Consider the following 72,089-nt stretch of genomic DNA (forward strand, 5'->3'; position numbering starts at 1 on the left):
TGGTAAGAAGCAGTATGAAACAAATGCAAAGGTTGTCAATACTCTATTAGGAAGTCTATCTCACTAAGAATTCGTCAAGGTCATGCAGCTCAAAACTGTAAAATAAATATGGGACAAGATCGTTCTGAGCTATGAAGGAGATGATCAGGTAAAACGAGCAAAACTACAAACTCTCAGAATTCAATATGAAAATCTTAGAATGCACAATGATGAAAGTGTGGCTAACTAGTTCCTATGTATAGATGAGATTGTTAACTGTATGAAAAATTTGGGTGAAGAAATAAAAGAAGTTGTTTTGGTTGAAAAGGTTCTAATATCTTTGCCTTCTAATTTTGAATCAAAAGTTTCTGCCATAGAAGAAAAATAGAATCTACAGAGCATTACCATGTCACAGCTACATGGAATCCTAACCGCTTACGAAATGAGAAAAGGGGGACCATCAGACAAGAGAGAAGCCGCATTCAAAGCCTCAGGAAAAGGAGATTACAATGACTCAGGACATATGTCGGAAGAAGAGGAAGAACCAAATTTTGTTAAGAACCTTCAATGGGGTTCTGGAAGATTCAGAGGTAAGCTACCTTTCAAATGTTTTGCTTGTGGAAAAGTTAGTCACTATGTTGCCATGTGTCCTCATAAAGATAAGCTTGACAAAGGTAAGGAACCAGTTAGATGGAACAAAAAATAGAATGTAAGTAAGAAGAGCTACTACACACATGAAGACAGTGATGGATTTTCAAATAGTGATGAAGATGGACAAGGTAATGATTATAGAATTTTGATGGCTTTTGAAGATGATGATTTCTTGGATGCTATAGATGAAGAAGGTCTTTATGAAGAAATTTCTAAAATCAAAATTTGTTTAGAAGAAAACAATATGATTATAGATACTCTGACATTCCAACTTGCTGAAAGGGAAAAGCACAATGAAAAGTTAGAATGTAAAATTGTGGGACTTATAAAGGACATTGAGAAAACAAAAGCTCTTAATCTTAGATTTGCTAAAGGATCTGAAACTTTAGATGAGATTATCAAAGTGCAGTGTTCTCCTCTAATCAAGACTGGTCTTGGGTATATTGAAGAAACATCTCAACCACAGAAGCCATCTACCTCCAAAAGTTATCTTGAAGCAGCACGAAGAAGTGAACAGGTTGATAATCGACAGCAAAGGCACAATGAAGATCATTAGGTAAATCAGGGACAATTTACTTCAAGAATGAACAAAGATCACCAAGTAAATCGAGGGAAATCTACTTCAAGGATGAATACAGGCTACAACCAACCGCAAGTAAATCATTCTCAATTTGCCTCAAGAACAAATGGCTATTATAATCGCCTAGATGAAAGATTTAATGATCACAGGAACTTCTTCAATGGCTAATGTTTCTCTTGTCATAACTTTGGACATAAAGCAGCTCAATGTGTTTCCTACAAGACCATCATGACCAGAGACAAAGGAGTGTGACTAGAATCATGAAAAGAACCTACAATAACTTTTCTGCTATTGAAAATGAAATAGAATGTTCTATTTGTAACAACTTTGGTCATAGTGATTCTGAATGCAGGAGTAGGTTTCAACAAACAAATTAGAAGGAGCAACCTTCATTGAGCCCCAAAACATGGATGAAGAATGAACCGCAACCAGAAAGATGTGGTATAGCCTTATATGCAGAAGGGCAGGAAAACTAGTGGTACATCGACAGTGGATGCTCGAAACATATGACAGGTGATAAAGAAAAACTTCAATCATATAGTGCTTTAGAAAAGGAAAAGAAGGTCTCATTTGGAAATGACACTCCTGCATTCATAAAAGGTAAAGGTTCTGTTATTTTGAAAGAAAAGGTCAAAGCTGGAATGTTATGTATGTTGATGGCTTAAAGCATAATCTATTAAGTGTCAGTCAAATATGTGATTAAGGAAATGAAGTAATATTTCGATCAAATGGATGTATTTTTCGTGAGCTTGATACAAGAGAAACAATGATCAAAGGCATAAGAACACCAAATAATTTATACATACTCAAGGGAGGACAACAACAACACTATCTAAGCAAGAATGATGAACATTGGCTATGGCATAGAAGATAGGGGCATCTAAGCTTCTCTCTAATAAGGAAATCATGCAAATATCAGGTGGTTCGTGATCTCCCTGACATCAGAATTCCATACAATACAATATGCAAATCATGTCAGTTTGGGAAGCAAACCAGAACTAATTTCCCTGAGAAAGAAGGATCAGCTAGTAGGCCACTTGAACTTGTCCATACCGATGTATGTGGTCCATCTAGGAAAGGGTCACCTCGAGGAGAAGAATACTTTATATTGTTCATTGATGACTTTTCCAGGATGTGTTGGATATGACTTATGAAGCATAAAGACGAAGCTTTCGAAAAGTTTAAAACATTCAAAGCCTTGGTCGAAAACGAACCAGATCTTAAAATCAAATGTCTCAGGTTTGATAGAGGTGGGGAATTTACCTCGGATGAATTTTTCGATTTTTGTGAAGAACATGGAATTAGAAGGGAATTCTCTATGGCAAGGACTCCTTTTCAAAATGGAGTAGTTGAAAGGATGAACAGAACGGTTCAACAAATGGCTCGCGCTATGCTTGATGAGTCTAGAACTCCCGCAACCTTCTGGGGTGAAGCCGCATTTGCTACAGTTACTATTCTCAACAAGACAAACGTCTGGGTAAACAACACTCAAACTCCTCATGAAATTTGGTATGGTAAGACTCCCACAGTAAAGTACTGCAAAATTTTTGGAAGCAAATGTTACATCAAAAAGACTGATGAAAACCTTGCTAAGTTTGAACCTAGAGTAGATGAAGCCATTCTTCTTGGTTACTCTCCCCACAACAAAGCATATAAGTGTTACAATAAAAGACTTGGAAAAATTGTTCAAAGTATTGATGTAGTGGTTGATGAAGAAGGAAACATTCCTAGGCAAGTAAAATCTGAAGATTTCGAAGATGATGAGGACTATCCTTCAACATCAAATCAGAATTATGATGAAGAAGAAACCCATGAGGCACTAGAAGAGTAGATAAGGATAGAAGAAAATACTCCATCTAGATACGTTCAAAAGAATCATCCAGAAACTTAAATTTTGGGGCAGAAAGAGGCAGGTGTACAAACAAAAAGAACTATTTCAGAAGCTTCAAGCTATCTAGCATTGCTCTCCTCCACTAAACCACAAAATGTAAGTGAAGCATGCAAAGATGAATGCTGGGTCAAAGCCATGAATGAATAACTTGAGCAGATTGAAAAGAATAACACTTGGGAGTTGGTTCCTAGACCAAACGATAAGAATGTCATAGGGACAAAGTGGATATTCAAAAACAAGCTGAATGAAAATGGAGATGTTATTAGTAACAAGGCCAGACTTGTTTGTAAAGGGTATGCTCAACAAGAAGGTATAGACTTTGAAGAAACTTTTGCACTGGTTGTTAGACTTGAAGACATAAGAATGTTCCTTGCTCTTTTTAGCTTTCAAAAATTCAAAGTTTTTCAAATGGATGTGAAATCTGCCTTTTTAAATGGAGACTTGGAAGAAGAAGTGTATATTGAGCAACCAGATGGATTCATCCTTGGAAATGATCCAAAACTTGTATGCAGACTTAAGAAGGCACTCTATGGTCTTAAATAGGCTCCAAGGGCTTGGTATTATCGCTTATACCTCCATCAACATGGTTTTTCAAAAGGATCAGCAGATAGAAATCTATATGTAAAAATTGATAATGATAAATTGCTAATACTTGTCGCATATGTTGATGATATCATCTTTGGTAGCAATGAAGAAGCCATGAGTCAAAAATTTTCTTTGGTGATGCATAAAGAATTTGAAATGTCCTTGCTTGGTGAGCTAACATATTTTCTTGGTTTACAAGTCCAACAAAATAAAGGCAGTATCTTTTTATCACAAACCAAGTACATCAAGGAGATCTTGAAGAAATATGGCATGGAAGATTCGAAACCAGTACGTACCCCTATGGTAATAGGATGATGCCTCAATGAAAATGTTGATTCAGCAATAGTACATCAACCAACCTATAGATCCATGATTGGTAGTCTGCTCTATCTGACAAGTACCCGACCAGACATCATGCATGCAGTGGGAATAGTTGGAAGATTCTAGGCAAATCCGAAAGAAACAAACCTTCAGGAAGTTAAAAGAATCTTCAAATATCTTCAAGGGACACAAAAATGTGGCTTATGGTATCCTAGAGATACAAATCTCACACTTTATGCACATACAAATGCAGATTGGGCAGGAAGCGTGGATGACAGAAAAAGCACTAGTGGTGGTGTATTCTTTATGGGTTCTAGATTAGTCTCTTGGTTCAGCAAGAAACAAAGTTCAATTGTTTTATCTACAGTTGAAGTGGAATATGTGGCTGCTGCATCTTGTTGCACACAACTTCTTTGGTTGATGAAAATTTTACAAGATTTTCAAGTCACTTGTACTCCACCTATCTCCATTTTATGTGATAATACAAGTGCAATCAACATTTCAAAAAATTCAGTCATGCATTCAAAGACCAAGCACATACCTATCAAATATCATTTTCTCCAAGAAAAAGTGCTTGAAAAAAGGTCAAATTGGAGTATGTTCCCTCCAAGGAACAGGTCGTTGATATACTCACCAAACCACTGCCCAGGGAGACATTTGAATACCTCAGACAAAAGCTAGGAGTAGTTGATGTATCATCTTGCTGTTGAAACTTGTATGTTTCAAACAAAAGTGGTTGTATGCAAGTTTAATGAGGAGAATCCGTGTACATACACCAGTTTATGTGGTTACAATCGTGTATATGTTGGTTTGAAGACAAACAATGGGCCAGGATCAGGATGAAAAGAGTCTGATATGGGTATGGCAGAGACCATCTGGCATAGGTTCAGGGGGAGCATATATATTCTTCTAATAATGCATTGTTGGCATTATCCTAGAAGATCTTGGTTCAAGAGCATAGTGTTTTGATTTCAGGGGGAACAGGTGCAGAAGGAGAACATGGTTGCTGGTCTAAATGATGATTGACAGATGTTGCTGATGATAGTTGTTGATAACTATCATAGTCTAGTTGTAGATATTTCGTCTCTATGTCATGTATTTATTTTCTTATCAAGGTCATGTAATGGCCTACTTTGGTTTCCCCACCATGCCTGGGATGGATGATGTAATGTTCTTGTTTCATCTTGTGCAAACTTTTGGTGTATCCCCACATGGTTGGGAGATGTATGTATGTATGAGTCTTTGGTGATAGGAATGTCGCTTATGATGTATAGAGTCATGGTCTTTCTTATAGATCATTTTTTTTTTCATACCTTGCCTACAGTTAGGGGGAGCATGGACAACACAGCAGAGCAGAGATTTCAGCATGTACTTAGGGGGAGCATAACCCTTTTCCCTTGATGTCAAAGGGGGAGAATCACTTTGAATGCTTTGGGGTTGCCATCAAGTCCAAAGGGGGAGATTTTTGGCATGATGACACAAGTTTGGCACTATGGAACAGGTTTTGTCCTTGATGGAAACTCACTCAGATGGTAGATCATATACGCAGGTTCTTCTTGACTAGATTGCATATACACATGGGATTGATGATCAAAAGTTGCGTATGAGTATGCATGCACCTTCATGCACAGAAAAGCGCATACATGAGGGAAAGCTTATTTTTGGTTCCATGGTATTTGGACCTATGGTTTTGGACCTTGGTATTGTGTCCAAAGTATTGAACCCAGGTATTGGGTTCCTGGTATTGGTTCTCTATGGTTTTGGACCATGGTTTGAGTAAGGCCTTAGACTATAAAATGGAGGAGATCATTTGGAAAAGGCATTGACTCAAGTATTGAATATCTTATGAAGAGCAAGATCTGGAATTCTGGTGATTGGTTTATGGTGCATAGCTAAATCTGAATCAAGGAGGAACCCAGGGAAAATTTTAAGAACCCCCCCAAATTTACATGTATAATAAATGGGCGAAGCTTCATGGTATATAGGAAAAATGGAAGGCGATTTTATCAATAATATGATATGTATATATAACTTTTTGGCGAATCTCTCACCAAGCATGGCAAATATTTTACTCAATTATAAAATCTTGTGTTTATTGAATACACAAATGAAATCATTGAATTTCTTTAAAATATCTTTTGAAATCAAAATTTCCGAAATTACATATCGATAACCTAGTGGGTGTAGGATAAAATTCACCCATGCCATTCACAAAAAGCATGAGAAAAAACCTAATACTATATATAAAACCAAGAAAAATTCAAATTCATCACTTCTGGGGACCTTGTAATCACCCTGCCAATACACAAGTATGTTCTTGTTTGCAATTAGAAAAATTACCCAAATTACAATCTGTTTACTCCAACATATGTTGGAAAGTTATAGAAGGATGACTAGTGCAATCAATCCGTTCCTTTTAGCCCTGGATTTGTTTCAGTTTAAAACAGAAGTATACAAATATACTTGTCCAATGTCTATGCCTTAACCATTCACCTTAAGATGTTTTTACAATATAATTTCCTAAGTCTATTTATTATCTTCATTATCATAAAAACCAACCTATATCCATCTTAACTCCACATCTACCACTCTCAGGGGGATGAAATCTATTTATCCCTCTGAGCACTTGGTAGACCCAGAATTAAGATGGATCTAAGATGATAGAATTTCCCCTTTAAATAGTCTATGCTCACATGAATACCATGGTATTACCATGGGTCAATACCATGGACCAATACCATGTGCCATTTTTATTTTTATTAATACTAATATTAGGGTTAATAATGTTTTTTTGCATGGTATTAATAAAAATCTAGTCCATGGTATTTGTCCCATAGTATTTTTCCCATAGGTTTCACCTAAATATAACGCATTTTTTTAGTATTCGTAAATATAAGGTGACTTATGGAGTAAATATAAAAAAATGTTTTATTTGTTTACCATACCTCTCGTTTATTTATATTTTTATTAATTTACCATGCCTCTTTTACAAATATGGTATTTGGCCCATAGGATTCACTTAAATAAAACCTCTTTCTTGAGCCTTCATAAATAGAATGAGGGTTATGGACTAAATATAAAAAGAGGTTTTATTTATTTACCATACATCTAGTTTATTTTTATTTTTATTTATTTACCATACCTTTTGAGTAAGTATAAAAAGACGTTTTATTTATTTACCATACCTCCACTTTACTTATATTTTTATTTGTTACACCCTTGCATGTATATAAGGTGACTTATGGAGTAAATATAAAAAATGTTTAATTTATTTACCATACCTCTCATTTATTTATATTTTTATTAATTTATCATACCTCTTTTATAAATATGGTATTTGGTCCTTTGGCCCATAGGATTCACTTAAATAAAATCTATTCTTGAAAATGGGCAAATGGAAGGTTGTAACTCCTAATTTCAAGGGCTAAATTTACATTTTTTACCCTCTCCCTTAAAATAAGGTGGGCTATTTGAGGTGATTTGTAAAAATATACTATGATACAAAATATTCGCCCACTAAAAATTTAAAACCCCTTAATTTCGCCAAAGGGCAAACATTCGCCCCTAAAATTTTCTATGGAGGAACCTAAGCGCAAGAAGATGGATAAGTTCTATTGATGGGTCAAAACTAAAATCTTGAATAGTAGTATCTTTGTGTGATTTTGATTTGTTATATTTGGCGCATGACTTGATCTATAAATCTGATAATTTGGGTATAACTGATGTCTAAATATTTGAAAGGGTGAATTATCTTTCATAGATCTGTACGCAGATTCGACACATCAGAGGCATGTATACACGCTATTTTAGTAAATCAAAACAGCGTATACGCTGGTTGGCCTTAATACAGAAGCGTATGCATGCAGGTTTCTACATATTGAAGTAGCGTATGTCTCTTGAAATATGTTTTAGCTACTTTTGTTTATTGCTGCAGTGTTCTAGGTTCAGAATTGGTTTCTCATTACTGTTACTCTTTTTTGGGTACAACATTCAGAGAAGTGACTATTTGATTCAATTGGTTTGGTGCAAAGGAGATTGGTTGATACAGATATACTTGATGTTATTCATGGATCCAGTCTGAAAATTTATGAAACGTGGTCCCTGGAAGAAAAGAGAATGTTGTAGCCTTTTGTAGGTCAACACCTGCGTACTAGTACCTCAGCTAGTACAAGATCTAAGGGGGTTGTAGCTCCCTTCCAGGAGAAGCTGGAGAACGAGAGAAGGTTGTAGCCTTCTGCAGGTAGCAGCCTACATACTGGTATAAGACTGCACCAGTACAAAATCATTGTAAAAAGAAGTTTCTAATTAAAAGAAGATAGAGATGAATTGTAGCAGGTGGTTTTCACCCACATTGGGTTTCCACCTTATATCTATGTGTCCATGTGTCTGATGATCTGTTTTGCTTTACTGCTCCTGTTTACTATTCTTATGATTAATGAAGTCATGATGCACTGATTAAAGATCAACAATTAATGAATCTTAAGTTTTCTGGTATACGCTGGTTTCTTTAGACACAGTAGCGTATATACGTAGTTTCCCATAGCTGAAGTAGTGTATACAAATCTGATTGTTAAATGAAAAATAATTGATTTAATAATATTGATTCACCCCCCTTCTTAGTATTATTTCCAACATGGATTCACACTTCGACTGGTAGGTCTATCGCGATTTCTAGCTCCGGAATGCGATGACATGCTTCCTCTACCATTTGCTTCAGCTACTGCTTCTACGCAAGCACTTCATCATGCTGGAGACTAAGCTGCTCAATGTTGATTCTCTATTCGTTGAGCATATATACTACGCGTCATTCCCTAGCATGGAGTTTTGTGGTTGCTCCATTCTACATCTGATATAATTTCCCACGGAAGGGAAGCCAAGTTTAGGCCAAGTCCCTTGATTCTGCCCACTACAAATTTGTCCTCGCCGCTTTCTACTGTTAGTGCTCCTTCAGACAGTGCCATGGTGTTGGCCATTCTTGCGCGAAGCAGCTGCTCCACTGCTGACGAACTTGCGGCACAATAGGTGAATACTATTCCTTCCTATGGGGCCCATGCCTACAGTTCCTACAGCTACGCCCTTAGGGCCGCCAACACATTTTTTTGCTCCATAACAGCTTCCGGAGTGCTTCCCCGGTGACCTCACGAACTATGTCGCCAATATCATAGAGGTCACCCTCGATCAATGCAATTGGCTCGATGTCCAATTTGGAAGCTTTGGCCTTTTTGTGTGGACCTGACTGCTCCATGACATGCCACCATTTTAGTTGAGTGGACGTTCTGCTCGGGTCCACACCTTCTGTTGTATCTGGTCCCTGTCCTGTAGACACGTCCTGGCCTCCTTCCTCCTGTGTCGTGGTGGCCACTATTGCTTGTGCTATTGCTGGTCTTTTGGCAAACTTTCCCTGTTTTGCGACTGCCTTTGCTGCTTCGCGGGTGTCCCTTACCTCCATGGCCGCTTGTTCGTTGCACTTCTGCTAGGCCAACTTTATGACACGTAACTTGGTTGTAGCCTTCTGCTTCTATGCTACTATTTTATCCTTTTCTCCCAAATCTGAGGTGTGCCACTTGGGAGGCCATGAGTCGAGCACAGAAAAGATGGCATCTTCAATTGCAATGAAAGGAATCTTGGTCTAGTTCTACGCTAGATCCTTACGTGCCTTGATATAAACATTGTTCATATCTGCCTTGAAGTCTGCAAAGCTCCGCAGTCTGTTGTACACTGTGGGGGATAGGTGTGGCCTTCTGTTAATCCACATCTAGATGCTCACCTCCATGAGAACCCAGAAGATCTTAATCTCGCAGATCCGTGTGGCATCCTTTGTAGCCCATAGCGATGCATATTTTGCAGCCTCTGGAAATTCCTGTTTAAGAGGAGGGAACTGAGTTTCCTCAGGTAGTTCCCCTGTCACCAGTAAGATGGACAAGAGAAACCATGTGTAGTGGAAGGTCTTGCCCTACTCTTGAACTTCCTTGCAGTTGGTTAAGAATTCTTCGTAGAGGAAGGTGGCCCAGTTTAATTTGACCCCCTCTGCGCATTGTTCTGCCAGTGCAATGATCGGTGCTGATACCTCGTCTCCGCAACATTTTCTCATCACCTTCCCGGCCAACAGTCGAGTGGCTATGTACACCCCTTTTTCTGTAATGCTACTGATTACGTAGCCTCTCTTCTTCTTTTCCAATTTATATTTCTTTTACATGGCCTCTGTGAGCACCACATCTCTACTTCTGCTAGCTATTTCTGCGGGGTCCCTTCCCTTATAGGGAAGTCAAGAAATCCAGTGAATAAGCTCCACCGTGATGGGAATAGGCTCCTCTAGCCATAAATAAGCATCGTGCACTAGGAAAAGTAGCTGCTTGATGACAAAGATAGTGATCGATGTGCGGCAAAAATGTGGAATCCACAGTAGGTGGAGTAGCCTAACCTTCTCCATACCGTGGAGCCATTTCTGAGGCTCTAGCGCTGTAACTGACCCCTCTTTGCTTTGTTTCGTGAGGTTCTCTGTATGTAAATGGGGGAACCTTTTGTTGTTCGTGAGGTCCCATTCTTCAAATTTCATTATGGACATGTGGCCCAGAACTGAACCCTCAAACAAAATTCCATCTAGGAGGAGCGAGGTTTGAAGCGCGCTTTTAGCGACATACAAATCCTTGGGTACTTTAGCTTTCCCTTTCCGTGAAGGAACATACTCGAGAAGTTTTACTGCAGTGTACACCGGCTGGATGTATTCTTCCATTTCTTTGTCCGCCTCTATCTCCTCTATGAAACCCTGGAGGTCCTCCTCCTCATCATCTGTCTCAAGGTTGACAACCTTACCTTTTTCTTCCATGGAAAGATTACCAAACCATAGATTTCGTGGGGACATGTGGACTGGTATTGCTGCTTGTGTATCCTTCTTGGGCCTCGGTGTCAGGGGTGATTTCAGAATTTCTGGCACATCCCCTACCTACACTGTATGGCTCTATGCGGCTTCCTCGATAGTACTCTCTACAAACTTGACACCTCTCCTGGTAGTTGTCATCTTGTCTGAACTGTTTGTGGTTGCTCGTGAACTCGAGGCCTCAAATATCACTTGACGCTCAACACTCTGTGTTCTTTCGTAATAGCTCAAATATTAAATGACCAAATTTTGTCTCCTGGCTAGCCTTGGGGATTTTATAGTGTCTTTTGAATTTGAATTTGGTCATTCCCCCCATTTCTGAGTCATTAATGCATCCTTGGCGGTAGATCGTCCCAAATCTAGCTCTTAATTCGTTGTCTTAATTGCCCATCGCCCGCTCCCTTTTACCTTAAATTGGTCATCCCGTCATGAACAGTGGCATCTGTTGGTCGATAAAAGGTGCCTCTTCAAACTCCTAATTATCCTCACATTAATTATCAATCCGGGCAAGTCTTCTTATTTCAAGAGTGTACACAGTATGTGGCAGCTAGTAAATTCCCATTCAATTAAAGAAAACTCAATCCTAAATCAAATCTTACATTCATCAAAGTAACAACAACATCAGTTGAGAGTACAGTAATGATAACTCATCCCTCTTTAACTGACTTAATCTAAATCAAACCCAATCTTCAATAATTAATCTAAACAGCGAATGAAAATCAATCTAAGAGTTTCAACAGCAATAGTCAATACTCTTTACAGTTGATTATATCAAGCGGAATATTTATCTAAGAAACTTGATCTGAAATGAAAGAAAAATAAATCAATGACAATCCTGCAATCTATATAAAATGAAGAGCTTCTGTCAATACTGGAAAATAATAAACAGCATAGCGATAATTTTATGCTAGTGGAAAAACCTGTGAACAATTTATGAAACCAACGTTTCGGACTAGCTAGGTGAGTCCATCATCAGGGCAATGAGATCTGTATTTTGAGAAGAGAGAGTCGAGAAAATTATGAAGCTATTAATAGTTGTTTAGAAAGATATTTGATATCTTTTTGCTTATAATGTCGGCTTGATTGATTTATAATTATTAATTAATCAATTAATTGATTTTTTTTAATTATTTAATAAATTTTATTTAAGTATTTGTTTAATATTATTATTATGATTTAAATTTTAGGTTTTAATGATTGAATAAATCTAAACGTATTTGTTTGCTATATATATTACATTATTTTATGTGTTAATCTATTTATTTGTATTATATTATTTAATTTAATTGTATATCATTTATTTATTTATTATTATTATTATTATTTTTTTTTTAAATTAAAATAAATGAATTATTCATTTATTTTAATTTTAAAAAAATAAAAATAAAAAAAATAATAAATAAATAAATGATATACAATTAAATTAAATAATATAATACAAATAAATAGATTAACACATAAAATAATGTAATACATATAGCAAACAAATACGTTCAGATTTATTCAATCATTAAAACCTAAAATTTAAATCATAATAATAATATTAAACAAATACTTAAATAAAATTTATTAAATAATTTAAAAAAAAAAAAAATAAAAAAAATCAATTAATTGATTAATTAATAATTATAAATCAATTAGGCCGACATTATAAGCAAAAAGATATCAAATATCTTTCTAAACAACTATTAATAGCTTCATAATTTTCTCGACTCTCTCTTCTTAAAATACAGTTCTCATTGCCCTGATGATGGACTCACCTAGCTAGTCCGAAACGTTGGTTTCATAAATTGTTCACGGGTTTTTCTACTAGCATAAAATTCTGCCAGCCTGTATGGAATCTCTCTTTAACATATTAAAAAAAAAAAATTAAATAAATGAATAATAAGTAATTAAAATTAATAATTAAACATATAATAAATATAAAATAAATAATAAATAAATAAATGGTATACAATTAAATTAAATTAAATAATATAATACAAATAAATATATTAACACATAAAATAATGTAATATATATAGAAAACAAATACGTTCAGATTTATTCAATCATTAAAACCTAAAATTTAAATCATAATAATAATATTAAACAAATACTTAAATAAAATTTATTAAAAAATTAAAAAAATCAATTAATTGATTAATTAATAATTATAAATCAATCAGGCCGACATTATAAGCAAAAAGATATCAAATATCTTTCTAAACAACTATTAATAGCTTCATAATTTTCTCGACTCTCTTCTCAAAATACAGATCTCATTGCCCTGATGATGGACTCACCTAGCTAGTCCATCATAAATTGTTCACAGGTTTTTCCACTAGCATAAAATTTTGCTAGCCTGTATGGAATCTCTCTTTAATAGCATAGCGATAAAATCACAGAAAGCAAGAATACTATCAAACCATCACACTTGCGAGAATCGAAAATGTATGGCACAAGAAGAGTAGTTGAATCCACCAGGGGCTGGGCCCTTAGCCGCCAAGTGAAACATTGCTAAGTTACTTCAGGAAACACGAGGGAATAACAACTTTACTTATATATTAATCATCAACTTGAATGAGCATTACAATATATTCATGTTCTTCTCAATAGCAAGAGTTTGTGAATATAATTACAATTACAATAATACAGAAATTCCTTCCCCTTTCTTCTTACGAAACATCTCTTTTATAATCTGAAAGGGTACAAAGATAAGTGATAAACTCAATCCCTCAGGATCTCTCGATCATAAGGGATTCGCAACAGTTTTCCATCTTCAGACATTATTTCCTTTCTTGCGCTAATCCTGTTGATTTTCTTTTGGACATATCTGCAACTGCCAAATTCTTTCCTTATCTTGTCGATGTTTATTGTTTCTTCACAGGGAACAACATTTGTCCCTTTTGTTATTTTCCTACAGAAAGGAAGGTAATAATTAGCCAAAGCGTAATTGCAGATAATTTCTATATTTCTTACTATAATTCCTTAATAGACTAGCGCATTGAGATATAGAAAGGATAAGAATAAAGGAAAAGGATGATGAATTTAATAGTAAATGCATACCTTTTCTGTGACCCAACATACTCCGTTTCTTACCCTTTTTCATGTCCTCATGAAAACCATGTAGTTCGTATGTAGAGCAGTTAAGGAATAAGTTGGAGAAGGAATGTCTTAAAGTGGTTTGAAACCATGATTCTTTGCCAAGAGCTCAAAGACGTGCCATGTCTGTCCTTCAGGCAATTCATATATAGCCTTGTACCCGTTAGCAGGATACCGAATAATAGGGTTGCGGAACCAACAACCTAGCCAATAAGGAGCCTATATTAAGATGAGATTGCTATAAGTGACAAAGTGTTTTGTAGCCAATTTAAAATATTTATAATTAAATGGCTCTCTATTCTGTACATTACTGTTGGAGACTGTCCACTTGAACTTGGCTATGGCCAAGGAGCTTTCCTGAATGGAGAGGAATTATTCTACTCCCTTCTGGATAGTTTCTTTATGAATAAGCCCCAGAATTTTGATTATTCATTCCCTTTTCATCTAACTTTTGTGATTGGCCAACAATTGTAATGGGTGTTTTGGTTCTCCTTTGACCCAAAGGTCCAGTCCATTTTCCTTCATCTGGAATGTGTTATGATCCTTGAACCATTTTAGTTGGTTGACAACGAATGAAATAAAAGCTTGGAATTGCACATCCCCCAGAAAAGGACTAGGGTTCCTTTCGATTTCTTCCTCTAATACAAAATTATGTAAATAAAATTCACACAACAATCTCTAAAATTTTACCCCATGATGTTTGCAACAGTTTATGAAATCCTCAATTTTTTTTAGTTCTATAGGTTTTCCAGCCCTAATGGCTTTGATTTTCAGCTGTGAGTATCTTTCTAGAAAAAATAAGGCATAATTTTTGGCAGGGGATCTGCATGCCAAGACATCAGTGTACAGTGAGCAAATAGTATCCATTTGACTCATGACCTTCTCTAATTTGAGCTTCATTTTCTCAATTCTTTCCTCTGCATTTCGATATTTATCAAAGGTCTCACTTTCTTATGTATTCAATTCCTGAAGTTGCTTCTGTAATTCCTGGTATTTTTGTTGGGAGACAGTTTCTAGCTCAAGTCATTCTATGGTAAGCTGAGCCTTGGCTAAATCTTCTTGAAGCTTCACTATACTAGGGTCGCTGCTCGTTATGATATCTTTGGCTTGAGTATTTTTCTGTGTACTCCTGCTGTGAGAATGGATGTCTATTGTTTGTGTTTCTTTGTTGTGGGAGGCCCAAGCCTATGTTTGGGTAGCTGTGTTGTAGGAGGGTACCACCTCCATCTGAATAACTAAGTCATGAGAAGGTATAGCCTCTGTTTGGGTAGCTTCTTCTTGCAAAAATTATATGTTTTTCCCTAACAAGTTCAGTGAGTATGGGCTAAGTTTGAGTCCCTGTAGCTTCCATTTTTTTCAATTCAGTTTGGACATCTGCGTTTATTGTTTCCGGGGTTTTGTTTGGAACCTTCTTTGCTGCTAACTTTCTTATTTTTCGCCTGAGCCTTTTAACTATTTTCCGTAGCCTCTGCTATTCCTTCTTAAGATTTTTAATTTTGTTTTTCTTCTTTTTATGAGGAACAACTATTCTACTAATCGTCTCTACTCCTAATGAGCTCGGTTGCTCATCTTGTTTTTGTTCTTCAAGAACTTTGTCCACTCCCTAGTTTGTTTCTATTTCTTCTGTTTGGCCTACATTCTTTGTATCTAGGACTTCCTAACTAGGTTATTCTGGAGGAATATCACCAAGTTGGTTAACCTCTTCCTCAGTGGCTTCTGCCCTTCTTCTGCTTGCAGCTTATTTTTTCTGATATAATTCTATTGTGGCCAAAGTGCTCTGCAGATTGGGTTGCTCCAATGTTCAAATTAAGCAGGCTTTCAGGTTGTATGAATTCATTCACATTGGCCAAAATCTAGGCCAATTCTATATCATGCAGTAAATCACCTGGGGGACTTGATGTTGAGCAGGGTTCTGATTCATTTCTTCCCTCTTCTCCAGAATGCCTTGATTCTTCCCCACGGTCTGACTCAGGGTTATCCTGGCCTTCTATCTGCAATTGTTGTTCACTTCCTGGGCTAGACAATTCTATGGGCTGGATGACACTGCCTTGGGGGTTTTCGAATACTCCTAAGTCTGTCCTCATCCTAGGGGAATGTCTCCGCTTTTAGGGAGTGTTTGCTGTAAGGGTAGTCCTCTTCCTTTTTGGAGCAGGGTTAGTCACAGGCAAAGCTAGGCCCCCTTCAATGGAAAATACTAATTCCTCCCAACTCGATTGCTGCTAGGCGAGGTTGTAACTCACTATCATCCTAATCAAGTAGTGGTGGCTCATGACAACTTCTTTATGTTGGGATTTTTTTCATGCTTCGAGCGGTGTCATGCAACAAAAAATTCAAATATGCAGACAAATTCACAGAACATTTTTGTTTCAGAACTGCTATGAGTTTAAGTTGATGCGGCCTTACCACGTCTTTTTGGTCATCACATGTGATGTAGTTCTAGATGACTCTGGCTAGTTCTCCCCACGGTTCTCCAAGGGATGATGGTCGAACTCCTTTACCTTTGATGATCAGGTCTTGTCCCTCATCCTTAAAGACGACAATAGTATCCTGCAACTTCAATCTTTTATTAGCCCATATGGGTCCTTCTGCCAGTAATCCAGACACTTCAGCTATCATTGCATCTGACACTGTGATTTTCCTTCCTCTTATCATAGATTTCCCATCCTGTAAATTTTGTAGGAACTCAATAGCAATTGTTTCTTTGGGTTGTTGAAATCGTGTGAAATATGTTATCCACCCAGCTCTGGTGAGAATTTCTCTGGCTACATCAAAAATAGCCAATATTAGTGGTTCCCTGCACACTGTTCTTCCTCCCATACTACCTGGAATCTACAATCAGTTAGTATAGCAAAGATATTACAACAATAGATAGAGCTGAGCTATGGAACAACAAGTTGTTATAATGGTTATTTTCGGATGATACTTTACAAGAAGGAATACCATTAACTAGAACTTTCTATTGTACCACTTACTCTATAATTATGGAATGTTGTATTTCCCTGCACAATCTAATAAAGGACTGACATGCATACATAAATACACTGGAGGTTTCTCCTCTCCCCCCTTGAAATGATAGGTCGCCTTCGACTGAATGAATGAAGGAATGCCGTGCTGGCGGCAAAGTACAGGGGTGATAAAAGTGTCAAGGTACACATATTAATGGTAGGATCACAAAATATATTGGAATGCTGAAATCAATGCATATAATGAAAATTATCAATAAGTGTGGAGATGCCATGAGGTGATTCGAAAGGAAAAGGAAATATGATGCAGGAAAGATACTTTGCTATCATCATTCCACTTAAACTACTATGATTGATTTTTAAAAGATATCGCATGCATAAGGGTTCAAAAATAGGTTGGGAACACAATCTCTCTGTAGTAAAGGTGAAAAAAAAAGAAAAGGGAGTTATAATAACTATTTATGTTAAAAATAAGACTCCAATACCATCAACAATGCTTCTGTTGCCCGCAGGTGTTTATAACCTCAACAGATTTGGTTTTTCACCTTTTGGAACCATGATCTTCTATGTATAATTAGGAAAGTGCATTGTGATGTTAGAGTGGAGACCAATGTACTGGCTTGGTAACCATATGAATACATTTCCATTCACTGGGAAGGAGTGAAAGGTGGGCAGGTCGGCTCGTGATGAGACTTCTTGTTCCAAGGACTTTATTTTTCTGATGCATCTGTTGGATCATATCCCTTGTGTGAAGGCCATAGTGGGAATGCCACTTCGCTGCTTCCTTATGATCATGGTAGGCTAGCTCATGATGAGACCCCCTATCCTCCATCTGAAAAATCATAGAATTGTTAGTAAACAGATATATATTTTTTATTTTTTAGATAGCACTTCCTATTTATATATAGAGGGTGGCTCAACACTCCTTAAGAGTAGGAATGGCGGAATAAGTCTGAACATATCAATAGAAAAAAGTATGCCCTTAACCTTATTTAATGATAATGAAAAAATAGAATTATAGGGATTAGGGAAGAGCCAACATGGCACAAATAATCAATCAGTTCAATTTATAGTGAAAATAGGGACAGTGAAGTGATATAGATGGTTGTTTCCTTCCTTCTTTGATCAATACAAAGCAATCTCATTAAAGATGATAATATTCGATTTGCTTGTTCCAGTAAACTTCAAATTTTGTATCCTTCCATATATATTTGTATACTTGCCCTATAGAGGATAATAAGGAGTAAAATAATATTCACAAAGTGCTTATTTCCTAAAGAAAACCTCACACAAAGAGTGTTGTTCCTTATAGTGAATAGCAAGAAAAGACACACAAGGTGTTGTTCCTTAGAGGGAAAAACAACTGTTCCTTGTAAGGAACAACAAATGAAAAATACACGTAGATGGTGTTATTCCTTGTAGGGAACAACAAAAGGATATATACATGAAAGTGTTGTTCCTTATAGGGAATAGCAAAGGAAATACAAGCCAAAAAAATCGGTGTTCCTTAGAGGGAACAACAGTTGTTCCTTAGAGGGAACATCAACTGTTCTTTAGAGGGAACAACAGTTGTTCCTTAGAGGGAACAACAACTATTCCTTAGAGGGAACAACGGCTGTTCCTTAGAGGAAACAGTAAAGAAAAAACAAATTCGAATGAAACTGTTGTTCCTTAGAGGGAATATCAGCTATTCCTTAGAGGGAACAATAGTTGTTCTTTAAACGGAACAACATGAAAACAAATACACACGAAAATGTTGTTCCTTAGAGGGAATAACAACTATTCCTTAGAGGGAACAATGAGAAAAGAAATGCACACGAAACTATTGTTCCTTAGAGGGAACGACAGTTGTTCCTTAGAGGGAACAACAACTATTCCTTAAAAGGAATAACATGAAAACAAATATACAAGGAACTGCTGTTCCTTAGAGGGAACAACGACTATTCCTTAGAGGGAACATCATTTGTTCCTTAATGGGAAAAATAAGAAAATCTGTACACAAAATTGTTGTTCCTTAGAGGGAACATTAGCTGTTCCTTGGAGGGAACAACAACTGTTCCTTAAAGGGAACAACAAGAAGAAAATCCTTATGAAAATTGTTGTTCTTTAGAAGGGATAGTAGCTATTCCTTAAAGGGAAGAACAACTGTTCCTTAGAGGGAACAACAAAGGAAATGTAGAAAAACAAGGGAACTTATATACAATTTATACAAGCAAATTCAATCAAAATAGAAATAAAACTTTATGTACAAAGTTCAAAAACAAATTAATTATTCACTGGGCCGATGTTGAGGATGGGTTGCCCTCCTCAGCAAGAATTTTTATGGTGGAATCTTCCCGTAATTGTTGGCAAGAGGACTCCGTGGTAAGCGGTTTGTGATAGAGTCATACTCGATGTCCATTCGCTTTAAAAGAGTAACTAGACCCATCAATGGTGGCTAATGTGAGGGTGCCATTATCATGCACGTTTTGTATCTCATAAGCTCCTAAACATCTAGTCTGGAGTTTTCCTGAGAAATCCTAGAACCTAGAATCATACAGGAGTGCCCAATCTCCTTTGTGGAAGATCTTCTTTTTGATAAGGGCATCATGCCATTTCGCTCTTTGTTGTTGGATCAGTGCAGTGTGTTGAAGAGCTTATAGGAAGATTTCATCCAATTCATTGATTTGATGTAGCTTATTAATCTTTGCTTCATTTAAGTCCAAGCCTACCTCCTAAGCTATCTTCAATGTTTGGATTTCAAATTCAATTGGGAAGATAGGTTCTTTTCCAAACACTAGTTGATATAGGGAATATCTCATGGTATTTCTCCATGTCGCATGGTGTTCCCACAAGGCTTCTAGCAATCAAGTAGCCTAGTCACGTCTATGTGATGCAACTGTCTTTGTGAGTATTGCCTCGATTACCTTATTGGTGCTTTCTACCTGGGCATTTTCCTGCGGGTGGTATGGAATCGTGATTCTGTGCATGATATGATAATTCTTTAATGTTGTAGCGATCTTATGGCCTATGAATTGTGGCCCTCCATCTGTAATTACCTCTCAAGGCAAGCCATATAACATGAATAGTTGGAAAAGAAAGTGGATTACTGAGTCCTCTGTTGCCCTTAGTAATGCTTCTGCCTCCACCCATTTAGTCACATATTTTGTTGCGACTAATATGTATGTCTTTTGATTATATGATGGGTTTATTGGATCAATGAAGTCTAACGCTCATCATTCAAAAGGTTCAATGACCAATTGCGAGTGTAGGGGGAATCTCATCAGACTACCCAGGGCATCCCATTCTTTGGCAACTATCGCAATCCTTGACAAACTTCTTGGCATCCTTAAAAATGGTGGGCCAATAATAACCCATTTGCAAGACTTTGTGACTAGTCCTGCGGTTTGAAAAATGACCACCGCAAGGCCCATCATGGAAAGATTTTAGAATGTCGAAGAATTTATCTTCCCTGACACATCTTCGAATGTGCATATTGGCCCCTGTATGAAATAAATATCCTCCCATCCAGGAGAAATGAGTGCTACGCTGAACTATTTGTTTTCTTTCATTAGGTTCCAGGTGCTTGGGTAATTTTCCCACTGCTAGGTATTTTGCGACATCTGCGTACCACGGTGTTTTCATGGTGACAGCGAATAAGTTTTCATCAGGGAACTGGTCTTCCACTACTGCCAAGTCATCTGACTTTGGCATTCATGAAAGGAAGTCTGCTATTGGATTTTCTTTTCCTGATTGATATTTGATAGTGATATCGAATACCTTCAAAAGGATCAACCATCTTGTCAATCTTCCATTTGTAATTGGTTTATTAGCTAGATATTTAATAGCAGAGTGATTAGTATACAAAACCATAGGGTATCCTATTATATAATCTCTGAATTTATTGATATCATAGATTACAGCCAAAAATTCTTTTTCAGTCACAATATAATTTAATTAAGCAAGAGATAGATTTTTGCTGATGTAATATATTACATGTGGCTTTTTATCTTCCTCCTTGCCAAGAACTGCTCCAATGGCTGTGTCTAAAGCGTCAGATGAAATCTAGAATGGCAAATCCCAATTTGGGCCCCATAATATGGGGACTATTGAAACAAGTCGTTTTAAATCTTCGAAAGCGATGTCACATTTGTTAGTCCAAATGAAATTGATATTTCCTGTTAATGCATATAATGGTGTATCAATTTGAGAAAAATTATTTATAAATCTTCTATAATAGCGATAAAATCCCAAGAAATTGCATACCTCAGTCTGTGTGGAAGGAGTAGGTATTAAAAGAATTATCTGAATTTTTGTGGATCTACCTGGATTCCAATTTTTGAGATATAGTGACCTAAGATGAGGCCCTCGGTCATCATCATGTGGCATTTTTCATGGCTTAAGCAGAGCCTAGTAGCAATGCATCTTTGCAGAACCTTTTCTAATGTTTGTAATGCCGATTCGAAGTAATCTCTGTAAGGTGTAAAGTCATCCATGTACACCTTGAGCCCTTCATTTATCAGATCTAAAAAAATGTTGAGTATAGCCCTCTGGAATGTGGCAAGTGCATTGCATAGCCCAAAAGGTAAGGCCTTGTAAGAAAATGTCCCTCAAGGGTAGGTAAAGGTAGTCTTATCCTGATATTTAGGGGAAATCTGAATTTGATTGTATCCACTGAAGCCATCTAGGAAAGAAAACAATTTTTTTCCTACCAATGTGTCCAAGACCTGGTCAATGAATGGAAGGGGAAAATGGTCTTTTTGGGTTGCTTTATTAAGCTCTCTATAGTCAAAACATACACACCACTTTCCATTCTTTTTAGGCACCACTACTAATGGAGAGACCCATTTGCTGTCAGATATGGGGTAGATGAAGTTTACATCTAACAATTTTTGTAGTTCATCTTTAACAATATCTTTAAGAACCTTCGTTGAGGTTGTCGAATGGGCTTGGCATCTTTCTCTGTATAAATGTGGTGCATGCATAATTGGGGATCAATCCCTTTCATGTCCAGGTAATCCCATGCAAAGGCCTCTTTATATTTTCTCAGAAGTTTAACAAGCTTCTGCTCTTGATCAGCAGTCAGGTTTTTGTTAATATTCAAAGTTTTCCTTGGCTAAATTTCTATGGTTTTACTGTTATAAATATAAGTTGTTGGTATTGATTGATCATTAATATCTTTTAAGGGATCTTCTACTATTTCGTTATCGAGGGTTGCTTTGATCTTGTGACATTTTATATGGGATATGACATTCGGTTGGTTAATGTAGGTGTTAATGATGTCATCTTCTGTTTGATCCTTGAATTCGAGAGCATCTTCTATAGTTAGCGGTGATCTAATGTTTTCAGTTAGATATGATATAGGTTGTTTTCTGGTTTTGATTATTGTTAAAGTTGGCTGAGATGGAGGATATGAGGCTAAATTCTTCACATTGCTTCCTCTTACTACAGTCATGTTACCTATTCGACAGCTTATGTAAGCATCCATGGTTGCTAGCCAAGGTCTACCTAGAATTAGGGGATGTCCATCGAGTTGGTTTCTAGGATTGATGATCAGAAAATTTGCTGGGTATTCCCAAGAGTCTACAAACACCATTACATCCTGTAATGTGCCTTCTGGTTTGACTATCGATCGGTCAGCCAGTTCCAACAAGGTCATGGGATGGTCCAAGGATGTAATGCCAAGATTTTGACAAGTTGTTGTTGTAAGAATATTGATTTCTTCTCCTAAATCGACTAATGCATTGGGGAAGGAGCATCCATTTATTTGTACAGTGACTATATGATTTCCTGGGTCCTCATATTTTACAGGTGTTTCTTTGCCTGATAGTAAATCAGATAAGGTACCGATTACATGGACAGTTGGGGTTGTTTTCATTTTCCTCTTTGGCTTTTCCATAATCAATTCCTTAATAGCTTTTGCATAAATTGGAATGTCCTAAATAGCTTGGAGGAGCGGTATTTTTATGCACAAAATTTTCAATTCTCCCAGAAGATCAAAATCGAGATATTCGATTGGGCGCAGTATGATTAATCTTTTTTGGAATGGTGGAGAAGAGGTGATCATTTGATCATGAGTTTTTTGTTTAACCATGTTCTCCACTTGTGGTTCTTGTTCTACAGGTAATGGATCTTAAATTTGTTTATTTTTATCCCCCTCTAATTCTATTATCTGCCCATACCTTAATTGAAGCTCATTGCACTCCCTTAATTCGGTTTCTGGCTCTAGTCCTTCAATAATTTTCACATATTGAACCAGTCTGTTGTTGGGGTTCGAGTTGGGTTGGGCTAGGAGCTGCAGTTGTAGGTTGGTCTAAGGGTTCTGTTGCAATGTATATGGTGCTGGAAGTGTGAGTTGAGGTAGGGGGATTGTTCTTGCAGACTAGTTTGTGGGTCTTTACCAGCTTGACTGCCAGTTCTAGTTCTGTGAAGTGGAGGGTGGCCATTGAGATTGATATGCATTATTCTGCCAAAATGGTGGGAAATAAGAGGAATTTGGCCAATTGTTATTTTGATTTGATTGGTTGGGCCAAGGTGGCACAGAGAATGGTTGTTGTGACCAATTGGAAAAAGGTGGTTGGTTCTGCCACATAGCTGTTGGGTATTGTTGCGAATTATATTGTGAGGGTTGAAAGAAAGGAGATGGATAAGTAAGCATGCTTGTTTTTCGTGGTTGCCATTGTCAACGCTGATTTAGTAGGTAGACTGGTTATGTTTCCTCCTCTGCTTCCTTATAGATTGCTTTTAACCCTGGGAGTGATGGGAAGCTTTCTATGGTATGATTTTTAGTAGATATGGCATAGGTTTGCACCATATCCAATGGGCATTCTTTGTGACTATGCTTCTTCCTGCATCTAGGATAGAATATCACCAAGTTTTGTTCTACTTTAGCCTGCTTTAGCTTGGCTTGCATAATGTCCAATTGTGTTGTCAGAGTTCCCAAATATCTGTTTTGAAATCCTCTAGCAAGTTGCCAATTTCTGCATGAGTTATACCTCCACCAGAGATTTTGTTGTCCTCGGAGGTCATGTCACGTTCTGCTGGTTTCAATCTCATACTGCCTCTTGAGGACTTAATACACAATTTAATGATGTCAGAATATTATTCTTGATATATATCACCTTTACCCATAATATTTAATGTTTATATCCATTGTTCTTTCATCCCTTTAATAAATTTAGTTTTTAGCACATTATTAGGTAAAGGCAGAGTTGCATAGGGAGACCACTGGAGGTTATATTGAAATCATTCCACATATTCTTCTAATGTTTCACTGGGTCTTGCTACCATTTAGAATATTTCATCTTTCAATTCCCTAGATTTGCAATAGTCCTATTTTTTTGGGAAAGTGGTTTTCATTTGATGCCAGTCATTTATTATGCCTCCACCTAATCCCATAAACCAACGCAAGGTTTCTCCTTTTAATGTAGAGGGAAACAACTTTAGTTTTTTAGGGTCGACGGTATAATCATAACCTCGACATAATACATCAAACTCAAACAGAAATGCTTCTAGATCCTTTGATGTTAATCCATGAAAAGTGGGAATATTCTAGAGAGGGATTGCTTTCATGGGTGCATTGATAGTTGTGTCAACGATGGGATACTGTAATGTAGAGGTCTGAAGTGTTTGTGGGTTGCTGGCCATTTGATCAAATATATGTCAATACCCTTCCAGGATCTCTAGAGAGTTATTCTTAGGATGATTATAAGGGGTAGGTATGATCTTAACAACACTCCCTAGGTCTGGGATACTAGGTGTTCCTTGTTGAATTACTACCTGAGGGGATCTTGGCTCCTCTGTTTCCCCTATTTCTCCTCCTCCTTCACGAATATTACAAGAATTCCATTATTCTAAAGAAATTGGGTGAGAATTTTCAATTTCTTGAAAACTCTACTCAGTCCCTTTTGTTTCGCTATGGACCTTAGCGTAGGCTATAGATGGTGAGCTTGTGGCCCAAAAGGAGACAGTAGGTTGTCTGGAAGAAACTTTTCTGGGACCCACTGATGGCTGAGATTCGGCTTTCTTTAAGATGTCGTCTATGAAAGTTGGTCATCCAAGGGTCACCGGTCCCTTAGATCTATCAGGTTTGGGTAGTGGAATTAGATTATTTTCTGGTTTTTTCTTCTTAGTCATTCATACACACAATTCAAATGTTTACCTCTACCCTAAGTTCTTAATAGTTCTGCTAGAAAGCAGGCAGGGGAGAAGGCATTTTATGTGTTCTGTATGTAGGTTTTTACCTTTGATTTTTAATACCCAGTTCTTTCTCGATAGACAAGAAACAAATACCTACTTCAGTTTTCTGTAATTGTGTTGAAAAGCGGGCAGAGGAGCAAGCACTTTACTTGCTCGTTACGTAGGTTCTTACCTTCCGTTCTCAAAACCCAATTCTTCTTCAACAAAAATCATCAGACATACATTACTCTTTAGAAATGGCTACACTCTCCCCAACAATGACGCCAAAATGTTGGTTGATAAAAGGTACCTTTTCAAACTACTAATTATCCTCACATTAATTATCAATCTAGGCAAGTCTTCTTATTTCAAGATTGTACAAAGTATGTGGTGGCTATTTGACTTAGAGAGTAATGTTTCTAAATTGCAGCATAGATCTTTTAAATACAAGAGTAAATGGATGCATCTATTAAATTCCATTGCAATTAAAGAAAACTCAATCCTAAATCAAATCTTACATTCATCAAAGTAACGGCAACATCAGTTGAGAGTATAGTAATGATAACTCATCCCTCTTTAACTGATTTAATCTAAATCAAACCCAATCTTCAATAATTAATCTAAACAATGAATGAATATCAATCTAAGAGTTTCAATAGCAATAGTCAATACTCTTTACAGTTGATTATATCAAGTGGAATATTTATCTAAGAAACTTGATCTTAAATGAAAGCAAACTAAATCAATGACAATCGTGAAATCTATATAAAATGAAGAGCTTCTGTCAATATTGGAAAATAATAAATAGTGTAGCGATAAAATCACAAAAAGAAATAATACTATCAAACCGTCACACTTGTGAGAATTGGAAATGTATGGCACAAGAAGAGTAGTTGAATCCACCAGGGGCCGGGCCCTTAGCCGCCAGGAAAAACACTGCTAAGTTACTTTAGGAAACGCGAGGGAACAACAACTTTACTTATATATTAATCATCAACTTGAATGAACATTACAATATATTCGTGTTCTTCTCAATAGCAAGAGTCTGTGAATACAATTACAATTACAATAATCTAGAAATTTCTTCCCCTTTCTTCTTATAAAACACCTCTTTGATAATCGGAAAGGGTACAAAGGTAAGTAATAAACACGATCCCTCAGGATCTCTCGATCTTGAGGGATTCACAACAGTTTCCCATCTTCAGACATTATTTCCTTTCTTCCATTGATCCTGTTGATTTGGTTTTAGACGTATCTGCAATCGCCACGTTCCTTCCTTAGCTTGTCGATGTTTGTTGTTTCTTCACAGGGAACATAATTTTTCCCTTTTGTTATTTTCTTGCAGAAAGGAAGGTAATAACTAGCCAAATCATAACTGCAGATAATTTTTGTATTTCTTACTATAATTCCTTAATAGACTAGCACATTGAGATGTAGAAAGGATAAGAATAAAGGAAAAGGATGATAAGTTTAATAGTAAATGCATACCTTTTCCATGACCCAACAACGTCAATGGTTACTTCCCAGCCTACCTGCGCTGCAATGCAACCCCCTGTGCACAAACCTTGTATCATGCTGATTCTGCACTACCTCCCTCACCGTGCAGTTCCCAAACAGACTCATTTAGAGTCCTGTGCTCTCTTTCAACTGTCTGGAGCGCTTAGATTGTGCTCCCTAAATTAAGTCAGGTGGTCGCCCGACCTGTGTGACACTGCCTTCCAGCATAGCACGTGGAAACTCATGACTTGCCCTCGCGACAGCTGGCTCTGTGTGCTTTATCTTATGTGGTGTGCTTCCCTTGTTAGTTCGTTTAGTAAGGTGCTATCACAACCATGGTAGTAGAGTCATAAATTCTTGGTGAGCATCTTCTAATGTAGTGGTATGGCTGTCTTTATCTGGCCTTGTCACACTTAGTTTATCGACGAGACAGGCTTATGCGATATCGTTCTCTAGTTTTTGATCTCAGTGTCCATCAACATGATTTCCTTCCTTAATCGTACTTGATCTTCTTCGAGTTCATGAAGTCTAAGGTTCCCTCGCCGAATGGATTCCTGAATCCTTATATGTTCATCCTCATGTAGTTGTGTGATCCCTTCGTCCTGGTCTTCGCGTACTGTCCCAACTGTGGGAGCTACGATGTGAGGATTCCTTTCTTCTGAAATTACAGTTTCGACTTTGTTCCACACCTTTGAGATCATCTCCGCGGTTAGGCTTTTACACATGCTCCTATAAGCCCATCTAACTGCTGGCATGCATAGGTCCCAATCAGTTCATTTCATTTGGTAAAACTTGTTTAGTACTCCGCACACCATATCGAATGCCTCGTCATGGAGAATTGGTAACATGCATCACCCTTCCTGCTGCTTTGGTTTGTTTTGATTCTCTAGGCTGTGCACTTGTGCGGATTGTACAACATATGCCTATATCCATCGGGAAAGGTGGGCACGCAAGTTTTTCCGCCCCAGCTGATTGGCTTTCATTCGAAGTTGGGGTTTTCTAAAATGTAGGCAAATCATCCTTCTTCATCCATGCCAGTCTTCAAAAGTTCCTTGATGTGCACCCGATAATCGTGCGGGTGTTGCGTGTAGTGCCCACTTCAGTGCATCAAACCACTACTGCTCTGGTACTGCATTTTCATATTTGCTTAGAAATTCATCCACACTTGACAATCCATCATATGTCGATAGCTCCCTTGCCTCTATTTTTACACAATGAAATGACTTGATCATCATGTTGCAGTTCAGTGTTTTTACTTTGTGCAGCTGATTCTGCCGTCACTCTATCTCTTTGTCTGAATCTGAAGTGTAGGAGCTTTCGTGCTCCCACGAAATCCTTCCATCTGTAGTTGGGTTCACCAAATCCTCTCCTTGTGCAGTTATCTTGTAGATACAGTCAAGATCTTCATCACTATCATTGTCGTGCACCGGTTCAGTGTATCGTGTTCCCTTGGCTAGGACCAATGGTACTACTATGCGTAGTGACTTTTTCTCAAAGGTCATTTTGCGCTTCTTTAGATTTATGACTTCGTTCATATTGATAGCCCAGTCTATTCCTAGTAGCACAGGATAGGTATTGCTACCATTGACAATCTCTATCACTTCGAAATCTGCTTGCACACTCACGCCTTCAATATCAACTGTCACTCCTTGCAATCTACCCATGGGAAAAATCTTCTATTGGTTCACCATTCCTAACTGAATAGGGGACCATTGCAATGCGGTTCTGCCCATGCATTCCCATGTTTGCTTTGGTAGTACATTTGCGTCCGAACCTAGATCCAAGATTACTTGATCCATTTTGTACTCGCCTATTTGTGCAGTCAACCTCATCTCCCCTCCTGTGCACAACTGATGCTTTCCCAATTTTTAGACCACACGTGGTTCTCCTAACCCCGCACACCTAGTGATCAGTTCCTATTGCCCTTTGACTGCCTTGCTGTCATGTAGCAGTTTCATGCATGTCTCCAAAAAGGTAGTGAGCATGGAAGGATCCATCCTTGGTTCTAGTTGATCCCTACTACCTGAAGTGGAGGCCTCCATGAAGCTCTTCTTAGCTTCCATGAATGTCTCCTTCACGCATTCTATATCAAATTTGGGTTCCTTTATAGGATATTTTTGAACCCATGTGCTTTCTTCTAGCTGCTTCACTTTATTATCTCCTGTTTTCATACTGCTCCTGAGCATCATGTTTACATTTGGGTCTTCTTCGCGCAGTTTAGACCTCATCATTTGTAAGTTCTGGGTCTGAGGGGGCTGGAGTACCCCCTTTTCACACATCTTCGCTATTAGTAAAGGGAAATCTTCTACCTTATGATCAAACTGATTACAATACCAACATGATATCCTAGTCAAATTTATACAATCGCGGGCATAATGCCCTGGCCCTCCGCAATTGTAACAAATTATCTGATCATGACCCCTTCCTGGTCCCATTCCACCTCGACCCCAACCGCACCCCTAAAACCCACTGCATGCCAACCCTGCATTTGGGTTGAGGGCTCACGTTTTAACCTGTACCCGATAAGCAAGAGTCTGATCCATCATTAGTTCATAGCTTCAACAGGTGCATTCGTCATGGCGTACTGACCTACAGAAATTACAAAACAATTGTTGGGACGTCTACGTATACTTCTACAAAAGATGACAATTATCTGTGGTATGTTTTCCTCCTATCTAGTAGATCCCACACCATAACGCAGACACTACATTCGGCCCCACTTGTGCCTCTGGTCTTAATGGAATTGGCCCTCCTTCTACTAATTAGTTTTGAACATTGGACAGTGATCTTTTTCGTGGCCCTGACCTTTGCATTTTATGCACCATACTTCTTCATGCGCCTCTGGCCGAGGTACCCTATCCTATTTCAAAATCTGCATTTCCAGACAAAGATTCTATAACTATGCGTGGATCTATTGGACTCCCAATCCTGGGTCTTGTATAGGGGTATCATGCAACCTCATTGCCATCTCCAACACTTCGACCTGGGTGGAAAGTTTCTGCTGTGACAGTGCCGCCCTTAAGTCTGGCGTAAGTGAGGCCACGAACTAGGCACAATGTTGTGCATCCGTTAACGTCACATTGGCTTCACAGATCGTACTCTTCAACCTTTGGTCTAGATCCCAGGGGGTCTCACTCGGGAGCATCACGATCTCTTTAAACTTGATGATTGTCTATGTCTCTAATTTTGGCCTGCTAAATTCCCTGTTCAACGCATTCTGTATCTCTGCAATTCCTGCGTTTAGGTGGTCATTAGAATGCTTAATATACCACGTTAATGTGCGATCCTGCAGTGTGCTCACAAGCGTAGCCTTTTTGATATTATCATCCATGACACCGTGTGCTTCCCATACTGCTCTTACTACAAACCAGAATTGGTCCAGATCTTCATTCCCTACCCCTCTGAATACTAGTAGCTTGATCGCACTCGCCATACTAAACCATGGAGGTGGTGGAGGTGGAGTGGGTGTAGATGGAGGTCAGGGGGGTGAAGCAGTTGGTGGTTTGGGTGGAGCTGGTAACTGCATAATTCGCTACCTTATCAAATTGACCGCGCTTCTCAGAGAAACCTTCGCGATTTCGTCCTCGCTCTCTCGTGAGGGTGAAAATAAGGGAATGTTTTCTAACTCTTCACTACTTCCGCTTCTATAGATCTTTCCGCTCCGCATAGTCCCAAACATTAATTTATTTGTATAACCCACTTTTCACACAATAGCATCTTAATCTAAGTGTTCAAATATTTAACATACTTACTTCACGGTCCCTTGAGAAAATGTCGCTCTGCCTCACTGTAGCTAATGGTCGTGTCTACCATGAACTCAGTAAAAAATCCTCCTATTATTCAGTCAAGCTAGTGGTCCACAACTCATGCTATCTTCTCTTCCAGTGATTCTAGTCTGTGCATTAACTCCGGAGTCCACACTATTGGTTTGTCGAGGCTACACCTTCCCTAGCTGTCTGGTAGCTTTTCAATCCACTCATACAACTCAGATGGAAAAGATGCAAAGAAAATTTATTGTATTTCAGTGTATAAGTAGCTATCCAACCACTGCTCCTTAGATACTCACAGATTTTTTTTCCTGCACCGTGAACTCATGCATCTTCTTGTCCAACCACTCTTCAATTTCTCTCTTTGTAGGGTTCCAGTGGCACGACATCTTGTTGTCTTAATGGGGCCTGACCCATGTTCGAAGGTGATTATCCAAGAAAATCCTGGTACTACTGGCCCTTTTGGCAACAGTTCACAAAGTGCGAACTGAGGTCTTAGCTGAAGTAGGATGAGAGGGTGCTAGAACTAGGTTTTCGCACCCTTTGGATGTTTGATGGGCTTCTGGAGGTCCGTGGTCTGACCTATTGCTGCGCGCACTTGCAATCCCTTCGCGACCTGTGGTGCGGCTTCTACACAGCCCTACTCGGGGCGCGACCCGTATAATACCCGAGTTCCTTGCTTATTAACCAATTACTTAACTTGTTTGTATGAGATTTATGGTTATTAAAACATAGTCATTAATCATATCAGAGCATGCAATACATAAACGAATGTAAACATAAAGAAGATAATGCACAACAATTACATATAATTATGATAAAATTATCTTTATTATCTTTCTGTCCCACTTATAGACTCAACCCACCCTGTGCACTCAGCTGCAGGGGTTTGCGTACTCAGCTGCGGACTCTACTAGGCCTCTGCACACTCAGTTACAGAGCCTCTTCCTACTACTACAACCCAAGACACTTAGAAATATACTCTAAGCTCGAACCATTCCTTCGCTACTCTTTCTATCCATCCATTTCTATCTTTACAACTTATAGCCTCGCTCTATTTATACAGTCCCATGGTCTGCGGACCATGGGTAGGCCGACTTTACACTAATTTACAATACAATGTTTAGGGTGGAAAACCCTATGACTCAATTGTACGCTTCGTGCTCCACGCCTGCAATTCGTGGATTTTTACGCCATGTTCAACCAAAACTTGGGCTTTGTGCCCAAAAACCTGCTGTGGGGGGGATTTTGTGCCCAACATCCATTTTTATTTTTACTTCTAAACCATCCATCTTAACATTCATCATCACTTCCAATTCATTTTTGGTTACTCTTCCTAATTTTTATATATCATGTTGCATTCATTCCTCTTCTTCATGCGTCATAGTTGAGCTTTTTGGTTGCTTACTATGTGTGTCCATTTTTTTTGTTTCGAGGAATTTTAGAATAAAACAAAGATATATATGCTTCACTTCAAACTAATTTTTCAAACAAAAGCTATGCAAATTTTTTAAAAGTACACACCCTTTTCTTTCTTTTTGGGATCCCGATATTGAAATTGTTGTATCTTTGTAATTTTGGATCTCCAAAGTCTGAAATAGTGTTTTGTGCTATCCCTTTGAGTTGCCTTTCCAATGCCACAAGTCTGACCAAGATTGGATTCTTCAAGAAAACGTTATTCCGTATATCCTAAGATAACCTAATTATAGACTAGTTCAATAGAGAAAACTTATATAGAGTTCCATATATCACTGTTTTAATCTTCGGCCCTGGAAATGATACACGAAAAACTAAATTTTGTGCAATTTTATTCACATTTTACAAAATTCAAATATGATGCTCGGAGAGAAAGTTATGACGATTTTCCCTAGGTCACTTGTTTGAGATAGAATTCTAGCGCCTGCAAAAACCATAACTTCCTTGGATCATATCTCTGAAAATATAGCAAACCAAGATCTAAAATTCATAGAAGGAGTCCAGAATTATTTCTTCTCCACGTGGTTTATATTTCATATTCTAAAGCTTCATAAGAAAAAACTATAATAAAAATTTCAATATGACCTATTTGAAGAAGTGAAACCCTAGAATCGAAACCTCATATACCAAATTTTATGCAACCAACTCACAAAATAGAAGAAAAGATAGATCAACAAATTAAAAATTATCCTCTTTGAGGGGGGCACCTCATTTACATCACAGAAATGAACAATTCTTGGATGATACAAATTATTAGACCTCCTTAGTAAATATAGGAGTGTAAGGAGTCATAATATAATCAGAGCCTACACAACAATAATAATGTAACGGAAAAATAATAATAATAATAGTGGGATTCTATGGGGCACAACAATAAAAGCTAAGGGATTTATGGGTACAACAATAACACACTAGTATTACAAGGACCTAACAATCAACATATAAGACAATAATAAGAAATTTACCTTCTACCATGATATGATAGAGGTTTGCATTCGCTTCACTTTTGGTGAAGCCCAAACTGGTGAGATAGTTATCGATCATGTTGTACCAAGAATGAGGTGCTTTTTTGAGATTGTACGACACTCACTTTAGTCTACACACATGAGACTCGATAAAATGTCTCAAAATCTATGGTTACTTGATGTACACCTCCTCCTTAATGACCCCATTGAGAAATGTTGTCTTTATATCGATCTGGTGGATCTTCCACCTCATTTATGAAACCATAGCAAGAATTTATCTAATGGATGAGTACATTTCTATAGAAGAAAAGGTCTCCTCACAGTCAATTCTCTCAACTTGAGAGTACCCCTTGACCATAAATATGACCTTATACTTCTCTATGATTTTGTTTGTTTCATACTTCACCTTGAAGATCCATCTCGAACCCACTACTGATTTATCTACTTGGCTTGGGACCAATTCCCAAACACTATTTTTTTCAATGGATTCGTATTCTTCCACCATTACTTCAACCCATATAGGTTTCTCTATTGCTTCCTCAAAATAGGATTACTTAGTTTCTACAAGATCAATCATTAGAGTCATGTAGCCAGTGTACCGATCAGGTGACATTTTATGCTTTTGCACCCACATTATCCCTTGCATCCCGCACAAGTCTCTCGGCTTCCTTAGTTCTTTTCCTTCCTTCTCTAGATGGTTCTTTTTGAGTGGTTGTCTCCAATCTATGCTCCTCAATTCGTAGATTCTCCACAACTTCCTGAGGCACCTCCTTTGGAGCCATAAGATCCTCTTCTAGTGGGATCTGAAGCTCCCTCTCAAGATAGCAACGCATCACTTTCTCCTCATCAAAATTTACATCCCTTCACACAGCTAACATTCCAAGGGATGACAAGTACACACTATAGTTGTCTGTAGTTTTTGTGTAACCCACAAATATCCCCAACTCTACTTTCAAATCAAGATTATTCCTTGATTCTTTAGAGACATGGCAATAAACAGAGGCTCCAAAAACCCTGAAGTGCGACACATCCAGCTTCCTCCCTCAGAAATCCTCCTCTAGTGTATTCATGCCCAAAATATGATGAGGACTCTGGTTCTACAACTAGACTATTGTGTTGCATGCCTTAGCCCACAAATTAAGAGGTAGGCCTTGGTCATGCAACATCTCCCTCGGTGCTCCCCTAATGCTACGGTTCTTTCTCTCAGCCACCCCATTCTGTTGAGGGTTGTGGGGTGCTATCAACTCTTTTCAAATGCCTTATTTAGCACAAAAATATTTGAATTCATTTGAGACGTACTCACCTCCATTATCACTCCTGAGATCCTTCATCTTCTTGTTGATTTCTTTCTCAACCAATGTCTTGGATTCTATAAACTTGGAGAATGTCTCATCTTTCTTCAACATGAAGGAGATCCAACACTTCTATGAGAAGTCATTAATAAAAATGATTTTTTTTTTTTAATGTCTGGTAGTGGAGGTCATCGAGAAATGTCCATAGACATTAGAGTGGATCCTTTCTAGGACATCATATTCTTTTTTGTCCCGATCATGGAATTTGGATTTTGTGTACTTCCCCAAGGTACATCCTTTACATGCATCCTGCTACTCAAGTGCTATTTTAGTGATTCTTGTGGTTATTTGTTGCATAATATTCAAGGTGCCATGATGAAAATGGCCAATTATTCATTTCCAAATTTCACTGACATCGCGGCTATGCACCTTCTCCACCTTTCAAGTTAATGCAACATAGTCTCCCACTTCTAGCTTATATAGGTTGTTCACATGAACCCTGATCTACTTCACCTTGTTATATACATATTTGGGCACTACAACCCCAATCATATATGTCCATAAACCAAGGGCTTCTAAGTCCCTAAAAGTGTTGTTTCATACCCTAAAGGAGCAAGGTCAGCTGATCACATCATCTCCCAGAAGTTCTCCATGAAAAAATACTTCGAACTGGTCAAAGCAGTACCATATAGACTTCCCAGTGCTAAGGGTGCGATGCATCTCACCTGCCACATGCAAAAAGTGTGATGCATATTGGAAATCCCTTTTGTAGGGTGCGATGAGTGAGAGCAGACAAATGGCACAAGCATTTTTCCAGGTGGCGACTGAGAATCTTCTAGAAGCTCCTCATTTGACACTTGCCTCTCTGAATTCGCCCAGGGACGAGTAAGAGATCATGAAATCTCCAAGTGGAACCAAGAACTATCAGAGAGATGACACTAATCAAAATCCTAGAAGCTGACTCACCCCCCTGCAAACATCTATATATGGATCCCTCATCCTAGAGATCCAGAGGCTGGAATTTTGTAATTTGCAAGGAAGTGTTGTTGGTTTCTCTTTGAAGACATTTTTGGGTGATCTTGCTTTGTATGAGGTGAAGAGGGCTTTCATGCTGGGAGGATGGCGCTGGGTCAGACCAAGTGGTTGTAATCCTCTCTTCTACTACTTCTATCAATAAAGCTATTTGAGTTTTCCTCCATATTCTTGTGTATCTCTGAATATTGTGTTGATATATGCATTTGTATGGTCAATATATATCTGATCCTATATTGTTTACGGTGATATATCTCTATTCTTTGATGGTATTATGCTTCTTTGACTCTACAGGTGCTCTTTGAAGCAAGACAAGTAAGGAAGGAGTGGCGAGATTCTGCCAAAGGGGAAAGGAAACAAGCAAGGTGCCAAGCAAAAGACTGAGGTTGGTACTCTCTGCTTCTTTCTCATCTATCTCTAGTAAAGGAAAACACAAATGACTTTAGTTTGTTTGTTTCTAAGATAGCTACCCATATTAGTGGGACTAGCAACTCTGAATAGACACTAGCTTTCCCGATAATAAAATGGCGACTCCGCTGGGGAGTGAATAGTTTGATTGCTTATCTCTATTTTTTTGCTTCATAAACTACAGACAGAGCCTAAAGTTAAGCCAGCTAGCCTTCAAACTGCATTTTCTATGCAAGTGCAAAGTAGATCAATGCTACTTCAGTCAATCTCCAGGTTCGTTTATGAACTGAACAACTGACTTGAAAACATCGTAAGTGCCCTAGAGGTAGCTCAAGTAACCTCATTAGATCAGCCCCTATACTTTGTATTTACTGACTATCATTAGCTCGGCCTAAATCCCTGAACTAAGCTACAAACTGTGACCAAAAACCAAGTTAAAGTCTCATCCTTGGGCCATTGCACTGTCTCCTTTTGGCAGAATGGATGCATCACACCTCCCGTGTGCAGTAGGTGGGATGCATCCTTGTTTCCCTATGTTACAGGTGCGATGATCAGGTAAGACTGTTTCTGCCTCTAGATTTTGGTTTTTTCTTCACTGTCTTCAGCTTTATTCAGGAGTTTTTCTGTCTGTGATCATTAGACCACTGTTGAAACTCGCTTCCTTTGCATTATTCAGCCTCCAGTATACAAAGAATTGTGAATGTTTTTATGTATTTTTTTCCATTTACAGTTCTCCTTTACAAAACAGTAACTTAGTCAAACTGTCATCTTTTGATTAGAAAGTGTCGCAAGTGTCGTTTTCAGTCAAATAAAATAATACTTATCTTTTTGATAATCGATTACATTGTTACTATTGTATTTGATCTGAATTAATAGTATTTCAAGTGTCGAAATCAATTTTTAATTCAAAATCACAAAGTTTCGTCTTGTCTTACTTGCGTTTTTTGAAAAGAAAATCGTTAGTACTGTTGCTTTGAAAGAAGAAATAATTCTGATTTGTATTGAGCATTCTTTTTGTCATTCATATGTTAAGAAAGCGAAAAAAAATACATGCATGTGCATTTACATTTAGACTACTTGTTGATTTTGATTTAGGACAGTGCATCTAGTGTGTGCTCTCTGCTCTATGTTGAAAGGATTTCGCTTCTCTTTCCTTAGTAGCTAGGATTTTCATTGCAAAAAGAAGAGTAAACTAATGTTTATCATCTTAGATTGCATATTTAGGAGTTGTATATCTACATCATGCGGTGAACCTTAAAGGTAAACTTCTTAAGAAAGATCAACTTTAAAATAAATTCAATGAACATAAAAATGCTTTGGAACCTAACGCAAAACATCTAGAAGTCTAGGTTAGAGACGTATTTTGGCGTTGTAAATCCTGGTAACTATCGCTTTCATCGTAGGTTGGGTGATTCCTCCTCTTTGAGACGACAAGTGCCAGTACAGACTTGTGCTCCCACTTACCGTCGAGTATATATTGGGAGACCACAATAGGCTATATCCTTTATCCTTAGGAAGTCGTGTCTACCACCCTATCGATCACAATGCACTGAACACAACATTCAGGAAGATTGACTACCGTACTGTAAAAAGTATTCTACAGTTTTGTGATTGGTTTGGTAATCCCTCTATCTAGATTTCCATAGTAGTCTCTTTCATTCCTTTTCAAACTCCTTAAAGGAAAAGGTCCATCTGAGCACTTGTAACTTCAGGATTATTAAAAATTGAAGGCGACTAGAGTCATCTTTAGCTTTTTCTTGACTCTTAAAAATTGAAAAAGCAAGTTGTGTCAAAGTGTTTAAAATTTATTTTAAATGGAATAACATCACTATTCCCTCATTGATCTTAGTTTGAGAAAATGGAGTCCACCAATCAAGGATTTCCCCTTGTGGAAAATACTAGTCCTTTCTCCTCTTGGGGAGATGTTGGTGCACCTCATATGGCCACATTGTCCCTTCCAGGATTGACAATTGGCCTGCCAGTATGGCTTTTCTCGACCTCTGTCATTCAAAGCACTGTGATTCCTGAGAAATCAAATCAACAGTTAGATGATACTAGAGTTACCCCCCCAACCTTCTACTTCATTTGTTTCTCCCTCTCCTTCTTCCTCTTCGCTTAGTGAAGCTAGTAAAACTAAAAACCAAGTAACTGATAAGAAGAAGAAAGGGAAGAAGAAGGAGCCAATGGCAAAAAGTGGCAACCGTACATGGTCTAGCAAAAATCCACACACTGCACCATCCAAACCTAAATCTCCATGTGTCATCTGTAAAGGGGACCACTTCATCGAGATTGTCTTTGCATCCCATGGATCTTAAGGGACTGGTCTCCCCGCTTGCACAATCTGGTGTTGTCAACCTTTGATGATCATGTTGACAGCACACCCTCAACTAGTGAAAACGATGTCACCAGACAGAAAGGGAAATTACTTGTATACTGCGTGAAGTTGATAATGCCCTCCATCGTTGTCCCTTCCTAGACGAAGCAAAAAGAGTCTTGGATAACCGTCCTGCATCACCGCAACAACTTCCTCCTGGATACAAGAAACTCTTGCCGATTCCATTGCTAGTTGAAAATCTAACTGACACACCTTTGTTGTTGGCTGAAGCACCTATCATTGAATATAAACCCTCTGAGTCCACATCAAACCAAAGTCAACAGGTCGAGACGGCAGTCGACCCCATCTTGTCTTTAGAGGATTTACCTTTAGATGATACAGTCACCAAAGAGAATGAGAACGACATCGTTCAAATTCTTTTCATAAACACAGACTCCGATGAACATGGGGGAAATCTACTCGTTCCTTTACCACAGGAATGAAGTTCATTAGAGATGTATCCAGCCGTTTATTCGGTCCCACCTCCAAGCAACCTAGTTGTCTCCTTCGATTAGAATCTACTAGGCAGATCCCGTCTACCATTTAATGTACCATTCCGAATCATAGTGCAAAGTTACATAATGGTCATGGTGGGTACCATCATAAATGAAGCAGCTTCTGTGAGTATCCTTTCCTCAACTACTTGGGAAGTGCTTGGTTCGCCATCGCTTTTTCCTGAGATGAGAAATCTGACAGGATTCGACAAAGGAACCAGTTGACCGTTAGGGATCCTTCCAAATTTTCCTATAACTTTGAGAAGGAAAACCATTTATCTGAACGTAATGGTAGTCCAAGGACCTTTAGATTACAATCTACTCCTTGGGTCGACTACATTAATAGCATGAGAGCTATTGTTTCCTCACTCTTTCGAGTGATGTGTTTTCCGCATGAAGGCAGAGTGGTCTAGCTCGTAGACCAGTTTTCGTTCCTCGGTTCACACATAGCTAATAGTCAAATGCCATCCCTAACAGGTCTTTTTGTGCAAGGAATGTCTCATCAATCTCCAGTCCGTCCACCTGATGAGCACGAGTGATTCGGTGGTTGTGACTAAAACCCAAGGGGCATGCACCCTGGTCTGATTCGACAAGAAAACTTCAGGTATAGGGTAGCTTTCCATGGAGGATATATGACTGGTCTGACACACCCGTCTGTTTAGGAAAATGGGATTAGACTGGAATAAGATATCTCCATCAGAAGGTATGCATTTCCCAATAGAACAAATGTTTTGTCTACAAATTGAAGGGTAACCTGGAAACTCTACTTCACTATACCTGGGGGCATGCAAACCTTTTTGCATGAAAGTGAAAAGCGACCATTTATTTTCTTAGTTTGCAGATTCTTAACCCTTTAAACTCGTAGGATTGGTCGTTCCTAGATTACATAATAAAAGGATTCGGAGCAAAATTTTGAATGGTGCAAGCTCCCTAAAAAATGAACCTATCGATGAGACATCCTTATTATATGACTAGTACGAGCAGTTTTACGCGAAGTTCAAGCTCGTTAAAAAAAAAAAACTTAGCAATGAGCATATGTTCCACCAGAGTTTAAACTCGTAAAAAATGAACCCGCCTCCAATAATTAACCATTGCATTATAATAAGCTTTTGAGCCTTGGTCGTGTTCTTACAATCACCTTCACTCTTTTTAGCCGATCATACGCCTCCGTTTGATTGTTTACCCCTTTTGAGGAACAATTGCGACGAGTGATCCTATTAGCCTCCTTCTTTACACTGTCATGATTGAAAAGTTCCAAAAATTACTTGGAACCAGCTGTTATCCAAAAACATCACTCGTTCCTCAAAAAATGAGTCTCCTTTAAGCTCTTTTCATCTGACAAGTAAAATATGAAAAGATTGCTGAGAAATTGGCCCCTCCAGCTCGTTAAAGTGATTGGACGTGCCATCCCTCCTCTAGATTTTAATCTTTTTGGACCTGAGGGATTATTACACAAAAATATCGAGTGTTTGTCTTGTTTGGCTCGTTAAAACTATCGAAAAGTCATCCCTTTCACATTGTTTTATACTCTTTCAGACTTAAGGGATTATATTACGAAAAAGGAATATTGGAGTTTCCTTTCCGTCTCTTTTAGACTCTCTAAAATTGAAAAGAACCGAGTTATCCTTGTCGGTAAACTCGTTAAAACAATAGCGACAAACTTGTCCATTCATACAAGAGCGAGTTTCATTGTCGCTAGGCTCATTAAAACATAGAGACGGGTTTTCCTGAAGGGAAAATTATAGACAAATCATATGTTATCCTCCTCAAGCTTGAAAAAAATAAAGAGGTACTGGTCAAAAATGACTGGGGAAAATTGGGAAGAAAACTTGAAGAAACTTTATTGGTAGCAGGTCGCTCTTGAACATGACACTTTCACTCCATCACCATGATTGAGTCAGGTTGGGTTATTCCATTCATCAGCCATATCACCATTGGTCCACCGTACCATCCACTTTTGGGGTTAACACTACCAATCCATTTCAGTGTCGTCAATATGTTCAAGAGAAGTCGCTCAGAGAATTCACCTACCCAGCTTGTGTCTCATCTGCCACAATAACTTCACGCTTCATTCTTTCATGACCACCACCTTGAACCTTGTATCATCAGATCATTTTCACCTCCACAAAATCATTTTCTCCGTTCTGTGTCGTAGATGTGGGATTCATTAATTCCTTCCTACAATAGGTCACTTCTTGTCGACATCAGCTCATTATCCAAGAAGTTGGCCTAGGAACAACCCTTTCAGTACTTTGAAGCTTGCATGCCTCAATGGCAAGTTTCTCACTTCTAGAGACAAGTTTACACCAATGGCCTTCAACCAAAATATTTTGCATGGTGTTCGACATCAACTCATGTATTCACACCACGTTAATTGTACTGCAGTACCTTGAGGGTCATCATCATCATCGATAATTCCTCTCGTGCCTGTTAACAGCTTAATCATTGGCTGGTAATCAAGTGATGTATTTCCATGTTTGACCTCAGAACATCTTTTCACATGGACCGACTTGTACTTTCGGGTGAAGATTGAACGAGTTTTGAAGACCCCAGATCTAGTTTCATCCATCTGAACTGCGATATATTTAGGAAAATAAAGACATAAAATGTACATCATTGCTTCATAGATAATCATCCAAACCAAAGGATGATGGCTCTAATAGAATCATCAGTCTGCCACACAGACGATTGTCTATCCTATGTACATGAAAATGAATTTATAAAGCTAAGCATGGGAATGCCCACCTCAGCTAGATCATGAAAATATTATGAAGATAATGTATTTTATTGTATATTATTACAAGTCACCTTCCAGTTTGAAAAACCTCGGATCCTCATTATAAAGCATTTCACCTGACATCAGAAGATTTACGACCTCATACTTTAGGGGGAAACTGTTATAGACATATTTGGGCACTGCAACCCCAATCATATATGTCCATAAACCAAGGGCTTCTAAGTCCCTAAAAGTGTTGTTTCATACCCTAAAGGATCAAGGTCAGCTGATTACATCATCTCCCAGAAGTTCTCCATGAAAAAATACTCAGAACTAGTCAAAGCAGGACCATACAGACTGCCCAGTACTAAGGGTGTGATGCATCTCACCTACCACATGTAAAAAGTGTGATGCATACTGGAAAGCCCTTCTATAGGGTGTGATGAGTGAGAGAAAACAAATGGCACAAGCAGTTTGCTAGGTGGAGACTGAGAATCTTCTAAAAGCTGCTCATTTCACACTTGCCTCTCTGAATTCACCCAAGGATGAGTAAGAGATCATGAAATCTCCAAGTGGAACCAAGAATTATCAGAGAGATGACACTAATCAAAATCCCAAAAGCTGACTCACCCCCCTGTAAAAATCTATATATGGATCCCTCATCCCAGAGATCTAGAGGTTGGAATTTTGTAATTTGCAAGGAAGTGTTGTTGGTTTCTCTTTGAAGACACTGTTGGGTGATCTTGCTATGTATGAGGTGAAGAGGGCTTTCATGCTGGGAGGATGGCGCTGGGTCAGACCAAGTGGTTGTAATCCTCTCTTCTACTACTTCTATCAATAAAACTATTTGAGTTTTACTCCATATTCTTGTGTATCTCTGAATATTGTGTTGATATATGCATTTGTATGGTCAATATATATCTGATCCTATATTGTTTATGGTGATAGATCTCTATGCTTTGATGGTATTATGTTGCTTTGACTCTACAGGTGCTCTTTGAAGCGGGACAAGTAAGGAAGGAGTGGTGAGATTCTGTCAAAGGGGAAAGGAAAGAAGCAAGGAGCCAAGCGAAAGACTAAGGTTGGTACTCTCTACTTCTTTCTCATCTATCTCTCATAAAGGAAAACAAAAGTGACTTTAGTTTGTTTGTTTCTAAGATAGCTGTTGGTACCATTCCATGACCTCCTTTTTCCTCCTAAAACACATCATTTGCCTACCTTTTTCCTTCATAAATATCTGAGATCCCCCTGAAATTGATTAGTTAACAGTATTATAGTTGTTAAATGCATTAGAATTGATTTATGAGTTTTATGTTAAAGAATTAGGGATTTTTGATAAAAAGACTACAGGAAGTTACAACATCCTGTAAATGGTTTATTGTTTGACATATGGCATGATAGGTAAGCTAAAGCAAAGGGTAGGGATGAAAAATAGAATGTACAAGCATGGACGAACACCTATCCTACAACGGAACCAACACTCCTGAATGCGCTGTCAATGATGGTCAAAGCACAGCATCTTGGCGACAAAAGCAGCAAAAGCATAGGGTTCTAAACCGATTTAGTTTTGTTCCTTTTTGAAATCGGTTCAGAATGGAAACAACTTAAAAAAAACTATTCCATAACAAAAGCGGCAACAGCCGCATAACGAATGTACATTCGTTCCAAAATGTAAACGGTGTTAGTTTTTTAAAAGACATATGTAAACACAGTTATGTGTTGTTGGTTAGTTGTTATCTGTGTATCGTTTTGAAAAACAGAGCTTTTGAACTTAATACCAGAACTCAGTTGCAGTCACGATTTTGTTATTGCGTTGATTCTATAGTTGCTTGAGCGCAATCCAGTATAGTTTTGAAACACGGACGGGCCCTGCATGGAACGGGTATACTGTCATTTTATTTTATTAGCAACTTTTGTATGCACAGTGATTAGAGTTTGGTTTATGCTTTCGTTGATTTAATTAGCAATTCATATGAGTGATGTTTATGATGGTGGCTTGAAGGAATCATCGCTGAGATCGTTGAACTGTATCCTGTAAGGGATCTGATATTTCGTTGTCTTTTTAGAGCATCTTCATGAACCCTGTTTCCCATGTATTTGAATTTTAAGTGTGCTTATGATTTCAGTATGTCTCAATCTTTCATGAATGATAAACATTGAATACTGAGTGTTCACTGAACAGGGGTTTTATGCACAACATCCTCGTAAGGGGATTGAAATCTTGGTTTAAGTAATACACAGTGTTTTTTAGAATAGGTAGATGAATTGAGTGACCTGAGTGCCTAGGTGATAGGGAGCATACCTCAACCTTCTGTAAAGAAGTTCTGTAACCTACCATCACGAACACTTAGTTAGGAATCCTTTATGTCTGTAGAAATTTTGAATAATATGACACATATTCACAGAGATTATCCTGATCATACAATTATAAGTGGAACATGTATAATACATAATCTCCTCTACATTGATCATCAATTTACAGAAGCAGAAACATTCACAGGCGCACATAGAAGCATCAATCAAACTCATTAACACAGTATGTATCCCGGGGAAAGCATCTCGCTAAAAACCCCACACTATCTGTATATTATATTGATTGAATCATGTAACATTACAAAGTACACTTCTTATCACAAGCAATCTAGTACCAGCTCCACTTGTTACACACAATACAGCTCATATCTGATCTCCAAATCTCCCCTGCTGCTTGCCTGCCTCCACTGCTCAATACCTGCTCAAGAACTGATGAGAATGGCTTCCCAAACTCGTATTTCACCTCAAAATAATCACTCACACTTTTTTGGACGTGAGCAAAGGCTACAATACTTGGCAAATACGTGAGCAAACTCATTGGCATACTCAATCCCTTGATTGTGCAAGATCTGGTGCACAACTATAGTCACAACTGATAGCAATCTGATTCTCTACCACCTGTCCCTGTTGAACTGAACATGCACTGACATGCAACTGAGTTAACTGATGTATTCCATAGTTGTATTATGAGTTAATAACTTGTGAATTAATTAATAACTAATTCACCCAACTCATCTCTAGTATATTGATCAGTTAGACTAAATACAACCAGTTTAACAAAGCTAAACTGAACACAACTCCATCAACTGCACCTCCAGTCCACTAAACTCGACTCACTTGAGTTCTAACTGAAGTCCTGCATGCAAATATTAGTCATCCCATAGGTAACCACGTATTTCCCTCTGGGATTTGCATGTACCACATCCGTAGCTCATCCTGAAGTGCTCCAAGAGAATAAGATCAAGTTTATAGTCCAAATATTATTATGAGACAATAATATTTGACTTTTCTATTTTTGACAGCCAGTCTAAAAATAGACTTTGATCACTCAGACTGTGATCACTCACACTTTCATCAAAAATAGAAGTCCATCTATTTTTCCCAACTTGACCAATCATCCATAAACAACAACCTGCAATCCATAGACATGATCCATATGTCTAAAAATAGACATAGTCTAAAAATAGACTTGCGTCAAAAATAGCCTGCGAGCCCACTTAGTGAAGGCAACTCTTTTCACTAAGCTCCATCATCTTGTTGCACTCTCAACAAGCATTTCTTGTTGCACACTTTTCAACAATGTCTATAGATTGTAGACGCATGCCTTGAAGTTTACTTATCCTGGTCGATAATAAATATAGCCTAATCTAGCACCCTAGATAGGACACTACAATAGCTACCCATCTTAGTGGGACTAGAAGCTCTGAATAGACACTAGTTTTCCCAATAACACACTTGTCCTATGGCTATGTGTCTCATGAATTCCTTTCATTTTCTAAAGATCACATCATAACCAAAATCTTATAAAACTACAACAAAGATGATATTTTTCTTTAGGCTCAGAATGAACATAAAATCCTTTAGCCTGAGAGCGGAGCCTAACTCCCTCTGAAAGGTGACTATACCAATGCTTGTCACATTGTGACTTCCATAATCCCATAGATCGATGTGCATCTAGAGATATTTCTCCTCCAGGCCATTGAAAATATCTCTACACCCTTTCATGTGGAACGATGCACCTGATTTCAAGTACCACATGCTCCTCATCACTATGTTAGACATGCATGCGGTAAGGGTAAAATCAAGCTCAAACTATGAAGCCAAGGCTTCACCTACTGCTCCTCCTAAGGTATTCCTAGATTCCTTTTTGTGTGGACAGTTGGTGGCATAGTGCCTAAATTCATAACAATGTAAGCATTTAATTTTGGAAAAATATTTCTTCTTGCCACCTTGGCTAGACTTTGGTTTGTATTGAGATTTATTCCCTTTTCCCTTCTTTCCCTTTCCAACCATTGCAATTTTTTCTTCATCCCTTCCCTTGGATGAAGTCCCACCTCTAGTATTCTACCTTATTTCCTCCTGTACCAAATATAACCATAAGTGTTCCCAATTCGGTACTTTATCCCTCCCATTCACCAAATCTTGGTAGTTATGCTAGCTCTTGGGAAGGCCTAGAAGGGCTAGGCTTACCAAGTAATATTTGGGAACATTAACACCAACCCCACCAATTTCATCATGAAATTATGTGAACCTACTTAGATACTACGGAATAGTGTCATTATTTTGCAGCTTGATACTTCAAATTTTATCCTTGAGTGTGAACTTCCTATGGTCACTACTATTCTCGAACAATTCTATCAATGGTTTCCACATTGTGAACAAAGTTTATTTTTCATGGGTATTTGAGATAATGTGATCCACACTCCCTCCAATATTATTCTCCTTTCCTTGGCTACATATTTCTTCCACAGAGCCAGGTTCTAGGCATCATATTTGAGTGGTTTTGCAATGTCTATCTTGATGTATTGTATCAATCCATTGTCATCCAATATTGACTGCATGTGATCCTTCCATGTGTTGAAATTAGAGTTTCCTTCTAAGGCATACTCTAGTCTCGGTCCATTGAAGGCCATCTTCTCAACTCTAAAGAGATCCTACTTCACTGAACTTCAAATTTGATTCTCCTGAGAAACAACTTTATTATGTCTGCTCTAATGTGAATCCAACTCTGATACAATGTGGAAATTATGGTGTAGATTTTCAATTGCTCATGAAGTTTTAATCAAAATCACAAGACAAAAACCTACTCTACTGCTATGTGGAAGTTAATTCACAATTTAGTAAAAAAAATTCAGACATGCAATAGGAAATAACTCACATGCACACATTAATTTTCCTAGGAAAAACAATTTGCTAAAAACCCGAATGCTTGTTGGCATTAATATGATGAATATATATGTATTACAATTGATTTGCTCAACTAAGCATAACCTATAAGTGACTAACCTATCTCTCTTCTCACTGAGAGGTTATGAACTAGACTTAGTCAATTTATGCCTCTGCTTGAGCTCCTATTTCCTTACGTAATTCCTTGAGAAATCAGGCCACTATTATTTAGGAATTTCTCCAAAATGGATTGCACAATTCCCAAGGTTGATCATCTAGCTACATACAACACCTGTACACTCAATACTAGTCTATAACTAATGTTACACTACCTTGGAATCTCCACCACATATGGGGAACTCGAATTCATTGCAAGCACTAACTATTTTAGGTTGGTTGATCAGTTAACTAGATGGTCACTGAGTTTGACTAAAGTCCCATTGCAAAACTAACCTTCCACTAGTTCCTCCAATAGTTGGAACTAGTTTAACTGAAAACAACTTGAGATTGTTGGGAAAAATACTTAGAGCGGGGGGGTTGAATCGGTATTTTTTAAATCATTAAACTTTTACTTTTAATATCCATATTTTTGTATGTGACTTTACTAAAGGGAACCCGCATATGTATGCGAATGTTATTCAGGCAACTAGCATATATCCAATAAACTTACTTTTTCAGTTAATTCATCATCTATTTATCTTGATCCAATCCATCAGTACTTCATTATACATTAAATAAATAGTAACCATGTGCATTAAGAACAAAATAAACCATCACATATCAAGTAACACATAAACACACATGAACACCAGGATTTTTAGGTGGAAAACCACAGTGGGAAAAACCATCATTGTTGTCATCTCTATCTTCCTTTTATTATAAAGAAAAATTATTACAATCTTGTACTGGCACAACTAGTACCAGCATGCATGCAACCACCTACGGAAGACTACAACCTTATCTTGTTCCCTAGCACCCACTGGAAGGGAGCTCCAACCCCTTGATATGATTTAATAGCTACCACTGGAAGGAATCTTTGACTCCCTCACTAAAGGCTCCAACCCTCAATACTTCCATGGGCCGCATTTAATAAATTTTCACACTGGATCCACCTAATACAACACATCATAACTGTGTAGGCCACATTTCATCAAATTTTCAAATTGGACCCACTACCATTATTTAAGCCCAAAACCAAACATCGAAGTTGAAACTGATCACAGCAAAAAATCACTCAATCATCAACTAAAACAACCAACCTTTGAATCAACTGAATCAACCAATCACTAAATCAAATGAAACCCAACTTAATCAACTTATTCTCAAACATTCGGAACAATTAGATCACTGTAACCAGAGTACTAATATTGAACCCAAACACTACATCATCTTACATAATAAACTGAAAGCCCTAATCAATAAATTATCAAAATATATATTCTACTTTGTTATAGCAAAACAACGTGTATACGCGACTTCATTGAAGCATACCCATGTATAGATCTCAAAACACTGAACCCTGAAATTAAACCACTATCACTCTGAAAAAAACACTAAATCGTACACATAGCCACTGCATCATTATGAAATAATCACAGAACCATCCCCAATATTCAATCACAAACAACTAGTAGCTTCATCATTCTTCCATCAATCAATCCTCACAAAAACATCAATATTAAGCCCAGATCATCAAGTAAGACTTCATTGAAAGACAACATAAACATAATAAGACTTATTAAACTGATCAAACATCTTTTTCAGAAAAACCCTAGTTTATATACGTGCTTTCCTCAAAAAATTTATGCATGTATATGTGATTTTTAGGAAGCAAACCCGTGTATAGATGTGAATATATATGCTACTTACCAGTATTAAACCCGCATGTGTACGCACCTTTCATATTATAAAACCTGTGTTAGGATTTGCAATTACTAGAATAAACCTTTGTTGCATCACAAAAATTTAGACATACCCAGATCAAATCAACCCATAATCAACATTGTCATTTCAGATATATTAGATCTTATCCATCATCAAATTCCAGAGTGCATACATAGTTTTAAACCAAACAAATCAATAATATCCCATTACATGCACACTTTCTTCGTATCTGACTATTCATTAAAATATTCACCACTTTCACACTCCTACCACATTGATCTTCATGTCCTTATATAGCTTAGATATTATCCAATACCATAGGTCAAAACCATACTAATGTCGATGGTATTCTTAGATGAGATCAAATATTCATTGTTGAGCTCAATAGCAGAGGTCAATACCATGGTAAAGACCCTTGGTATTTAGAATACCATGGTGCAGAAACTGTACACGCATTTTCTTCTTCATACCCACGTGTGTATGTAATTTTTCTTAACAGAACCCGTGTATACACTACTTTTCTTCTCCAAACCTAAATTTGTACAAGACTTTGCTTGATAGAACCTGCGTATACTCTACTTTACTTCACCAAACCTGCATATACTTCTTCAAACATCATTTTTATCATTCCTCTATCTCTGAACTGATATTCCTTTTCTGTCACATGTAGACATATCCTATTGACATATTCATCAAGTAGGTTTCCAACAAAAGGAAACGCATCAAGTAGTTTTCCATCAAGGACAACACATTAGTCATACTACCAACAATCTCCCCCTTTACACTTGATGGCAACCACTTTGGTGTTTTGTCACCACCACCCATAGATACCTGTAAAAACACATCAAGCTAAGCACCAAGCTTTTCAAATATAAAGTTACTCCCCCACTTTGACATTAAGGGAAAAGGGTTAACCAATGTTTAATGAAATCTTCTCTCTTGAGCAATGTAGATATGAACAACTGAGTATGAATACTGAATACTGATCATGCTCCCCTTGAGAACATGTTGATATTTTTGAAGGATGTACAATAAAATACATGACTCTATGACTCAACTTCATATGACTTTTCCTATCACTAACGACTCAAACTTAAATCAATCACCCAATCGTAATGGGTTTACGTATTATGACATCAACCACCTAATCACAATGGGGTTACAAATTACATCATATGCCCAAATATAATTGTCCACAATAGTCCATACATGACTGAATTTGATAATGCATCATGAAATTTACATGAAATGATAGATATGACATGTATAAAAAATACCAAGCACCTCTATAGTGAGGTAACATGACCAAGATAGTCCTCAACAACTGTCTTATACTATGTAGGATCTACACCATAAGAATCTATTAGTAGCAGCATGAACAACAACATGTACTTCTTCATCATTAATCAAGAATTTAAGCAACATAAGAAACATAACCATTGATAGGCATCAAGGAATTATAATGGCAATAATGAATTAGAAACATAGTAGATTCTCCCCCTAAACCTATGTCATATCTACAAACTATACTCAACCAATCCCATAATCAACAAGAAAAATTGGAGCTTGTTTCTTCATTATAGAAAGATATACGTGACTGTTCATTTCAGAACTCACATATATATGTGAATGTCTTTATAGGATCCGTGTACAGAAAGTGAAATACCAAAATCTCTTACCTTCATCTCCTCCTGAGCTTGTACAACCTGTGTCAACTCACTCTGACTACATCTGATGCACTATCAATAATGTAAGAAATCCTGAACATAAAAAACAACCATGGGAGTCATGATCATGACGCATATGTATTACTCCCCCTGAACTTGAAGATCAATAGAGTGATGAAACAGGGACCATTCCTAATTTCAGTCTAAGATATTTTGTTAGCAAGATATTTTGTAAATATACCAACAACTTGTTCTTTTGACCTTTCTAGTTTGACCTTTTGCTCAAGCACTTGTTCTCTTAGAAAACTATATTTAATTGGAATATTCTTGGTCTTGGAGTGCATAACAAGATGTTTTGAAATACTAATTTCACTTGTATTATCACATATAATGGAAATGGGTGGAGAACAATTGATTTGAATATCCTACAATGTGTGCATCATCCATAGAAGTTGTGTGTAACAAGATGCGGCAACAACATATTCTGCTTCTATAGTAGATAAAGAAATTGAGCTTTGTTTTTTGCTAAACCATGATACCAATCAAGGCCCCATATAAAATTCTCCTTCGCTAGTGCTTTTTATATCATCAACATTTCATGCCCAATTTTCATCTATATAAGCATGAAGAGTAATATCTGCATCTTTGGGATACCATAAACCAAACTCTTGAGTGCCTTGTAGATATTTTAAGATTCTTTTGATTCCCTAAAGATGAGTTTCCTTTGGATTAGCTTGAAATCGTCCAACAATCTCAACTACATGTATGATATCTGGTCTTGTTCTTGTAATATAAAGTAAACTCTCGATCATGGATATGTATTATGGTTGGTTGACTATGGGAGAACCATCATGCAAACTGAGACTACATCATGTCACCATGGGTGTGCACACCGGTTTGCAATCTTCCATTCTATATTTTTTCAGAATTTGCTTGAGGTACCTTGTTTGTGAGCAAAAGATACCATTGTTTGCTTGTTGTACTTGTAAACTAAGAAACTATGTTAGTTCACCAAGTAAAGACATTTCAAATTCTTGCTGCATGATAGAAGATAACCATTGGCTCATGGATTCTTCATTGCTACCAAAGATGATGCCATCCACATAAATAACAACAATTATCAAAAGTTTACCATCATCCACCTTTATATATAGGTTGTTATTTGAAGACCCCTTAGTGACTCCTTGTTGTTGAAGATACCTGTGAAGGTGATAATATCATGCACGAGGGGCTTGTTTTAGCCCATATAATTCCTTCTTGAGTTTGCAAACAAGATTTTCATCATTTCCTAGAATAAACCCTTCAGGTTGTTCAATATAGACTTATTCTTCTAGGTTCCCATTTAAAAATGCAGATTTAACATCCATTTGATAAACTTTGAAATGATGAAAGCTTGAAAAGGCAAGAAACATTCTTATGGCTTCAAGCCTAGCTATAGGTGAAAATGTTTCTTCAAAGTTTATTCCTTCTTTTCGAGCATAACCTTTGCAAATAAGTATTTCTTTATTTCTAATTTCTTCTCCATTCTCGTTCAATTTATTTTTTGAATACCCATTCTGTCCCAATAACATTCCTATCATGGGGTCTATGAACTAATTCCCAAGTTTGATTATTTTCTATTTGGTCAAGTTCTTTATGCATAGCCTTAACCCAACATTCATATTTGTTAGATTGATTTACATTTTGTGGTTCAATTGTGGATAGTAAGGCTAGATGACTAGTAGTTCCAACAAGAGTTCTTCTAGTTTGTATTCCAAATTCCTTGCCACCTAGAATTTGAGATTATGGATGGCTGTTCTGAACATACCATGATGGAGTCTTTTCTGGTGTTTCTGTCCTGTCATTTCCTTCATATGATTCTTCATTGATTCTTTCTTCCATATTATTTTGGCTTGTTGTAAGAGTATCTTCAACATCTATTGGTGCTTCCCTTTTATACCTGTGGATGCTTTGTCAATCACAACATCAATGCATTTAACAATATTTTTGAATTATTTTATTGTAAAAATTAATCCTTTTCTTCTAGAGGAGTATCCAAGGATAATTCCTTCATCAAATCTAGCTTCAAACTTTCCAAGTTTATCATTATTATTCTTTATGTAACACTTACTTCCAAAAAATCTAAAATGGTTAATTGTTGGAGGTTTACCGTACCAAATTTCATAAGGTGTTTTATCAATGTTCACACGGATATGAGCTTTGTTAAGAATATTTACTGTTGTATGTGCTACGTCACCCAAGAAGGTACGAGGTGTCCCAGACACATCAAGCATAGCACATGCCATTTGTTGAATTGTTCTATTCATTCTCTTTGCTACCCCATTTTGCTGAGGAGTCTTAACTATAAGGTATTGCCTCTTGATGACATGTTGTTCACAAAAGTTGAAAAATTCATTTGATATGAATTCTCTTCCCTTGTCAGATTTAAGACATTGGACTTTCAAGTCTAACTCATTCTCTACTAAAGCTTTGAAGACTTAAAATTTATCAAATGCTTAATTTTTATACTAAACCAATCCAGCACATTCTAATAAAGTCATCAATAAATAGGATGAAATATTGTTCACCTCTAGGTGACCTTTTCTTCATTGGCCACATAAATCAGTATGAATAAGTTCAAGGGGAGTACTTGCAGAACCTTCTTTTGCATTTAATTGTAACCTGGTTTTCTTACCAAATTGACATGATTTTCATATAATATTTTCTAGTAGAGATATGTTGCGTAAATCACAAACTACTCCTAGCTTGCTTGACTTATGTATGTGAGTGAAGCTTAGATGTCCCATTATGTTGTGCCACAACCAACCTTCTTATATTTTTCTTAAGTAACATTGTCCTCGACCGCCTTCCAAGACATAGACATTACCTGGATTTATTGTTCCTTCTATTATGGTTTTGCCTATATCGATATTTCGGACCACAAAATTCTTTGATATGAAAACAACTTCATTCCCTTGGTCAAACATCTCGTTAACACTTAACACGTTATGCTTCAATCCATCCACAAATAAAACATTTCTAGCTTTAACATTTTTTTTTAGAAAAACAATTCATTTTCCTTTTATAGCAGTAGGTGCATTATTTCCAAATTTTACGTTCTTTTCTTTCTTTATTTCAAAAAAAGACATAAACTTGTCTTTATCACCTGTCATGTGTTTTGAGCATCCACTCTCAATGTACCACATTTTTTCTTGATCCCTGCATATAAAACTAGTCCGTATTTCTCAAATTCAACGGTCTTCTTCTTCCATACCTTAGATTTTATTTCCATTTTCTTATATTGACGTATTGATCATCCTTTCCTCCTGCATTTAGATTCTTTATGCCCAAAGTTATTGCAAAAGGAGCATTCAGTTTCATATTAAAGAGGAGAGAAGGCATTGTAAGAGAATTTATTTAGCCCAACCTTATTCTTTTGTTTCCTTGATTCTATAGTCATGATAGTTTTGTAAGCAACACATTGAGAAGCCTTATGACCAAAACTTTGACAAGTGAAACTTTGTCCATTAAAGTAGACGTTTCTAGGAGTAGAGTACCTTCTAGTTTTGTTTTTCTTTTCATTGAATAGAGCAAAGTTTACCTGGGAAATATTTGGTCCTTTATTCTTTTGTTGTAGGATGGAGTGATTTTGACTACTTCTCTTTACTACATTGAGATAACTTCTTGTTTTTGTAGAGTAATTTATAGTCTTTGATGTTTCTTCACAGTATCTAAGACCTATCTTTATAAGAGGAGAGCATTGAACTTTTATTATTTCATTTAATGTTTCAGATCCTTTAGAAAATCTAAGATTAATACTTTCTGTTTTCTCAAGTTATTTCCTTAGACTGATTATTTCACATTCTAGCTTCTCATTACGCTCTTCCTTTTCTATGATTTATTTCTTCAACGTTTCTTTTGCTAATCTAGCTTCTTCTAAACAAATCTTAAGCTGAGATATTTCTTCAATAAAAATATCCTTTTCTTCTAAGGAATCCATGAAATTATCATCAGACTCATTACTATCTTCAAATGCCATAAGTAATTGAAATTATTTATCAGACTCCCCTTCTTCAACAATTTAAAGACCATTACTACCATTATTTCATAGACAAGGAAATGGATCACAATTAGAACAAAAGACCATACCTGATAATGCTTCTTCATTCTTGATCAATAGAAAGAGGGGTGCTCCCAAACTTGAATATTTTCTAACATTTATAGCTATCAATGCATCTGATATATCACTATCACAGTTTTCTGAATCCCTTCCTCAAGCAATGTTCTTCTTTCCCATCATCTTCACATATATTCTTCAAGTGAACAAGCTTCTTCTGAAGGACCTGTTTTTATACCAACTATTGGGAAAAATACTAGGGGGGAGGGGGAAGGTTGAATCAATATTCTTTTTATCATTAAAATTTTCAATTTAATATCCAGATTTATGTACGCGACTTTACTGAAGGGAACTTGCGTATGTATGTGACTGTTATTCAGACAACTATTGTATATCCATTAAACTTACTTTTCAATTAATTCATCATCTATTTATCTTGAGTCAGTGCATCAACACTTCATTATACATTAAATAAATAGTAATCATGTGTAGTAATAAAAAAATAAACCATCACACATAAGCAACACATCAACACACATGAACGCCAAGATTTTTAGGTGGAAACCCAATGTGGGAAAAAACCAATACTGCTATCATCTCTGTCTTCCTTTTAGTATAAAGAAAACTTCTTACAATATTATACTAGTGCAGACTCATACCAGCATGCATGCACCCACCTCTAGAAGGCTACAACCGTCTCTCATTCTCTAGCACACATTGAAAGGGAGCTCCAACCCCTTGATATCATCTACCGAAACCCACTGAAAGGGACCTCCAATCCCCTGATTTGATTTACCCGCTACCACTGGAAGGAAGCTTCAAATCCCTCATTGAAGGATCCAACCCTCAACACTTCCGTGGAACACATTTCATAAATTTTCATACTGGATCCACCTCATACAACACATCACAATTGTAGGCAATGTTTCATCAAATTTTTAGACTAGACCCGCTACCATCCTTTAAGCCCAAAATCAAACATCAAAGATGAAACTGATCACTGCAAAAATTCACTCAATCATCAATTGAAACAACCAATCTCTGAATCAACTCAATCAACCAATCACCGAATCAAATGAAACCCAACTTAATCAAATTATTCTCAAACAACTAGAACAATTAGATCATTGTAACCAGAGTACTAATATTGAACCCAAAAAATTCATCATCTTACTGAATGAACTGAAAGCCCTGATCAATAAACTATCAGAATATATATGTTACTTTGCTTTAGAAAAACTGCATATATATGCGACTTCCTTGAAGCATACCCATGTACAGATATCAGGACATTGAACCCTGAAATTGAACCATTGTCACTCTGAAACAAACACTGAATCATACACAAAACCATTGCATCATTTTGAAATAATCATAGAACCATCCTGATCTTCAATCACAAATGGCTAGTATCTTCATCATTCTTCAATCAATCAATCCTCACGAAAAAAACCACTATTAAGCCTAAATTATCACGTAAGACTTCATTAACAGATAATAGAAACACATCAAGGCTGATTAAACTTATTAGACATCTTTTTTAAGCAAAACCCTAGTTTATATACGTGCTTTCCTCAAAACATTTCCACGTGTATACGTGCTTTTCCGGAAACAAACCCGCGTATATATTTGAAAATATATGCTACTTACCATTACTAAACCTATGTGTGTACACACCTTTTAGATTATATAACTTGGGTATAGATTTGCAATTACTGACACAAACCTTCACCGCATCACAAAACTTCAGACATACCCAGATCTCGGCATACACAGAAATAAAATCAAATGTCAAGACACTATCATCATTGATCAAACCAACCCATAATCAACATTGTCATTTGAAATCTATTGAATCTGATCCATAATCAAATTCCGAGGTTCATACTTAGTTTTAGATCAAACAAATCAATAAATACCATTACATGCACACTTACTTCAGATCTAACTATTCATGAAAATATTCATCATTACACACTGCTACCACTTTCATCTTCATCTCCTTATATAGCTTAGATCTTATTTAATACCACAGGTCACAACCATACTAATGTTGATGGTATTCTTAGATAGGATCAAATATCTGTTGTTGGGCTAAATACCACAGGTCAATACCATGGTAAAGACCCTTGGTATTTAGAATACAATGGTGCGGAAACTTGACGCGCCTTTTATTCTTCATACCTTCTTGTGTACGTATATTTTCTTAACAGAACCTTCATATACACTACTTTTCTTCACCAAACCTGAGTGTGTACACAACTTTGCTTCATAGAACTTGTGTATACTTGACTTTGCTTCACCAAACCTACATATACTTCTTCAAACTTCATTTTTATCATTCCTCCGTCTCTAAACCGATATTCCTTTTCTATCACATGTAGACATATCTTGTTGACATATTCATCAAGTAGGATGCCATCAAAAGGTAACACATCAAGTAGGTTTCCATCAAGGACAACACATTAGTCATAATGCCAACAGAGATAACTAGCTTTGAGTGCTACAAATTAGCAATCACACATGCTTAACTAAACTCGAACTCCTCCAACTCGAATTTACTGCATAAACTAGGTGACACAAACCATGTCACACAAGTTAACTACGTCAAAGTTGTTTGCTGATGTGGAATCGAATTTTCTCGATTTAATCAAGGCAAAATCAAATTGAGAATTTCTTGTTGCATTTTTCAACACAAAAAACTACTAATAGCCTGTTAAATACATATTTAAACATAGTTAGACTTGTTTTAATTTCCAACAAATCAATGGTAGTCCAGGTGATAAGGCTTGGTGGAAAATGAATTCTCCAAGGCCATGTAAACAAAAATATTATTGACAAAATAGAGTTAAAAGACCATTAATAGTGAGAAGTACTTGTCAAGAAAGCACATGGTAACATGCATGTAAAGGATTAAGTAAATTCATTTCAACTGTTGTAATTATACCTTTGCACTTGGGAGGTGGATGGAGGTGTAATATGGGATTATAGTGAAATTATCATGTTGCTTAGAGTGACACATATTTCATACAATTATAGTCATATGAAAAATCATATCCTTATGCAACATATAATCTTAAACCATGCCTATTTTGTCTAACCATTAATCAGAAGGTGGCATCCTTAGTTTCCTTTCATAGGTTCCAAATAGGTGACTAAACATGGGAAATGCTTGCAGTTCTTGGGATATATAGTAGATCTTGGTCTCAAATCATATGGAGGTTTATTATATTTTCACTTTCAATTGTTGATTCATAGTAGGTTACTTTAAGTATTCCTTATAGGCTTTCACATTCATTGGTTGGACCTAGGTCCTCATCATCCCAGGATGACCTTTAGAAGGACCTTACTCATATTTTCACTAATCATGATAAGGACTTAATCACTTTAGGTTGATCCTTGGGAGAGTGGTTTGCTTGTTGATTGATTTTAGACATTTTTCAAGTTGATTTTTATTTGGTATAACATGTAGATAGTTTAGGGTTTAATCATTTGTTATTTTCCTTTTTCTAAGTTTTGAGCTTAAAGGTGTTTGAACAATCACCTCATCAATATTAAAGGATTAGGGATTTTTATCATAAGATCGAATAGCCACCTATTATAAGGCATAGATTGGACATTCATGAAAACACATTAGGTGTGTTAGAAGATGAAAAAATACAACTTTGAATAGCCAGTAAGAGAAGAACTTATGAATGTTGATCCCACATTTGCTGAATCATTAGAGAAATTTTTATAGGAAAAATAGATGGTCACATCAATATACAAGGAATTTAGCTTACTCTCCTCTTGATTAGATGTCCTTCTTTCGCTAAAGATTGAAGACATTCTTGTCTCATCTTTAATTAATTTTAACATCCTATTGGCTAAACCTTAGGATTTTCTTGGAATTCATCAAGTAGGTTAGCTTCTGCCTAGCTTAGAGATCCATCGACATATAAATTTGCACATCCTTGGTTCAATATGGTTGATGAAACTAGTTGTTAGGTTTTTGGGACACAAACCCTCCTATTACTAGCATCGTTAATGGGGGCACTGGTGTTCCCATGGTTACACTAACTAGTAGGATTGGTCCTTTCATTAGTATTCCTTAGAGTGGTGGAGATATCTCTCTGGGGATGCCCTTATTAATTTGAGGGTTTCATTCATATTTTTGTATAACCCCATTTATTCTGACTTTTTTGACAATTTTGACTTTATTATTTGGGGGAATTTGTTTACAAAATGACTCAGTTCATTAGCTTGTTTTATGATGATAAAACTTAGACTGTGATTATTTCCAGTGCTTCAATTGATGTAATGGTGATTTTGAATGAAAATTATTCAAGGATTATGTGAAACATAGATGGATAAAATGTACACTGATATGAAATAATTGATATTATCATTTATATGGCTATGAAACATGAAATGAATATATTCAAGGTGTCATTATATCTAGACGCTACTAATGGTTTTACTCTTATGATAGGGAATTCATAGGTATACTTTGATGTGGGATTGCATCAACATTGTCAAATGGACTTCGAAGTGAGATAAGACATGTTATATGATTTAATTTATAATTATGGAACAATTTGATGTGTTGAATTATGTATAGGAACACAAAATATGTTTTCCAGCTAGTCCATAAATAGAGGGGTAGGTGTGTATGGAAGTCTACATGGTATCATTAGGAGAGGTGGATAGCATTCCTATCCCCCCAACTAGTCGTCCTTTTTTGTATCATAGGTTGAAAATATGTTACAGTTTTGCTTATTGACTTCATTTTTCCATGAGATTAAACTAGATATTCAACAACTCATGAGGTTTAGCTGAAGAGTGAAAAATAAGGATAAATCCTTATTCGTAGTTACTATTAGTCTCTCAACAAGGGTAATAAAAAATGATTTAATAATGTCGCAATAGTTGCACCATTTCCCCACCAAAATATTCGATGACTGAACATGGCATCCTTGGTACTTATTGAAAAGTAGCTCTTGGAGGGCATGGAGAAGCATGTCACAATTGGTATTAGTTATAATTTGTTGATTACATAGAAATATGGTTAATTAAATATTTAATAGATGTTTGATTTAACATGCACGTCTTAATTAATTTGTGAAAAGTTAAAATACATGGTTAATTGATTTATTAAGCATATATAGTGGTGCATTCATTACTAAGAGAAATGATATAGTTCATTTAAAATAATTTGAAGATAAGTGCATTCTATAATGTGCATGAAAAATAAAATAAGTAATAATTTTAATTAACTAGAAACTAATTAATAGTCCACCCATGAATCAAGGAGAAGAAATAGTAACAAGGAATTCAAATCCAATTATAAGTGTGGGATAAGAAAAGTGAGCTTGGGAGATATTAAAGAGAGTTAATGACTAATTAGAGTAGTAACTACTTGTGATACAGGTGGATATTGGTGGCCAGCCACGTCTTCCACTAAATCAACACAGTCATTAATTATTTATTTTACCATTTGTGGTTTATGAGCCTATGGTTTTGGTAAACCATGGCATTCACCCATGGTATTTTTCAAGGTAGGAATAATAATAATAATAATATAATAATAATAATAATAATAATAATAAAAGTAGTAAAAAGTTATGTGCATAGTCATTAATTTTTTTTAACTACTAGTGATTTACAATCTCATGGTTTTTGTAACCCATGATATTCACCCATGGTATCTGCAGATAATAATAATAAAAAAATATAAATTTTAAGTAATAAGGGACCCATAGTTTTATATTTGATGTTTAATTCATGAGGAATAAGATTTCCTTGTTTATAAATGAGAGCCCCACATGTGTGTGTGATCGTAATCCTTCATGATGTAAACATCAAATATTGTCACCATCCTAAGCTATTGTTTTTTCTACAATATTCTATTGTTTTAACAAATAGTTGGTTCTTACTATATTATCATGCTCTCTATTATATTTTTGTGTATATGTGCCATATTTCCTGCCTTTTTTTTCATTTCAATCCTTACGCAGTTTGGGTAGTGGTATTGGAGCAATTTTCTCCTTATTGTTTCTCAATCCATGTTCCCAATGAGATTATGGTATAAAGTGTTTGGTTTTGAGCTAGTTTCACTTGGAAATGTTCATTATCATTGACCCAAGTAGCCTCTCATGGTGGAAGAAAATGAGAAATGTTGGGGTAGAAGATCCTATAAATCTATTCATAAAGAATCTCTCACACACAAATGAACAAGATGTTGGAAAACTTCGCCAAGATTCTTCAACAATTACCCATGGTAGTTGGGGAACCTTCATCAAGTCATCATTTAGGAAGTGTCACCCCTTCAGGGTATAGGTTAAATTTGATATATATTTATCTTAAGGATATAGATATTCAAATGCTTTGGAGAAATAGCTAAATCTAATAGAGGGATATTACTTTATACAAAAAAAATATGAAAATGAAACTATCACCTTCACACTCCTTAAATCCCTTTCTCAAGTCAAATATTGGTGGGAATGTTACTAGGAGATACATAACATTGATGAATCTACAATATTCAAGATAGAACCCACTTAGGCGACCTTTGTTGATGACCTCAAGGAGGAATTTCACCCTATTGGGAACTATGATGACTAGTACACAAAATGGACAACTTTGCAACAAGAGAGACACCAAATGTTGCCAAAAGTACATCATTATATTCCCTAAACAAAAAATATGTATTAAAAATTCTAAGTGACTCTTAGTTTTGAAGTACTACAATTGAATACACAAGTACATACAAACATAGATGGATTTCATAGAAATATCCCCATTAGGATCCACTTATCAATATGTTGTCAAATCAAGCAAAAATTCATGTAGAAGAGTAACTAAAATTTTGGGTTTGCAAATATGCTATAGTAGAAGAATGGTAAAGGTGGTCTTAACTTGTAGAATAATGAACACAGCAAGGAGAGACAACCTTAGACAACTAATCCAAGCCACATACAAATAAGGGTAATGAGAAGTTAAAGAAGGACACTGGAAGGTGGTGTGAGTTCAAAAAATTCCCTTGGAGCAACATTGATGCGTGCAACTTGAAACAATCATTACTTTCCAAGCTTAAAGAAAAAAATTTGGATCATAGCTCAAACTATGATTTAGAGTTGGATAATGAAATTAGATCATCAACAATAGATATTAGTGCTACCATTACAACTACCAATATCCAATTATAAGAATATGAGCAGCTTGAGGAGGGGAGAACCTCTTCCATTCATAGATGTGGGTGAAGGGTGAGCCACTACATTTAATTATTGTGAGAAGGAGCCACAATAAATTAATCTCATTGGAAGCTATCAAAATATTGAAGTTATTGGTGATGCCAACCCCCAAACCATACACCATTGATTCATTAAGCTAAGTAAAAGACCTTTGAGTCAATCAATAATGTCGCTTATCATATGGCATTAATTCCTTCTTGGATGATATACTATGTGATATTTCCCCACTCAAAGTTTGTGATGTTCTTAGAGGACAACCCTATACGTGGAAATTTCATGCTATTTATAAGTCACAATCTCATAATCTCATTTTTACTCTTGGATTTGTTCCCTAAAAGATACTAGAGCTAGTTTTAACTACTACAATATTAGCAAAATAGTGTTGAAAGGTAATCTCTTAGATTGCCAAGTGTTGGCTGCGTGGGGCCTGACCCAGGTTTAGCGTTAGTTAGCCAAACAAATCCCTACACTACTGGCCCTTTCGGCATCATCCCGTGGAGCGTGGACCGAAGTATCACCTGAAGCAGTATGGGGGGATGCTGGAACCAAGTTTTTGCACCCTGAGATGGTCGTGATGCCAGTTTATACCCCTTGTTCCTACTTTTGTGCAGGTTGCTAAGCTCTCAGGCTCTGTCAGTCTAGCCCTTTACTCCACCCTTCAGTACCTCCACGAAAGAGTACAATCGATCTTCATGCAGCCCTAGCCTACGGTCCAGGTACTTTCGCGCTACTATAACAATGTATTGCACTAGTTCCCAAGTTATCTTAAGTGTTTTTCTTAACTTACTAAACATTCACAATTAGCACCGCATAAACATATACTCTTACTTGCATTCAATTAACCAACATAATTACATACATTCGTGCATCACATAAGCATTGTAAATGAAATCCATACACAAGACGTATTAATAGGAAATAACTACACAGGAATTGCAGAATACTTCTCTTTGTTGATATCTTTAGATTATTATAGACTCTATCCACCCCATGTGCATAGCTACAGGGATCCACGCACTCAGCTGCAGAATTCTACCCTAGGCCTCTGTGCACTCAACTCCAGAGCCTCTACCTACGCTAAGATCTGAAACACTTAGACTTCACTATCAAGACCCTTCACTCCATTTTTCACTAAAAACTTCTTACTTCTAAAGATACTTATATCTTACATACTTAGCTCTTTTTATACAATCCCATGGTTCATGGACCATGGGTAGATATTTACAGCTGACTTTACACTTTACAAAATAAGGGTGGACAACCCTTTATGACTCATGACACCTTCACACTCCGCGACCAAAAAATGCAGAGACTTTACAACTTTATTACAAAATTTGACCCAAAACATGGGCTTTTAGCCCCAAAACTGTCCTTGGGGGATTCCATTCCCAATAAGCTCCCAACACAAACATTGTGACTCGCCCCCGGGTCACTTGGAAAGTGCAGAGATATTATAACGAAGACCTCCTAGCTCAACCTGTATGACTGCAACCTCAACAGTGTATTGTGCATCCGCTTGCTTTGCTTCTTCAACCATCTGCTCGGTCACTATTCCTAAACTATCAACATGAATCTTTTGCTGAGTTTCCTGCAGAGTTGCAAGCTTTCCTTCAATAGAGTTTGTAACCACATAAGCCTCATCTAGCTAGGGCTTCAGTCGTGCCTTCAACACTGCTTCCTTGTGTTGTGATGCATCCACCCATTCTTTCAACTACTTGGCCTCCTGCAGATTTGCCAGTCTCTATGTGAATGTGATGGTTCGTGCTGTGCCTTTGATGTCATCATAGTGCTGCTACAATTCTCATGCTTTTTCTCCAGTCGTAGTACATTACAGTCCTCTTGCATGCTCGTCAAGACTTCAAACGACTGCTCAAAAGCTTGTGTGCAGTCTACTACTGCACTGTCAACCACCACTATTTCCTCTGTGACAACAGTTACATGTTGCTGCTTTACTTTTGGCGAGGTTGAAGGGTAGGCCTTCAACTGTAATTTAGTAATCTGAAGTTTCAACTCCAGTTGAACCCTTGCCATCTCTGTTCGAGCACCGCATACCCCTATAGCTAGCTTATGAATGCGCACCTCGACTGGTTCTTCCTCAGGAATGGCCAACTCTGGGACCATTTGGCATTCCTCCTCCACAATCTAAATTATAAGCTTGTTTTGGTCAGTTACCTCGGTCATGATGGCGATGGAAGAATCTCGCTGTAATGCCATTTGCTCAATGTTAATCCGCTACTCATTGATCACTTGTAGGGCACGGTGCTCACAACCCCTCAACTCCGAAATCATTGCAACCTGCAATAGGTGGAGCACCTCGCCAGGGAGCACTGCCAGATTCAACCTTACTCCCTTAAGGGCACTGAAAGTGGGCCTTTCAGCTTCATTCTCTATGGTCAGTGCTCCATCAGGTAGCACTATCATGCTGGAGACCTCTGTGCATAGCATCATGGCAACTTCTAAATGCCAATAGCAAGGCTAGTGGACATTGTGATAGCCTGTGACACGCGGGTTTGTAGCTCCTATAGACTTGTCTAGATAGCCCCTAATATTAATTTTTGTTGTTGCTCAAACTGTTGTAGGGCCTCCGCAGTGAAATCCTACACCGTGTTGCCGATTTTATGCAAATTGCTCTTTGTGAGGGTGATTGGGTCCAACGATATCTTAGTGGCCTTAGATTTCTTCCTGGACCCTCCTTTCTCCTACTCCCTTGGACGGTTGATACGAGTCGGTGTCGCTTGTGGGTCCGTGTCATGCTGCTCTGTTTGTTTGTTTTTCTCTTCCTCTGTCTCTAGTGAAGGTGACCTCGCACCTTTGTCAGAGCCCTACTATGTTCCACCTATTTGCTTCTTTGTTTGCTGAGTAGAATCGCTCTCCATTCGGGCCTTGTCATCAGCCTCGATCTTTCTCTTTTCGTCCAGCTATGTCAGCTTAAGCTTGGCCTCCTCCTTATTCTGCGTGGCAGACTTGCTCCCTCCCACCGCCAAGTTTGCTTTAGTGCGCCATCCTGCTAGCCAGTGATCAAGAACTGCATCAATGGTGTCATCCATTACCAAGTAAGGTAACTCATACCATGTCTGTACAAGGTCGTTCCATGCCCTAATAGATACATGGTGAAAGTCTACCTTAAACTCTGCGTAGCCCTGCTGGTTGGAAAACACCATAGGTGACAATTGTGGTTTGTGATTTATGGCCATGCATATGTTCATCTCCATCAAGATCCAGAAGATCTTGCTGTCCTTGATGCGTTGCGCATCCTTGGTTGCCCACAACGAAGTGTACTTCACTGCAATCGAGGGGAATTGAATGTCCTCTGGCAACTCCCATGCTACAAGCACAATAGATAGTGAGAGCCACACATATTGGAGTATCTTGCTGAGCTCCTGTGCCTTGTGGAAGTTCGCAAGGAACTCACCACAGAGATAGTGTGCCCAATTGAACTGGACTCCTTTAGTGCACTAGGCTACTAGTGTGACGACAGGCACTGGCACGTCATCGACATGACACTTCCTCATCACCTTCCATGCCAAAATTTGAGTGGCCACCTTTATGGTAGTGTTTATGCCTCGAAAATTGTTGCATCAACATGAGGGAAAACCACCCGGTCCAGACCTTAAAAGCAACTCCTTTTCCATTTGGTGTGGTGGCTCCAACTGGATATAATGGGACTAGTTTCCCAATGATTTATAAATGGGATGGATAAGTGATCGATTTTCTAATATCTAATGGGACTAATGGATGACTTATTCTAAAATGCAACAATATAAATAACTAATCTATCCCAGGAAGTCTTTCTCTTAGTGCAATTTTTGATGGTTCTTATTGACAAGTAGGCATATAGATGACTTTACTTATAAACAAAAATATTCATTCATATGATAATTACTTTGTTCAAGTAGTTGAACAAAGTAATAATTAAAACATTATCACACTAACCTTTATATATTACTGATACATATACATATACATATGAAAAATAACAACTCTTAAACATCCAATAGTGATAAGCGAAAGAATTGTTGTAAGAGCATATACATATATCAATAATATCAAAATTAAATAAATGCTAATTCACATAAAAGCATGAAATTAAAACATAGATAGTAGTACCATATGCATTTGAGTCTCCTCCAATATAAATCGCATTCAGATCCCGCCTTTCAACTTGGAAACACTTTCACAAGAAGCAATAGTGCATATCACATAAAAGTGTTTTTCATCAAAACTCAAAATTTAGGTCTAGTTTTTATAAAAATAAATATATCGGAGGTACAGTAGTGCAACTTCCAATCCAAGTCTTAATACAAAAATTTGAGGACCCTTTCTAAAAACATGAAAGGGTCTATAAATACTATCTAAACTAACAAACTATGAAATAAAACTGGTATGTGCTGGTATAATCAAATAAATATGTGAAAATCTTCTCGAAATAGGCATGTTGCAGTCGGTCAGAATGATACACTATATTGGCTGCTTATCTTATGACTTGAGCTGACAAATGGCAAGCATCGGTTGAATTTCTAGTGGTGACTCATGCATGAGTGTAACTGAGCAGTGTATGTGGCATCAGTAATTTCAGGAATCATATGGCCGATTGCATTAGTGAGGCATTTCATCGCTGTCCGCTAACTGTGTGGTTTAACAAGGAAAAAACAAAATGTTTCCCATGTTAAATTTTGAATACCTGCAATCAATCTTTCCCTCTGCTCTAGCTCCTATTTCCATGTCTGTTCCAATGCTTTTACTGATGGAAGTTTCCCTGGAGAACACTCTGTAATTAAATTTGACAAATAAAGAGTATCATTAACCAATTCAACCAGATTGTTTGTTGCTAATCTACATCTTGATGTCTCTCTTTCTGCCTTCATTACTTGAGATTTCCATTCAGTGAATAGGATTTCTTTATGTGATTCCAGAATTTGTGGTAGATTAGCAGCTTTTCCTTCTTCGATTTCTTGCTAGGAGAGAAAATCTATTAATCTTTCATCCACTTGCTCCAAGTTTAGTCTTGCATCAACTGATTTATCAACCATGGATGAGGAAATTTCACATAGAGGAAAAGCGAGTGAGATATTATGACATAATAGGCTCAACTGTTTAGACAATGCCTTGGTAATTTGTAGAGCCTCTAATCTAAATTCTCCCACTGGGGGATATTCTTTGAATCTTTATATCTGGAGTGATAGTTGAGTGATTTGTTCTTACTTTGATTTTCTCAACTGTTCATTTATTGATTTCAACTTGCTCAATGCTTGGGATAATTCCTATTGCCTCTGAATTACATGTTGATCGATCCTTTGTTTTTCTTTGAGCAATTGCTCGTTCAATTGGTCATTTAACTACCTCTGGGCTGCTAAATGTTGTTCCAACTGCTCTATCTTTTGTTGTTTCTCTTGTGCTTGTGTTTCTAGCAAAGTGATTGCATGGTATTTTTCTTTGAGCAAGTTACTGACCTCCGATGCTTTTTCTTTGAGCAAGTTACTGACCTCCGATGCTTTGTCTATTGTGGTCACTGTGTATGCTCTAGCATACTGAGAAAGTTTAGTGAGATCTTTAGAAGGGTTAACTTCTTCTCTCCATACCACATTTGTTATCTCCATTTGTGAAGTCAAAAGAGGATATTGATCAATTTTCCTCTTTTTCCTTTGTCTTTTGACTACAACCCTATGCTTAGGGTTGTAGAAGACATCTAGTGGTGGTATTTCTTCTACATGCAAAACAATTTCATCGGAGGGATTTTTGGGGATTATTTTTACATCCTTGTGAGTTATGGGTGGGTCGCTAGTTCCTTCAGTCGGAACTGTATTAATTACTGATTTTGGACCAGTTCTTACCTTAGGTGTGTTGAATCCTTGAAGGTTCTTAGTATTGCTAATAATGGAATCAAATTGCTGCCATTTCTTGATCTGTTTAGGATCAACATAAATGCTTGAATCAATGAGTTCACTACTTTTTCCTTTTCCCTATTGCTCTAGAAATTTTTCTTTTTCGGGAATCTTCTCAACTACAGGAGTCTTGTATGTAGCTTTTGTTCACTCTGATTGTGTGGCTGATCTTTCAGGGCTATAACTAATAGGTCCAAAGGAAAAGTTTGTAACCTTCGGGCTCTGAGCCTATTGAATGTTTCTAACCCCTCTTCTCCATATTTGATCCTAGCCAATCCTTTAACCTGAAAAAATATTTCGGCTGAAGCAAATAAATCATCAAAGACATCTGCTTCATGATCAAATTTGGCAAGCTTAGCTTGAGAGGTAAAGTTATAGGAAACCTTCCTTGGGTCATATTGCCTATTCGAAATGGTGGCAAGATTCAACATTCGAATTTTTTCTACTTCTTTCTCTGCATGCTTGTAATCATGCAAGGTAAAAATGCGACATCGTAGGGGGAATATAGGCCAGATTTGTTTCTTGGAATCCTTAAGGGTTCTTGATGTTCCTAAAATCGTTATCTGATATGCTAATTCTTAGGCTAACAATTTATCAGGAACATATAGAGGAAGAATATGGGGTTTAGTGAGACTGCCAAAAAGTCTCACATAAGTAAATTTCTCCTCTTCGAACCAACTACCTACTGTTGTCAAATCATTGCTGCATCCTGGGATATCTTGGGAGCATGCTTATTAAAAATAGAATAATATACATGTGAAACAAAACCATTGTAAATTCTGTAAAGATGATTTTTATAGTGTGCCTTTTGCAACTACTTATGATAGATATGAATAGGGTTTGGATATTGGGAAGTCCACTTCCATCTGAGTATCGGGAATTCAAAATTAAAACAAATAATGTCTAGAATATATGCACTATATTAGAAAGGGGGAATGATCCATGAAGTTGTATATGCTTTCCTTATGTATTCTAATATATTAGTGGCTAGTCTATCAGACAAAATATTTTCCCTATCCATAACATAACCATTAATCGCAGCTTCCATTAATGGGACCATATCTATAGAAAATTTTGCAGAATCATGTTGTCCCCACAGTCTACACATCATAGCTCCAGCATAGCAATAAGGAGAAGCTAATGAGTCGACATAATACTTACCCGATGAATCATGCTTATGTTTTTCCAGGAAATGCCTCTAGTGCTTGATCAGGTTTGATTCCAAGTCGTTTTCCTTTGAAAATGCTTCTAGGAATGCCTTGTTATAGCACTTCTCGAGCACTGGTAGATGGTACATTTGCCCGATATCTTCAAGTTTGAATGATCCAAATATCCTTCCATCAGCCGTGGAAAATGTTCTATCTGAAGTTGGGATTTTCTTGACAACCTATCTAACCACATCAGTGTATGGAAAAAATTTGGCCCACGCTGCTATTCTATGAAGGTATGAACATGCCAATTCTTTGAGAGTCCGTTCTGACTTGTTGGTTGAATTGGTTGTGGCTTCCTCTGATAATTATTTGGGCTCCTCTGATAATTCTTTGGGCTCCTCTGCTTCTATCAGATTATAAATGCTTTCCCAGCTTGCATTTCCTAGACTGAGACATGTTGTGTTTGAGATTAATCCTTTCTTGCTCGGTCTTGGTTATTTTGCTATAGGGGTTGCTTTGGCCTTCTTAGATTTCTTCCCCATCTTCTATAGATTCATGAGTTCTGAGAAAATCTGCATAGAAAATTTCAAACCGTAATACAGGGATATGCCGCTGAAAGCTACTATGAAAATGAACAGAATTAGGATGATTGTTGTATGATAAATTGGATGTACAAAATTACCACGAATGAAATATTTTGAGGGACACACTCTTAACCATAAAATTTAATAGCCATTCAAGCCACCAATCGTGATGTATTAATATCATAAATTCCCATCTCGTCGATCGTATATTAAATGATTATCTCAACCGTGTCTTTGGATTTCCCCGATCGGTGATCAACGATAAATCGAAAATCACAATCGGGACTTTCAAAGGGAGAGGCTTTATCACTTGCAATGAATATCTCCAATTGCCAATAAATTAATATTATAATAAAGTTTGGATTAATCTGTCAGTGATGGGTATTGGCTCCTCTAGCCAGAAACACCCATCATGCACCAAGCATAGTAGCTGCTTGAAGACAAAGACTGTAATCGGGGTGCGGTTGTAGTGCGGCACCCATAACAGGTTGAGAAGACCTACCTTGTCTACTTCTCTGAGCCACTTCCACGGCTCTAATGCGGTCATCTCGGTGGTTTTTTCGATAATGTGGCACATCAGTTGCTCAGTCACCAAGTGCGGGAACTTCTCATGGTTAGCCAAGTCCTTGTCTTCAAGTTTTAACGGAGGAACCTACCCCAAGCAGAGTCCTTCAAAGAAAATCTCATCCGGTAGCTAAGGAGTTTGCAAGGGGACCTTGCTCTCATTGATATCTTTTGGAACCTTAGTATTGCGCTTGTGTGGAGGGACATACTCAGGCATCCGAGTGATAGGGTCAGCACCTTGGGCTTCCACTTCCTCCACATCTATCCCAAAATCCTCGTCATCCATCAGGATGTCTTCAATTTCGTCCTCCTCCAGCTCCAGATTGATGGCTTTGCGCTTTTCCTGTGTGGTGGGCTTGTCCTTCGGTGGATTTCTTCTCATTGATGTGCACACCAGTATTGCAAGTTGCTTTCCCTTTTTATCCTTCGCGCTCTCCTTGGTTAGGGTCAGCTTTGTTCTTGACGTCCGTGGTGATTTGGGGACTTCTGCTAATACTTCAGCAACCTCTCGAGAAACTTCTTCTACCTTCCAAACCACTTGTAGCATATCCTCCTTGGCTATCACTACTTCAGTGTCCATAGCTGTTGCAGGTGTCAACATAACGCTATTAAACAATGCTCGTGTTGTCTTTGGTAAATTTTCAAATGTTGAACTCGCTATTAGAGCCTCGAAGAATTCTCGGTTCATGTCCGCCTGAGAGCTCAACAACTCAATTCTCAAAATGCTAAGATTTTTTCGTTGGGAAGCCACCTGTAATGTATAGGGAATTTTGAATTCAAATCCGACCGTTCCCCCCACATTCGCTTCATTAATGCCAGATTGGCAGCAAATTTTCAAGGATTTGATCCATAAATTCCATCTTAAATGCTGGCTACCCACTCCATTTGGCTGCATTTCTACCGTCAAATCATGAACAATGACTTTAATGGTCACTTCTGACTAAGCTATGCAATTTCTCCCTGGGTAGCGTAACTCCCTTCATGTTGTCGCAAACCCTGTGACATTTCCTTGCTTCACAAAATTCTCTAATTGCGTAGCTCCCCAACCCGAGTAGTGTAGTTTATAGTCCTGCACCTCCTTTCACCTTCTTGGAGCACTAAGACTGTGCTACCTTCATATAGTCACATGGCCAGACCACTGGTGTATGGCTTGAATCAGCTTCCATTCACCTTTCTTGGGAAGGGATCTCCATTCAATTTAATCAACTGAACTGCTCCATCGTCAGTAATCTCCTTAATGGCATAGGGCCCTAACCAGTACATTTTGAATTTCCTTGTAAATTTATCAAACTCACTATCATATAAAAAACTAGGTCATTTACCTTAAAGGTGTGCAACTTAATGCATAGATCATGCCATGTTTTTTCACTCTGCTTTTGAGCCTATTGGTGGAATCCAGCTAGAAATCTTTCTTCCTCAAGCTCAACCAATTGTGCAAGCCTCTCTTCCAGGGCTCTGTGATCCATCATACTCGTGAGTGCTGCTATGCGTAGACTAGGCACAATGTATTCCATGGGCATCACTGCTTTAGCACTATATGCAAGCTTAAAGGGTGTCTGTCCAGACAACATCTTGCATGTCATTTGATACGCCCATAGTATTGCACATATGCGTAGGTCCCAATTGCTTTTCTGAGCATTGGAAACCTTGGTCAGTGTGTTCTCTAGCACTTTATTGAATGCTTCCACCATCCCATTAGCCTGCGGGTGATAAGGCATGCTCTTCTAGTGATATACCTAAAATTCCCCTGTCAACGCGTTGATTGTCTCGTTCAAAAAGTGCATACCCCTATCACTCATCAAAATCTTTGAACACCCAAAACATGTCAGTACATACTCAAAGAGGAACTTTGCATCATTCATGCATGTGCAATCCTTCAAAGGCTATGCCTTCACCCATTGAGTCAAATACTCCATCACGATGATAATGTACTGCACTCCCATCTTCTTCCCTTGGGGATGAATGGGTCCCACAAAATCTATCGCCCATTTCTCAAAGGATTGTAATGTCATCTATGGATTCAAAGGTAGCTCATCCATCTATGATGGCATGCCCGTCCTTTGACATACATCACATGCCTTGTAGTAAGCTTTCGAATCCTGATGGAGGGTTGGCCACCACAACCCTGTGCGTATAATCTTGTGTGCGGTTTCTCTTCCTACATAATGACCTCCCATGGCTCCCCCATGAGCATCCATAAGGATACTGATCCTTTCAAACTCAGTACATATCATCGCAATATTTCATCATACCCCATTTTGTACAGGTGCCCAACAATGACAAAAAAGTCTGTCGCACATACCACTAACTCCTTCTTTTGCTAGACAGTGTAACCTTCTAGAGCAGATCCTATCAGTTGGAAGTGTATGATGTCTTCAAATTGATTATCTGTGACACACATAGCAAATAGCTACACGTTAGTCAGTCCCTCCTCCAAACTAGTGGGTTCTTCCCCTATTCCGATGCACGATAGATGGTCTGGTCTCATGTTCATACGTACAGGTTTCACAATAACTTCAAAATCATACTCTTGGAATAATAACAACCACCTGCAAGATTCTCCCCCCCCAACACAAGCTTATTGGCCAGGTATTTCAATGTGGAATGATCCCTATACATCTTAAAATGGCCACCCAGCAAACAGTGTCTAAACTTTTGGAGCACGTATACCATGGCTAACCCTTTGTGCTCGGTGGTGGAATAGTTCTTCTCCGCCTTCGA

The sequence above is a fragment of the Pinus tabuliformis genome, chromosome 3_2 (assembly GCF_031772625.1).
Source record: "Pinus tabuliformis cultivar Carrire ecotype Pingquan chromosome 3_2, CPIR1, whole genome shotgun sequence".
In the NCBI taxonomy this organism is placed as follows: Eukaryota; Viridiplantae; Streptophyta; class Pinopsida; order Pinales; family Pinaceae; genus Pinus; species Pinus tabuliformis.